The sequence below is a fragment of the Hemiscyllium ocellatum genome, chromosome 17 (genome assembly GCF_020745735.1).
Source record: "Hemiscyllium ocellatum isolate sHemOce1 chromosome 17, sHemOce1.pat.X.cur, whole genome shotgun sequence".
In the NCBI taxonomy this organism is placed as follows: domain Eukaryota; kingdom Metazoa; phylum Chordata; class Chondrichthyes; order Orectolobiformes; family Hemiscylliidae; genus Hemiscyllium; species Hemiscyllium ocellatum.
In genome coordinates, this window is record NC_083417.1 from 65,219,005 (window position 1) to 65,291,093 (window position 72,089).

The 72,089-nt window shown below is 46.2% G+C and overlaps 2 protein-coding genes across 2 annotated transcripts in view; one reads left to right on the top strand and one right to left on the bottom strand.

Annotated features, from left to right (window-relative positions):
- The first annotated feature begins 28,515 nt into the window (after positions 1–28,515).
- On the top strand, positions 28,516–59,858 carry fbxl9 (F-box and leucine rich repeat protein). Its single transcript, XM_060837517.1, has 7 exons — positions 28,516–28,524; positions 38,343–38,444; positions 40,032–41,012; positions 42,253–42,468; positions 49,335–49,475; positions 56,385–56,602; positions 59,687–59,858. The coding sequence occupies exons 1-7, from the start codon at positions 28,516–28,518 to the stop codon at positions 59,856–59,858; spliced, it is 1,839 nt and encodes a 612-aa protein (XP_060693500.1).
- An 11,818-nt stretch (positions 59,859–71,676) lies between these two features.
- Positions 71,677–72,089, bottom strand: part of elmo3 (engulfment and cell motility 3) — a 116,112-nt gene continuing 115,699 nt past the window's right edge. The window contains exon 21 of the mRNA XM_060838261.1: positions 71,677–72,089. This exon is cut by the window's right edge and continues 304 nt beyond it. The gene's annotated coding sequence lies outside the window, so the exon portion shown is untranslated.

Here is a 72,089-nt window from a genome sequence, read left to right on the forward strand (position 1 = left end):
TGGGAGTCCGTGAACCACCGCAATCTGCGGTTGCAGGGGACTGCTGCGTGCAGCACCCTCCACCCCAGATCCCCGAGAGAAAGGGGGAGGGCTCCCGCGTAGAGAGCCCTCCACTGGGGATCCCCACCGCCCGGTGGCAAATGGGCACGCCAGGGCGTGTCCGGACGGTGGATGAGGGAGAAGAGGTGGACGGTGTGCAACAGCAGTCGATACAGGGCACGCCTTTTTACCCCCTGAAAAGAAACAAAATTAAAATTCTGGAGGCGGCTCAGATTGTGGGGCACAGGCTCCCGCGGGAAGTATGGGACCTCGGGGTCAATGTGAAATTCCGTCCGGGCTGGGATCCCACCGCACATCTGAGCGTCCTCCAACTGGTGCACTACGTCGGGTCCGAGCACCGCCGTTTTAAGGCGTCGGATGCCGGTGGCCATGTACCGGACGTCTACCGCTGCCCTGCTCGCTATGTCTTGCGGCAACGTCCAGCCCAGGCCCCCGGCACCCAGCACGTCCCCGACCCTGGTCACCCTTGCCGCCACGGCCCTCCCCTCCGACAGCCACTCGAACCCGCGAGCACGGAGGTGCGGATTCCTGAGCAACGGCTCCCTGACGACAGCCGCTACTCCTGCCGGAGGGTAGGCACGGCGCAATTCAACCATGTTCCAGACAGTGATCAGGTCCTGGTAAAAGACAGGCAGCACCTTGAGGGTGACCTCCAAACCGTCACGGTCGACGAACAGGAGCTGCGTGTCGTAGTTAAGGTTACGCACCTGGCGGAAAAAATATGTCGCCAGGGTGTACCACCTAGGAGGAGGCTCGATGTAAAGGTTTCGCTGCAAGGTCTGAAGGCGGAAGGTCGCGACCTGGGTGCGGACGCACACCAGCGACTGACCGCCCTCCTCAATAGGGAGACTCAGAACCTGCGCAGCGACCCAGTGCATCTTTTTGTCCCAGAAGAAGTTGACCAACGTTCGCTGGATGTCAGCGAAGCCAGGAGGAGGGACCAAAGTGACCAGCCGGTACCACAGCATGGCGGCCACCAGCTGGTTTATGACCAGCGCTCGGCTCCTGTAAGATAGCACTCGGAGCAGTCCTGTCCAGCGGCCTAGGCGAGCCGAGACTTTGGCCTCCAGCTCCTGCCAGTTGGCCGGCCAGGATTCCTCGGCCGGGCTGAGGTAGACCCCCAGGTAGAGGAGATGGGTGGTACTCCAGCTGAACCCCTGAAACTCCTCCGGCAGGGAGTCCACCCGCCACGGACCCACCAGTAGTCCGGAACATTTGGCCCAGTTGATCCTGGCGGAAGACGCTGCCGAGTACACGGCCTGGCACTCGCGCATCCTCCCCAGGTCAGCCGGGTCGGTGAAAGTGAGGAGCACGTCGTCGGCGCACAGACCCAACCCTGACAACCTCCTCCACACAGGACTTTGCCAAGCAACACTGAATTTGCACCTGCTGTCATTTCTTGTCTGTAGCAGTCCTGTTTCCACAGAGTCCATTTTCCATAGACACTCCTGTTCATATCTGTCAGCCAGGGCTCCCTAATTGGACCAGGTTAACAGCCCCAATCAGGAAACTCATATTTTATGAGGTCCAACTGGTTTGATCCCATTACAATCGCTACAAATACCCTGGAAATCAGGGGGTTATTTTCTGAGGCAAGATTGGACAGAGCACGCTTGTTTTCAGTGGAGTTTAGAAAAGTGATTTAATTGACGTGAGTAAAATCCTGAATAGTGGAGATTTCAGTCCCTGTTGTGCAGAATTCACGGTCACCGTTTCAGGGCAGAGACAAGGAGATCTCATCTCTGAGACTGTCCATCTCGGAAACTCCCTGCGTCAGAAGGAGGTGGGGGGGGTCGTTGAATCATTTAAGGCAGCAGAAGGTCGATTCTTGTCAGATAGCGGACTCAAAGATCACTGGGGGACGGTAAGAGTGTGAAATATGCAGCCCAAACACATCAGCCATGATTTTAGTGAGCTGCACAGCATGCTCATGGGGCCAAATGGCCTCTCTGCTTCTGATTCATATGTTCATAAGACACTGAGCCACATAAGGAGATGTCAGTGATGCACAATGAATGATAGCCTAGCCAGGGAACCCCTCGTGCAGTGAGCAAATGCATTTTGTAAAGCTACTCCTTTTGTATAAGACATGCCTTAACCCTCTAACACTGACGTTTTTCACATTATCAGTCTCCCACCAGGACAATAAAGGCAGGAATATATTTTCAAAAGAATCCTAAATGGCGATTAGGTTCAAAGGTCATAATATGGGTTGCAATCACTGCACAGACTTAGAGTCATAGGGTTGCACAGCACGGAAACAGACCTGCCAATCCAACTTGTCCATGCCGACCAGATATCCTAAATTAATGCAGTCCTATTTGCCAGCACTTGGTCCATATCCCTCTAAACCCTTCCTATTCATATACCCATCCTGGTGCCTGTTAAATGTTGCAATTGTACCAGCCTCCACCACTTCCTGTGGCAGCTCATTCCATACACGTACCACCCTCTGTGTGAAAAAGTTACTACTTAGGTCTCTTTTAAACCCTTCCCCTTTCACCCTAAACCCATGCTCTCTTGAGCACATTGTGTGAGCTGACACTCCAGTGAAGTACTGGAGGGGATGCAGCACTGTCAGAGGTGTTGTCCTTCTGATGAGACATGAAGAAACAATGTTTGACCTGATCGATTCTCTGGTAAGCCAGTTATGAGTTGAAAATGTGTTGCTGGTTAAAGCACAGCAGGTTAGGCAGCATCCAAGGAATAGGAAATTCGACGTTTCGGGCATAAGCCCTTCATCAGGAACCAGTTATGAGTTGACTTGGTGTCCTGGTCAACATCTATCCCACAGCCAAGTAAAACAGATAGCTGATGATGGGATCATGTCATGGTGAAGATCTTTGGGGATCTCTTTGGAAAGCGCTAAGACATTTGGGAACTCCTGTCTGGCTGTTGCTGGGATTCAATTGGCTTTGCATGGGGTACTGTGTCTACTAGATTCATAGAGATGTAGAGCACAGAATCAGACCGTCTGGTCCAACCCGTCCATGCCAACCAGATATCCGAACCTAATCTAGTCCCATTTGCCAGCACCTGGCCCAAATCCCTCTAAACCTTTCCTATTCAATACCCATCCAGCTGCCCTTTTAAATGCTGTAATTGTACCAGCCTCCATCACTTCCTCTGGCAGCTCATTCCATACACACACCACCCTGTGCATGAAAACATTGCCCCTTAGGTCCCTTCTAAATCTTTCACCTCTCACCTTTAACCTATGCCCTCTAGTTCTGCCCACCTCCCCCCAAGCCCAGGGAGAAGACTTTGTCTATTTACCCTAACTATGCCCCTCATGATTTTATAAACCTCTATAAGGTCACCCCTTAGCCTCCGATGCTCCAGGGAAAACAGCCTCAGCCTGTTCAGCCTCTCCCTGTAGCTCAAACCCTCCAACCCTGGCAACATCCTTGGACATCTTTTGGGTTCTGGGTTACAATAGTCGCATGAAACGTTTAATCTTTGGGATGGAAGTGTTGATCACAAGACCCACCTTTGTTGCCCCTCCCTAGCTGGCCTTGATAGTGGGTGAGTTGTTAACCCATTTTGGAAGGTCACGCATCGAAGGGCAGGATCTATGGATCACAGAGCTGAAACCCAGTGGTGTGAGAGAAGATTGAGTTGAGCCCTTTGAGAATGAAAAATTGCAAAGAGTCATTGCCTGAACTGGAGTCCAGCTGTTGAGCTTTCGCGAGATAGTCAGCCATGAGCAACTGACAACACGTCTGTCCTCAGCACACGTGAAGGGTTCCGACTAATCCCCACAAGCACATGCTGACTGTCTCCTCTACCCCGTGGCAGCCTGGGGTATCTCTGGCCACTGACTCGCATTTGTTCACCCTGGAAAATAAATCGGGTGCATTTGGTCTGAATGTAGAACAACACAATGGCTCAGTGGTTAGCACCGCTGCCTCATAGCGTCAGGGACCCAGGTTCAATTCCAGCCTCGGGCGACTGTCTGTGTGGAGTTTGCACAGTCTCTGGGTGCTCCGGTTCCCACCCACAGTCCAAAGATGTGCTGGTTAGAGTGGATTGGCCATGATTAATTGTCCCTAGTGCCCCTGCATGTGTAGGCTGGGTGGATTGGCCATGGCTGAAAATGTGTTGCTGGAAAAGCACAGCAAGTCAGGCAGCATCCAAGGAACAGGAGAGTCGACGTTTTGGGCATGAGCCCTTCTTCAGGATTAGCCATGGGAAATGCGGGGTTACAGGGATTGGGTCAGGGTGGGATGCTCTTCAGAGGGTCAGTGTGGACTTGATTTCTGCTTCCACACCGTGGGGATTGAATGTAAAGTATAGATCAGCCACAATCTGATGGAAAGGCTTTGATGGGCTGAATGGCCTATTGCTGTTCCTTGCCATGCTTATATCCTCCTTCCTATGCTGTACACTACAACAGAAGCCTTTAGTCTGGCAATCCTCCGGGGTAAATCAACAACAGCTTCATTTGGATATAACAGATTCTGTTTACACTCAGTGTGTGAGACTCCATAAATGGTCAACTCCGACACAGACCAATCCTGGCATGCTATTCCACTCTGTCTGGGCACGCTCACTGTGTTTAATAAACCATGCTGGATGTTTGAACGTTCAGTCCTAATAGACAGAAGCCGATTTATAAACACACCGCTATTGAGGCTTGGACCTCTTACAATGGAAGATTCATTGTCAAGTGTTTTGAACGTCCCACCCAGAGAGAGGGTGGAATCTATTCAGACTCTCTTCTATTAAGACAAAAAGGAGATTGTGAATGAACTAGCTTGTTCCAGACGAAAAGAAGACATTCTCCAGATCAGAGTGCGGTCAAACAGCAAGAATGGGGCAAAAGCTAACCAATGTTTTCAGGGGAAAAAATAGGCTGGGGCTGTTTTCCCTGGAGCGTCGGAGGCTGAGGGGTGACCTTATCAAATCATGAGGGGCACGGATAGGGAAAACAGACAAGGTATTTTCCCTCGGGTCGGGGGGTCCAGAACTAGAGGGCATAGGTTTAGGGTGAGAGGGGAAAGATAGAAAAGGGACCTAAGGGGTAACTTTTTCACATAGAGGGTGGTACATGTATGGAATGAGCTGCCAGAGGATGTGGTGGAGGCTGGTACAATTACAGCATTTAAAAGGCATCTGGATAGGAAGGGTTCAGGGGGATATGGACTAATTGTTGGCAAATGGGACTAGATTAATTCAGGATATCTGGTCGGCATTGACAAGTTGGACCAAGGGTGAACGTTGATCTTAAAAGTAGTGGCCCTAACACTAATACCCAGAGGAACACCCAACTTCCATCCTTCAATCTGAATGACAACCATTTATCATTAACCGTTTACTCCTTTTAAGTGTTTGAACAATCCCTTTGGCTGTCTCTTCAGAGTCTGCAAATCTTCCAAACTCCACCTGTTCAATTCAATGAGAATCTTCACAAAGAGAAATTCAAAAGGCAGAATAATCAGAGGGAGCAGAATTTCAATGCCTACACACAGGCAAATAAACAGGCACCTTAAGGAGCCATACTTCACAAAGGACCCGAGGCGTCTCTCCCCATTAGAATAGAATAGAATCCCTATAGTGTGGAAAACAGGTCATTTAGCTCAACAAGCCCACACCGACCCTCCGAAGAGTATCCCACCCAAACCCATTCCCCTACCCTATTGCTCGACATTTACCCCTGACTAATGCACCTAACCTACACATCCCTGAACATGATGGGCAATTTAGCGTGGCCAATTTACCATATGTGTACATCTTTGGATTGTGAGAAGAAACTGGGACATGCAGACACGGGGAAGATGCACAAACTCCACACAGACTGTCACCCAAGGCTGGAATCAAACCTGGGTCCCTGGCGCTGTGAGGCAGCAGTACTAACCACTGAGCCACTGTGCCACCCATGCCATTGGTAAGGTTATTTGGCTGGATGACTAGCTGGGTAGTGCAGATTAAAACCAATGGTATGGATTCATCACTGTGCTGGCTGTGAGACTATGTACAGCTTGTGGATAACCACCCCATCAACATGGTGTAAGGTGGGGAAGCAGGGCCACCATTAGTTATCACAGCCAGCACTGTGATGACTCCAAACCATTGGTTTTATTCTGCACTGCCCACCTAGTCATCCAGCCAAATAACCTTACTAATGGCACGGGCGGCACGGTGGCTCAGTGGTTAGCACTGCTGCCTCACAGCGCCAGGGACCCAGGTTTGATTCCAACTTCGGGCGACAGTCTGTGTGGAGTTTGCACATTCTCCCCCTGTCTGCGTGGCTTTGTCCTGGTTTCCTCCCACAGTCACAAAGCTGGGCAGATGAGTTGAATTGGCCGTGCTAAATTGCTCATTGTGTCCAGGGATGTGTAGGTGGTTGGGTTAGTCATGGGAAATACAGGGTCTTCGGAGGGTCAGTGCAGACTCGATAGGCCGAATGTCCTGTGTCTGCACTGTAGGGATTCTATGAACATAGACAAGGGCACTCTCAGTCATACATTCAAACACTCATGTTCAGACACACACTTACACTACATGAACAGCCCCATCCGCTACGATTTTTCATTCTTGCACAGAATTATTACAATGCAGGAGGAGACCATTTGGCCAATCAGGCCTCTATTCGTCAATCTTCGGCCTTTTCCCCATATCCCTGCACACCACTGCTATCCAAATAACCACCCAAAGCCCCTCAAGAATACCTCGATTGGACCTGCCTGGAGAGACTGAGATTGGTCATTTCTTTCAGGGCAGTGGATTCCAGAACCTGACTCTCAAGAGCTTTTTCTCCCATCGACCTGGCTTCAACTTGCATGTCACTTTAAATTGACACCCTCTATTCTTTCTTGTACGTGCAGGAACGGTTTCTCCCTATCCAGTCCCCCATGATTTTGTAAACTTCCTTCAAGCCTCCTCACAACCTCCTTCTCTCCAGAGAGATCGATCATAGAATCCCCACGGTGCAGATCGGGGTCATCTGATCCATCGAGTCAGCACTGGCCCTCCGAAGAGCATCCCACCCAGACTCACCTCACTCCCCTATCCCTGTTACCTCTGCATTTCCCATGGCCAATCCACCCTAACCCGCACATCTTTGGACTGTGGGAGGAAACCCACGCAGACACACGGGGAGAATGTACAAACTCCACACAGACAGTTGCTCGAGGCTGGAATTGAACCCGGGTCCCTAGCGCCGTGAGGCAGCCAGTGCTTCCCCTTAAGTGCCAACTTCTTCAATCTATTCTCAAAAGTGAAGTTGCTCATCATTGAAACCATTGCTTTTGCGCACTCTCTAATGCATTCCTGCAACTTGGAACCCAGAACTGTACACAACTCCAGCTGTGGTCTGACAATTATCTCATACAGGTTCAACATCAACACTTTGCTCATTGTTGACCTCCAGGTTACATTTTCATAGGTGTTCAGATAATCCTTAACCTTAATCCTGTTGATCAAAACCAACACTTCAGAGGGAATTGCAGTAGGAATAATGGGTCTGCATGTCTGGTTTAATTCCTATCAAATACGGGGAAATAGGTAAAACTGGAGGAACTGAGACTGTACATTCCTTTCAATCTTTCGCTTTTTAATGAGCAATTTTGCTCTTGATTCTGTGCTTGCTCACTCAGTTTATTGTGCACGCTGGTCTGTTTTCCTGCGAAATCATTCCCAAAGGGGATGACATAAATGTCTAGATGGTGACTGAATGTAGGCCCAAGCCAGCTCACTTTCCACTCACAGCAGCAGCTTGACGTCAAAGGCAAGGTTTTACAATGTGCAATGCAGTTTGGAATCATATGAAACGAGTTCTACCAGACACAGAGCCATGGGATGTATATCCTCACTGTCTAATACTCCTGATTACGTGCTTGCAGTAGGCCTCTGTGGCCGACTTCAGCCTCCGGGCCTGCAAACAGACCTGTTGCTATGGTTACTGCAGAGGATGTCAAACAGCTGCAGCCATGAGGATCCTGCGATTTGCAGGATCCTCAAAGAAGGTTCCATGTCGACACCCTGACTGTCAATACGTGTCAACTCATTGCGGAAAGGAAAAATGTTAGGCTGTTCCAGGCTCGGGACATCCTGCAGGCCGACCAACCAGAGCTGCCTCTGCATGCCAGCATCCTGAGCCATCTGTTCCAGTTGGAAGGGTTTCACTTGACAGGTGATTCCCACTGAACTGGTAGTGGGGATAGGGGTGGGGTAGTGTCAGTCCACCCCTGCCCAGTATGAAAAGCCAGACCTTGCTTAAATCAGCCAGAGAACCCTGATCTTTAAAGACATCCGACACTACATTATACCCGATACAAAAACACCTTAAACACGGAAAGGAGGATTTGCATTGATCTAGCGCTCCCCTCAGGACTTTTCTCTTTCTTGGGAAGTGGGGCTGACTGGTAAGACCAATGTTTAGAGTCATGGAGCTGTACAGCTTGGAAACAGACCCTTCAGTCCAACCCGTCCATGCTAACCAGATATCCCAACCCAATCTACTCCCACCTGCCAGCACCCAGCCCATATCCCTCCAAACCGTTCCCATTCATATATCCATCCAAATGACTCTTAAATGATGCAATTGTACCAGCCTCCACCAATTCCTCTGGCAGCTCATTCCATACACATACCACCCTCTGTGTGAAAACGTTGCCCCTTAGGTCTCTTTTATATCTTTCCCCTCTCACTCTAAACCTATGCCATCTAGTTCTGGACTCCCCGACCCCAGGGAAAAGACTTTGCCTATTTACCCTATCCATGTCCCTCATAATTTTGTAAACCTCTATAAGGTCACCCCTCAGCCTCCGACGCTCCAGGGAAAACAGTCCCAGTCTGATCAGCCTCTCCCCATAGCTCAAATCCGCCAACCCTGGCAACATCCTAAATTGCCTGTAGTGTTAGGTAAGGGGTAAATGTAGGGGTATGGATGGGTTTCGCTTCGGCGGGTCGGTGTGGACTTGTTGGGCCGAAGGGCCTGTTTTCACACTGTAAGTCTAATCTAATCCTTGTAAATCTTTTCTGAACCCTTTCAAGATTCACAACATCTTTCGGATATGAAGGAGACCAGAATTGCACGCAATATTCCAAAAGTGGCCTAATCAATGTCCTGTACAGCGGCAACATGACCTCCCAACTCCTGTACTCAATACTCTGACCAATAAAACAAAGCATACCAAATGCCTTCTTCACTATCCTATCTATCTGTGACTCCACTTTCAAGGAGCTATGAACCCGCACTCCAAGGTCTCTTTGTTCAGCAACACTCCCTTGGACCTTACCATTAAGTGTATAAGTCCTGCACAGATTTGCTTTCCCAAAGTGCAGCATCTCGCATTTATCTGAATTAAACTCCATCTGCCACTTCTCGGCCCATTGGCCCATCTGGTCAAGATCCTGTTATAATCTGAGGTAATCCTCTTCACTTTCTACTATACCTCCAGTTTTGGTGTCATCTGAAAACTTACTAACTGTACTACTTATGCTCATAACCAATCAGTTATGTAAATGACAAAAAGTAGTGGACCCAGCACCGATCCTTGTGGCACTCCACTGGTCACAGGCCTCCAGTCTGAAACACAACCCTCCACCACCACCCTCTATCTTCTACCTTTGAGCCAGTTCTGTATCCAAATGGCTAGTTCTCCCTGTATTCTGTGAGATTTAACCTTGCTAATCAGTCTCCCATGGGGAACCTTGTCGAAGTCCATATAGATCACATCTACGGCTCTGCCCTCATCAATCTTCTTTGTTACTTCAAAAAACTCAATCAAGTTTGTGAGACATGGTTTCCCATGCACAGAGCCATGTTGACTATCCTGAATCAGTCCTTGCCTTTCCAAATACATGTACATCCTGTCCCTCAGGATTCCCTCCACGGTGGCACAGTGGTTAGCACTGCTGCCTCACAGCGCCAGGGACCTGGGTTCAATTCCCGCCTCAGGCGACTGACTGTGTGGAGTTTGCACGTTCTCCCCGTGTCTGCGTGGGTTTCCTCCGGGTGCTCCGGTTTCCTCCCACAGTCCAAAGATGTGCGGATCAGGTGAATTGGCCATGCTAAATTGCCCGTAGTGTTAGGTAAGGGGTAAATGTAGGGGTATGGGTGGGTTGCGCTTCGGCAGGTCGGTGTGGACTTGTTGGGCCGAAGGGCCTGTTTCCACACTGTAAGTAATCTAATCTTGCCCACTACCGAGGTCAGGCTCACTGGTCTATAGTTCCCTGGCTTGGCCTTACCACCTTTCTTAAACAGTGACACCACGTTAGCCAACCTCCAGTCTTCCGGCACCTCACCTGTGACTATCGATGATACAAATATCTCAGGGGCCCAGCAATCACTTCTCTAACTTCCCACAGAGTTCTCGGGTACACCTGATCAGGTCTTGGGGATTTATCCACCTTTACCCGTTTCAAGACATCCAGCACTTCCTCCTCTGTAATATGGACGTTTTGCAAGGTGTCACCATCTATTTCCCTGATTTCTATATCTTCCATATCCTTTTCCACAGTAAATACTGATGCAAAATATTCATTTATTATCTCCCCCATTTTCTGTGGCTCCACACAAAGGCCGCCTTGCTGATCTTTGAGGGGCCCTATTCTCTCCCTAGTTACTTAGTCCCTTTTGTCCTTAATGTATTTTAAAAAATCCTTTGGATTCTTCTTAATTCTATTTGCCAAAGCTACCTCATGTCCCCTTTTTGCCCTCCTGAATTCCCTCTTAAGTATATTCCTACTGCCTTTATACTCTAAGGATTCACTTGATCTATCCTGTCTATAACCTGACATATGCTTCCTTCTTTTTCTTAACCAAATCCTCAATTTCTTTAGTCATCCAGCATTCCCTATACTTACCAGCCTTCCCTTTCACCCTGACAGGAATATACTTTCTCTGGATTCTTGTTATCTCATTTCTGAAGGCTTCCCATTTTCCAGCCATCCCTTTACCTGTGGACATCTGCCCCCAATCAGCTTTCAAAAATTCTTGCCTAATACTGTCAAAATTGGCCTTTCTCCAATTTAGAAATTCAACTTTTAGATCTGGTCTATCCTTTTCCATCACTATTTTAAAATGAATAGAATTATGGTCGCTGGCCCCAAAGTGCTCCCCCACTGACACCTCAGTCACCTGCCCTGCCTTATTTCCCAAGAGTTGGTCAAGTTTTGTGTCTTCTCTAGTTGGTACATCCACATACTGAATCAGAAAATTGTCTTGTACACACTTAACAAATTCCTCTCCATCTAAACCTTTAACACTATGGCAGTCCCAGTCGATGTTTGGAAAGTTAAAATTCCCTACCATAACCACCCTGTTATTCTTACAAAGAGCTGAGATCTCCTAACAAGTTTGTTTCTCAATTTCCCTCTGACTGTTAGGGGGTCTATAATACAATCCCAATAAGGTGATCATCCCTTTCTTATTTCTCAGTTCCATCCAAATAACTTCCCTGGATGTATCTCCAGAAATATCCTCCCTCAGCACAGCTGTAATGCTATCCTTTATCAAAAATGCCACTCCCCCTCCTCTCTTGCCTCCCTTTCTATCCTTCCAATAGCATTTGTATCCTGGAACATTAAGCTGCCAGTCCTGCCCATCCCTGAGCCATGTTTCTGTAATTGCTATGATATCCCAGTCCCATGTTCCTAACCATGCCCTGAGTTCATCTGCCTTCCCTGAAATAAAATGCAGTTTATTAGTCCTACCTTGTCCCTGCCTGCCCTGACTGTTTGACTCACTTCTGTTCTCAGCTGTACCAGTCTCAGGTCGATCTCTTTCCTCACTATCTCCCTGGGTCCCACCCACCACCTTACTAGTTTAAATCCTCCCGAACAGCTCGAGCAAATTTCCCTGCCAGTATATTAATCCCCTTCCAATTTAGGTGCAATCCGTCCTTCTTGTACAGGTCACTTCTACCCCAAAGGAGATTCCGATGATCCAGAAATGTGAATCCTTCTCCCATACACCAGCTCCTCAGCCATGCATTCATCTGCTCTACCCTCCTATTCCTGCCCTCACTAGCTCGTAGCACCGGGAGTAATCCAGGTATTACTACTCTCGAGGACCTCCTTTTTAAATTCCTGCCTAAATGTCTGTAATCTCCCTTTAGAATCTCATCCTTTTCCCTTCCTATATCATTGGTTCCAATGTGGACAATGACCTCCTACTGGCCCCTCTCCCCCGTGAGAACATTCTGCACCCTCTCTGAGACATCCTTGATCCTGGCATCAGGGAAACAACATACCATTCTGCTTTTTCTCTGCTGGCCACAGAAATGTCTATTTGTACCTTGAACGAGAGAATCCCCTAACACAATCGATCTCTTGGAACCCAACGTACCTCTCATTACATTAGAGCCAGTCTTAATACCAGAGACTTGGCTGTTCGTGCTACGTTTCCCTGAGAATCCATCACCCCTTACATTTTCCAAAACAGCATACCTGTTTGAAATAGGTATATTCACAAAAGATTCCTGCCCTACGTGCCGACCTCTCTCACCCTTCCTGGAGTTAACCCATCTATGTGACTGTAGTTGAGACGCTCCCCCCTTCCTATAACTGCCATCCATCACATACTGTTGCTGTTGCAAATTCCTCGTTGCTTCTATCTGTCTCTCCAACTGATCCATTCGACTGATAAGATTCGTAGCCCACAGCATTTATGGCAGATATAATCCGCAGCAACCCTTAAACTCTCTTTAATCTCCCACCTCTGACAAGAAGTACACATCACTGCAAAGGCCATTTTTGCTCCTTCACAATCTACAGACTCAAAGTAACACCGGCTTATTCCTCTACAAACACTGTCCGAGGTTAAATTAATAGCTATGGCTTATATTTTATGTTTAATCAAGAGACATATCTCTAAAAACATATAATCAGGAAAGAACCCACTCTACTCACTACTGCAGATTCTCTGTAGGCCACACTTAAAACAATGATTAATGTGTTGGATTCTGTGCTGTGAACTTTGCCCAACAGTTTCTCCAAGATCAGTTGTGAATGTCACTGTTTGTTAATTTTCCCAGACGCACTCCGATGTTCAACGATACATGAATTCAAACAGCAAAGGCATTTACTGTGCAGGTTCTCTCTCTCCCCTGCAATGACCTCACCATGTGCTTCCTTTGTCTGTTCTTCTCCCTTTTAAGACTGCTGTTGTTTTGACTTTTTTTTCCCCCCAAAGTTCTAAAACAATGCGACAGCATATAAAACAGGAGCTGTACAGCATGGAAACCGACCCTTCAGTCCAACTCGTCCATGCCAACCAGATATCCTAAACCTGTCTTGTCCCATTGCCAGAATTTGGCCCATTATCCCTCTCAACCCTTCCTATTCATATATGCAAGCAGAGATCCTTTTAGATGTTATAATTGTACCAGCCTCCACCAACACCGCTGGCAGCTCATTCCATTCACGCACCACCCTCTGCATGAAAATTTTTTTTATATCTTTCCCCTCTCACCCTAAACCTATGTCAAAACGTGTGGCGCTGGAAAAGCACAGCAAGTCAGGCAGCATCCGAGCAGCAGGAGAATCGACGTTTCGGGCATAAGCCCTTCATCAGGAATGTTCCACGTTGGAACATTGGAAAATTCCTGATGACGAGCTCATGCCCAAAACGTCGATTCTCCCGCTCCTCGGATGCTGCCCGACCTGCTGTGCTTTTCCAGCGCCACACTTTCTGACTCTGATCTCCAGCACCTGCAGTCCTCACTTTCTCCTCTTCACCCTAGAGCTGTGCCCTCCTTATTGCCCATCCCGAGTTCTGCACAAACGGAGTGGCTTGCTGCAGCCATATCGAAGGGAGGTTTCGGCTGAAGCACATTGCCATGGGTCTGGAGTTACATGTAGGCCAGATTGGAGTAGGGATGGTGGATTTTCCTCTGTAAAGGACAGCTGTGAACCAGATGGGTTTTACAACAACCAATGATAGTTCCACATACTCTCCTATTTGTTGTCTCCTATCTCCCCTTATCCAACCTCACTGATATAAATATACAAAGCTTGCGGCTTTAGCACACTGCCACTTTAGTTAGACCAAGTTTGGAATATTGCATGTAACTCTGTTTGCCACATCACCGGGAGGAAATGGTTGTTTTGGAGAGGGTGCATTGAAGGTTTATCAGGATGTTGCCTGGTCAGGAAGGTTTTAGTTAGGAGAAGAGTTTGAATAAACTCGGATTGTTTTCCCGGAACAGATGGAGGCTGAGGGACCGACCTGATTAGGAGAGGTATTGATAGGGTGGATGGTCAGAGGCTTTTTCCCCAGGGTGGAAAGGTCAACTACAACAAGGCACAGGTTCAAGGTGAGAAGGGGACAATGTTTATGGGAGATGTGTGGGGGAGATGTTTTTACCCAGAGGGTGCTGTGGGGTCTGGAATACACTGCCGGGGGGGTTGGTGGAAGCAGACACGTTAGCAAAGTTTAAGGTATATCTTGATAGAGACACGAATGGGAGGCGAACAAAGGGATAGAAACCACGCGTGGTCAATAAGTAATGGGTCTAAATGAGGAATAGGGATTGGCACAGGCTAGATGGGCCGAAGGGCCTGTTCCTGTGCTGTATTGTATTGTGTACTGCTGTCAAACAGCTGGGGGCTAGCGCATCACTCTGGGTGTGTGAGCATAGGGGGTGCAATGGCCAACGAACAAGAGCAGGATTCTCACTTCCCTAATGGGTAGCACAGTGGCTCAGTGGTCAGCACTGCTGCCTCATAACGCCTAGGACCCAGGTTCAATTCCAGCCTCGGGTGACTGACTGTGTGGAATTTGCACATTCTCCCCGTGTCTGCGTGGGTTTCCTCCGGGTGCTCCGGTTTCCTCCCACAGTCCAAAGATGTGCAGGTTAGGGTGGATTGGCCATGCTCAATTACCCATTGTGTTCAGGGGGGTGCGGGATAGATGCAATAGTCAGGGGGAAATGTAAGGGAATGGGTCTGGGTGGGATACACTTCGGTGGATCAGTGTGGACTTGTTAGGCTGAATGGCTAGTTCCCATACCGTTTGGATTCTCTGATTCTAACCGCCAGGGCTGGGGCTAAGGGCTGCAGTGTGACCAATCCCTTCAGTACTGACCCAGCCAATTACACTGCTATTTGAATGACTACACATCCTGGAACATTGCTCGCAGTTTCAGAATCCGGGTGAACCCCAACCTGAGATGGATAGGTTCCTTTCCACTTTATCACACGGGCATCCCAGCCTTGAACAGCCTCACCCAGTCAAATAGCCACTTTCCCATCTCCAATAACCAACAGATGTGATCGATAGAAGAATTGATTAAAAAAAACACAACATATTTGAATGACCCCTTTCCAGCCAGCTGGAAATTAACTTTTAATTCTTTTGAAGACATTTTGCGAGGAATGTTGACAGGTACCTTGTAGCTTGCGAATCTAGGTAGCAACCTGACCCGTCCCTCAGACTGCTTCCCCAAAAGTGACAAACCCAGACGACTGGGCACATTTCAAACTGCTGAGGTGTAACTTGCCCGTGAGATCCAAACAGTAACTCACTCACTGTCGCTCCACGGTGTTTGGAAAAGAACAGTTGATCGACTGTGGGGTGCCTCACAGATAGCCAATATGAGGTTTAAGTCTTGCAGTAATCCAGCATACTTACTGTCCTTGGTTGCTCAGTCATTAACTCTCCCCCTACTAGTTTGTACTGTGCCTGTCAGTCGCTTCTACAGGGGTGATTGGGTGTTGAGTCATACCTCTGACTCAAACTCTAGGCTGACACTCCTGTACCATCCTGAGAGAGTGCAGCTCCATCAGTGGCGCAGTCTCTGAGATAAAATGTCAAACCCATTTCCCCCCCCCGCCCCCATCTGTCTGCCTGACAGGCACAAATGATCTCTCAGCACTATTTCATCATCATCATGGAATCCTCACAATGTTTAAACAGGCCATTCGGCCCAGCTAGTTCACACCGACCCTCCAAAGAGTATCCCATCCAGATCCATTCCCATACTCATTACTCTACCTTTACCCCTGACTAATGCACCTAACTTATATATCACTGCACACTACGGGCAATTTAACATGGCCAAACCAACTGATCTGCACATCTTTGGACTGTGGGAGGAAACCGGAGCACCCGGAGGAAACCCACGCAGACATGGGGGGGGAATGTACAAACTCCACACAGACAGTCGCCTGAGGCTGGAATCGAACCCGGGTCTCTGGCGCTGTGAGGCGGCAGTGCTAACTATTGAGCCACCATGCCACCCATTTCGAACGAGATCAGAAGAGTTCTGCCCAGTTTCTTTGGTTATTACTTAGCCCTCAATGCCTTCGCTAGAATATGCACAGGCATGTCAAAGAGGTGAAAACCTGCATTGCTGTAGCACCTTCACGACCTCGGGATGCTCTAAAATGCTTTGCAGCTAATGAGGGACTTCCGAAGCGGAGCTGATATTCCAATGCAGGAAATTTAGCATTCCCCATGGGCACAGCAAGCTCCCACAGACAGCAATCAAATAAAAACTGGACTGTTTGAGAGGCTTGTTTGAGGTATGTTTCCTGATCTGAACGTAAGGGACAACCTGCTCTGTAAAGCACAGAGGCCACGCTATCCTTTCCACCCTCAGAGAACTGAAGTATCATTGAAAAGGTTACGAAATAGAAGGAGGCCACTCATCCCATCGCATCTGTGCCGGCTCTCGGCAAGAGCAATGCACCCAGCCAGTTCTGCGCTTCCCACCTCCCCCAAATCTTTTCTTGCTCTTTAGAGAAAGTTCCATTTGAGAGCCACATTTGAAACTGTAAGTCCTGCCACTTGCAGAGTGGCCAGCCACCCTGGGCTCTCCTGAATTCGAGTTCGATCCCAGCCTCGGGCGCCTGTCTGTGTGGAGTTTGCACGTTCTCCCCGTGTCTGCGTGGGTTTCCTCTGGGTGCTCCGATTTCCTCCCACAATCCAAAGACATGTAGATTAGGTGAATTGGGCAAAAGTGAGGACCACAGATGCTGGAAACCAGAATTTAGATCAGAGTGGTGCTGGAAAAGCACAGCAGATCAGGCAGTATCCGAGGAGCAGGAACATCGACGTTTGGATGCTGCCTGACCTGCTGTGCTTTTCCAGCACCACTCTGATCTAAACAAAGGTTAGGTGAATTGTCCATGCTGAATTGCCCCATAGTGTCTAGGGTTAGATGCATTAATCAGGGGTAAATGTAGATTAATAGGGTAGGGGACTGGATCTGGGTGGGATACTCTTTGGTTGTCCCCCCTGTCCAGTTTGATTGCGAGGTCTCTTGTCCCACAATTCAAGCCCTTTCAAAACATGTGCATATCAGCCAACCACCCATGTGGTCCTCTTTCTAGTACCTTCTTGATGTTGGTAAGGACCCTCATAGTCGTCCGGCTGAGGGCCAGAGTGGAAGGGAGATGGCTGTTAGTCTGGGGACAGGTACAGGCGGTCAGAGGCTTGCCAACCCAGTCAGACCACAGGTGGAGACCTCTTGCTCTGATGTAGTGCAGTCCAATTTTTGTCTGTAATCTGTTTATCTGACTGTAACGTTTCTCCTTTTAACTTAATTTCTTATTGTGCAACTTATACTATGAATTCCTGTAAGGCAATGTAGCTTTTTTTTTCTTTATTCTGCATCTACAATTTGCATCGATGTTGGCCACACTGCACCAGACTCCTGTACTTGGGTACATGTGTCAATAAACTGAAGTCTAAATTCTACACACACCCCTCCCTCCACCACTACTGTGCAGGTCTTATAGTTGTGCTTTAACAAAGTCTTTTTAAAGTGTCAGATATTAATCAGTCATCGCACAAAAAAGTTTTTCCTTTTGCCATCCTGGTAATTAGACATTTTATCACATCATTCAGTGGACATTAAGATAATATTGATGGTTGCTGCTACCTGGTAATATGCTTGGTCTCAGGGTTTTGTGGATGACTATCTGTTCTGAGGAAGGGTCACTGGACCCAAAACGCTAACTCTGATTTCTCTCCATGGATGCTGCCAGACCTGCTGAGCTTTTCCAGCAATTTCTGGTTTTGCTTTTGATTTCCAGCATCCGCAGTTCTTTCAGATTTTATTGACTATCTGTGGAGTCTGTTGAAGTAGGGTTCATAAACATTACCTTGACGTGAACAACATATCAATGTGAAACTGCCCTAGGACATCTCTGAGGAGTCCCTCAGGATAGTGTCCCAGGCCCAACCATCTTCAGCTGCTTCCTCAATGACCTTCCCTACAGCATAAGGTCAGAAGAGGGGATGTATGCTGATGATTGCACAATGTTCAACACCATTCACAACTCCTCAGATACTGAAGCAGGCCATGTTCAAATGCAATAAGATCTGGACAATATCCAGGCTTGGATTGACAAGTGGAAAGTAACATTTGCTCCACACAAATGCCAGACACTGACCACCACCAATTACAGACAGTCTAACAACAACAGTCGACATTCAATGGTGTTACCATCACGGAATCCCCTACTATCAACATCGTAGGGGTTACCATTGGCCAGGAGGTCAACTGTTCTCACCACATAAACACAGTGGCTCCAACAGCAGATTGGATGCTAGGAATACAGAAGTGAGAAATCACCTCCTGGCTCCCCAGCACCTCCCAAGTCTCCCCCAAGTCCATTATCTACAAGGCACAAGTCAGGAGTGTGATAGGATACTCCCCACTTGCCTGGATGGGGGCAGCTCCAACAACACTCAAGAAGCTGGGCACCATCCATGACAAAGCAGCCCGCTTGATTGACACCACATCCACAGGGATCCACTCCCTCCACCACCGACGCTCAGTAGCAGCAGTGTGTACCATACACAAGATGTACTGCAGAAATTTACCAAAGATCAACACAGAACATAGAACAGTGCAGCACAGCCCTTGATGTTATGCCGACCTTTTACCCTACTCTAAGATCAAACTAACCTACAGACCCTACATTTTACTCCTATCCAAGAGTTGCTGAAATGTTCCTAATGTATCTGACTTTACTCCCACTGCTGGCAGTGCATCCCACACACCCTCCACTCTCTGTGTGAAGAACCTACCTCTGACACCTCCCCTAAACCTTCCTCCAACCACCTTAAACTTATGTCCCCCTCATGATAGACATTTCCACCCTAGGAAAAGGTCTCTAGCTATCCAATGCATCTATGCCTCTCATCATTTTGTACCCCTCTATCAAGTCACCTCTCATCCTTCTTCGCTCCGATGAGAAAAGCCCTAGCTCCCTCAACCTTTCTTCATTAGACCTGCCCTCCGGTCCAGGCAGCCTCCTGGTAAATCCCCTCTGCATCCTCTCGAACGCGTCCACATCTTTCCCATAATGAGGTGACCAGAACTGAACACAATATTCCAAGTGTGGTCTAACCAGGGTTTTATAGAGCTGAAGCATAACCTCACGGCTCTTAAACTCAATCAACCTCTAAGGAAAGCCAACACACCATACACCTTCTTAACAAGCCTATCAACTTGGATGTGGATCCCAAGATCGTTCTGTTTCTCCACACTGCCAAGAATCCTGCCTTTAACCCTGTAATGTGCATTCAACTTCGACCTTCCAAAGTGAATCACTTCACCCTTTTCCAGGTTGAACTCCATCTGCCATTTCTCAGCCCAGCTCTGTATCCTGGCAATGTCCCATTGCAGCCTACAACAGCCCTCCACACCATCCACAATTCCACCAACATCTGTGTCATCGACAAACTTACGAACCCACCCTTCCAACCTCATCTAAGTCATTTACCAAAATCACAAAGAGTAGAGGTCCCAAATAGGTCTCTGTGGAACACCACTGGTCACCAAGTTCCAGGCTGAGTACTTTCCACCTACCACCACCTTCTGTGGGCCAGCCAATTCTGTATCCAGAGAGTCAAATTTCCCTCTATCCCATGCCTCCTTACTTTCTGAATGAGTCTACCAATGGAAACCTTATCAAACACCTTGCTAAAATCCATGTACATCACATCCACTGCTTTACCTTCATGAACGTGTTTTGTCACATCCTCAAAGAATTCAGTAAGGCTTGTGAGGGATGACCTGCCCCTCACAAAGCCATGCTGACTATCGCTAATCAAAATATGATTTTCCAAATAATCATAAAACCTGTCTCTCAGAACCCTCTCCAATGATTTGTCCACCATCGAGACTGGTCTGTAATTCCCAGGGTTAGCTCTATTCCCTTTTGTGAACAAGAGGATAACATTTGCCACTCTCCAATCATCTGCTAATACTCCAGTGGACAGTGAGGACAGAAAGATCATTGTCAAAGGCACAGCAATCTCTCCCCTCACTTCACGTACTAACCTTGGGGATATCCTGTCTAGCCCAGGGGACTTACCTATCCTCATGTTTTTCAAACTTTCCAGCACATCTTCCTTCTGTTCAAGCATATCAGCTGTCCTCACAAGTGACAAGGTCCCTCTCACTAGTGAATACTGAAGTAAAGTATTCACTAAGGATCTCCCACCCCTCCTGTGACTCCAGGCACAAGTTCCCTCCACTATCCCTGATCGGTCCCACCCTCACTCTGGCCATCATCTTGTTCCTCACATAAGTGCAGGACACCTTGGGGCTTTCCCTCATCCTACCCAACAAGGCTTTTTCATGTTCCCTTCTAGCTCTCCTAAGTCCATTCTTCAGTTCCTTCCTGGTTACCTTGTAACCCTCTATATCCCTGTCTGATCCTTGCTTCGTCAACCTTAAGCAAGTTTATTTCTTCCTCTTGTCTAGCTGTTCCACATTCCTTGTCATCCAACCTACCATCCCTTTATTGCCTCAGTGGGACAAACGTATTCAGTATTCACAGCAAGTGCTCATTAAACAACCTCCACATTTCTGTGGTACACTTCCCTGAGAATATCTGTTCCCAATTTATGCAGCACAGTTCCTGTCTAATAGCATTGCAACTCCCCTTCCCCCAGTTAAATATTTTCCCAAACCATCTGCTCCTATCCTTCTCTATGACTACAGTAAAGGTCAGGGAGTTGTGATCACTATCAATGAAATTCTCTCCCACTGAGAGATCTGACACCTGAGTTGGTTTGTTGTCAAGCACTAAATCCAATATGGCTTCCCCTCTAGTAGGCGTATCGGTGTATTCAGTCAAGAATGTTTCCTGGACACACCTGACAAAGTCTGCTCCACCCAAACTCCTTACACTAAGGAGGTTTCAATCATTATGAGGGATGTTGAAGTCGCCTATGACAACAACCCTGTTCGTTCTGCACCTTTCCAAAATCCACCTTCCAATCTGCTCCTCTGTTGCTATGGGTGGGGGCCTGTAGAAAACTCCCAATAAGTGACTGCTCCTTTCCTGTTTCTGACTTCCACCCATACTGACTCTGTAGACAAACTCTCCTCGAGGGTTTCTGCAGCTGTGATACTATCCCTGATGAGCAATGCCACTCCCCTGCCTCTTTTACATCCCTCCCTATTACTTTTGAAACATCTAAATGCCGGAACATCCAATAATCATTCCTGGTCTTTTGATATCCAAGTCTCCATAATGGCCATAACATCGTAGCTCCAAGTACTGATCCATGCTCTACGTTCAACCCATCACACTGACCGCAACCTTGCCCTATCAACTGTCTATCCTTCCTCACAGATCCTTAGATAGCACCTTCCAAACACATGACCACTTCCAACCCGAAGGACAAAGGCAGCAGGGACACCCTCTGCAAACCACTCACCAACCTGAACTTGGAAACATATCACTGTTCCTTCACTATCACGCTCAAATGGCATTGCAGATCAACTCACAGCTGGTGGGCTGCAGCAGTTGAAGAAGGCAGCTCATCGCCACCTTCCTAAGGGCAACTAGAGACAGGCAACAAATGCTGGCCCAGCCAGCATTGCCCATCTTTCACCAATGAATAAATAAAAAACTGAGACTACACCTTGCTATTACGCTGCACTACAGCAAGATCATACTATCATAGAGGAGATGGTGACGTAGTGGCATTATCACTAGACCAGGAATCCAGAGAACTAGGTTAATACTCTGGGGATAAGTGTGTGAATCCCACCATGGTGACATTTGAATCCAATAAAATTCTGGCATTGAGAACAAACCTAACCTAACAAAATAACCACTGTTGGCAGCCTATGGGGAGGAAGTGGCCTAATGTCCTGTCGCTGTGATCCAGATGTTCAGGCATATGGGTGCAAAATGCACCACAGCAATGGGGGGAGGGATTCAATTAACATTACTGAGATATAAAGCTAGAGTGAGTAATGGTGACTGTAACAATCGCATTCTTTAGGGAATGGGAGCTGCCATCCTTACTTCATCATGACAATACGTGACTCCAGCCCATCAGCAAGGCGTCTGAGTTTTAGTGCACTTGTATCCCTGCCTCTTGGCTTAGCTTCAAGTCCTACCTTGTTCCAGAGATGGACGGTGTTGTAACATCCATAAACAGTCAAAGAGAATACGTCTGATGGTGACCAGGTAGTCATTATCAACTGTTGCTTTATAAAAAAAGCCCTATTGGCTCCCTCTGATGAAGGAAGTCTGCTGTCCTTACCTGGCCTGACCTACCCACGACCCCAAGCTCATAACAGTTTGGCTAAGTGTCAACTACCTTCTGGAACGAACACCATTAATTAAGGGTGGGCGGCAATGAGGGGCATGGATAGGGTGAATAACTAAGGTCTTTTCCCCAGGGGTAGGGGAGTCCAAAACCAGAGGGCACGGGGCATTGGACGAATAAAGAATGATCATGTCGTGGGTCATCACCCCACTTCCTGCAATGAGGTGTACTGTTTCCTGTCACAAAGCAACCCAGTTGACTACAGTGAGGAAGGGGATGGAGGGGCACTAGATTTGTGTGTATAATAAGCCTAAGATTGCTAATTTTCCCAAGACCTGAACCATCTCCAATGCATTTCACTGCCTTAAATGGAACTGAGAGGTGTGGGGCAGTCTTAAAAAAAATTACATTTTATATAACATTTATCAGGGTGTAACATCCTGAGGTGTGTCACCAGACAGATTTGACTCTGGGTCAATGCACAAAAGATGTCAGGGCAGGTGACCGAACCTTTAGTCAAAGAGTCAAGTGTGAGGCATGTGTTAAAGGAAGAAATCGGGGCAGTGGGGTATAGGGATGGATTTCCAGAGGTGATGCTAGCTCACCATCACCTATGGTGGAGCAAGAGGTTACACTTAAAGGAGTGCAGGAGATTGTGAGATTGGAGGAGATTACGGAGATAGAGAGGGGCTGAGCTATGGGAAAGAATTGGAAATTCTGGATTTAATATTGAGTTGTTGCTGGGCTGTGAGTCATTGCGCATGGGGGTGGGTGTGTGTGTGCTTAGTGAATGGAATTTAGTGCAAGTGAGGACACGGCTTACAGAGTTGATGTCACCTCAGGTTATGTCAAGGTCTGAACAGCCTTTGCAAGCAACACCGCCATCTCTTGGTCAGGCATAGAGGGTACAGACCAACATGGCAAGGACAGTCTGTTTGTTCACCCAGTCACTGATTCAATTGCACTGAAAGAGGTTCAGTGTGTTGGTACCTGCGCTCTGGTGTGTTAGCTGCTTTGGCCCTCGATGGGTTCCAGAGGGAGGTGACCAGAAGCCTCAGAGCCTTGGAGTACAGGACGGGACAATTGACAAGGACCTCCTGTACTCCCTGAGGCACTCTGCAGCCGCGTGAGGAGTGAGTGCTTCCAGAAGTGGGGGTGGGGTGGGGGGTGGAAGGAAATCCGATCACATCAGGGTAAGACAGAGTGATTGTTTCCTGTTGTGAGCGAACCTGTGAGGGGAGGTGTGAGTGAATAAGATTGAGAGTGACTGTGTAAATGGGTTTGAATGATTGAATGTTTAACAAATGAATGTGTGAGTGAATAAGAGTGTCAGAGAATGAGTGTGTGAACGAGACTGTGAGTGTGTGAGTGAAGGAGTGTGAGTAATGAGTGAGCAATCAAATGATTCAAGTGAATGAATGCATGAGTGAGTGAAAATGTGTGTGTGAGTGAAAATGTGTGTGTGAGAGTGAATGAATCAGTGAGTGAGTGAATGAGAATGTGAATAAGTGTGTGTGAGTGGGAAAGTGCAAATGAATGAGTATTTGATGAGTGAGAGTGTGAATGAATGGGTGAGTGAATGACTTTCTGAGTAAGTGTGAATGAATGAGTTGTGTGAGTGAGTGAATGTACAAGTGAGCGAGTGTGTGAGTGAATGAGTGCATAATTAAGATTACGAGTATGTGTGAGTGAGATTGTGAATGAATGACTGACTGTATGAGTGAATGCGTGTGTATGCGTGTGTATGAGTGCAAGAGGATGAGTGTGAGTGAGTGCACGTGAGTGACAGTGTGAATGAGTTTGTGACTGTGAGCGAGTGTGTGTGAGTGAATGAATGAGCCGATGAAAGGGTGAGAGTGTGGAAGACAGTGTGTGGATTAATGAGTGTGAGTGAGTGTGTGAGCGTGAATGAATAAGTGATTAAGTGAGATTGTGAGAACGTGACAGTATGAGTGAGTGAGTGTGTGAGAGTGTGAATGAATGAGTGCATGAGTGAGTGTAAGTGAGTATGAGAGTCGGAGTGAGGAGTGTGAGCGAGTGATAGTGTGAGGGTGAGAGCATGAGTGAAAGTCCCCCACGTCTATCTTGCTTGTCCTTCGGTTTTTCATTATAATAACGGAGAAGGTAGTGGTCCCACAGAGCAGGGCAGCCGGAGGTGTATCTGCCACACCATGGACAGCTCGGCTGTATGGAAGTGGGGATGGAGAATGGAAGAGCAATGGTGATGGGATGTTCTATAGTTAGGCAATTCTGCAGATGTAAAGGTGACTCCACGATAGTGAACTCACTGCTGCCAGGGTCAAGGGTCCTGAGTGGTTGCAGGAGGGTGTTCCTGCTGGAAGAGGGTAAACAGCCAGAGGGCCGCATTGCTACCAATGACATGGGCAGGAAGAAGGATGGCATGCTGAAAGCAGAATTTAGGGACTTAGTCACCTCATTACTATTCATAACAAATAAGTAGATTCTAACTACAGATAAACAATGACAAACTGCCGACATGAAACTCCTAGTTAAAATGCTAACTCACTTATTAACCCTGTACACACATACAGACAAAAATAAATGGGTGTTAAGGGCACGGGGAAGGCAGCTCAGTGAAACCTCTCTGCAGAGTTGACTGAGATGATTTTTCTGCGGATTGGAACACTCATTCTCAAACTTCCTTCTGCAGATACTTTCACACATTTGCAGAAGGCACAGGGTGACAGGTTCATATCTATAAAGGTCTCTGCCTCACTAATTAAAAAAGTTCTAACTTGCAGCGAAGTTGAGGGGAGATGAACTGGCTATCTTCAGACTTGCGAGGATTTATTCCACAAAGTGAAAACAGCTTCTTCTGTTTCAGATGTCCAATGGCTTCTACCACCACGGTCACACACCAAATTCTTCAGACACAGTGGGAGCCAAACATATAGTTATTGGCAGGCAGGAAGCCAATATCATCAAAAACTGGTTTCGTAGACCATTCAGCTATTTGTTGCTGGCCAAATCTCCATTTGCTCACAACCCTCTGGCTCCAGCTCATCTGTGACTAGGTTTTACACGCTGCTTGAAGTAACAGCACTGACAATGAGTGTCCAGTAACTTGTCTCCACAATTCCTTCTATAATCCACAGCCTTTGGGTGGCACAACGGCTCAGTGGTTAGCATTACTCCTCACATTGTCAGGGACCTGCGTTCGATTCCCACCTCAGGTGGGAATCTGTGAAGAGTTTGCACATTCACCCTGTATCTGTGTGGGTTTCCTCTGGGTACTCTGATTTCTTCCCATAATCTAAAGACATGCAGGGTAGGTGAACCGGCCATGCTAAATTTCCTGTTAGTGTTCTGTGATGTGTAGGTTAGGTGCTTTGGTCAGGGGTAAATGTTGGGTGAGGGAATGAGTCTGGTTGGTTTCAGAGGGTCGGTGTGGACTTGTTGGGCCTGTTTCCACACTGTACGAAATCTATAATTCTTTAAAACAGTCCTTTACCTATATCAGATCACAACCAAAAATACAGGAAAACACACCTTTTACACTGTGCAGGAGAAGACCCCTGGTTGCTGAATGTAAGCTTGAAGAACAAATCAGGAACCACCTGATGAAGGAACAGCACCCCGAAAGCTAGTGCTTCCAAATAAATCTGTTGGACTATAACCTAGTGTTGTGTGATTTTTAAGATCATAAATACAGTTGCAATTATTTTCCTCAAGATAGAAGTTGCTAGTTACACCTCATCTACATGCATTTCTTTTTTATTTGTGCTATTCAATGGAATTCAATGTAGCTAAGTGCGAAGTCGTTCACTTTGGTAGGAATAACAAGATGATGGATTACTGGGCTAATGGTAGGCTACTTGGTAGTGTGGATGAGCAGAGGGATCTTGGTGTCCATGTACACAGATCTCTGAAAGTTGCCACCCAGGTAAATAGTGCTGTGAGGAAGGCATATGGTGTACTGGGCTTTATTGGCAGAGGAATTGAGTTCCGGAGTCCTGAGGTCATGTTGCAGTTGTATAAGACTCTGGTGCGGCCTCATCTGGAGTATTGTGTGCAGTTTTGGTCGCCATACTATAGGAAGGATGTGGAAGCTTTAGAACGAGTGCAGAGGAGGTTTACCAGGATGTTGCCTGGAATGGTAGGAAAATCTTATGAGGAAAGGCTGAGGCACTTGGGGCTGTTCTCATTGGAGAAGAGAAGGTTTAGGGGAGATCTGATAGAAGTGTATAAGATGATTAGGGGTTTAGATAGGGTAGATACTAAGAACCTTTTACCGCTAATGGAGTCAGGTGTTACTAGGGGACATAGCTTTAAATTAAGGGGTGGTAGGTATAGGACAGATGTTAGGGGTAGATTCTTCACACAGCGGGTTGTGAGTTCATGGAATGCCCTGCCCGTATCAGTGGTGAACTCTCCTTCTTTATGGTCATTTAAGCGGGCATTGGATAGGCATTTGGAAGTTATTGGGCTAGTATAGGTTAGGTAGGATTCGGTCGGCGCAACATCGAGGGCCGAAGGGCCTGTACTGCGCTGTATCCTTCTATGTTCTATGTTCTATTACTACCTCTTTTACTTCTCTGTTATCCTTTTTGCCACTGAATCCCTCCTTTCCTCAACGTGATAGTGTATCTTCTCTTTCATTGTTTCTCTCTCCCTCCCTTTTCATTAACTGTCTACCTTCTTCAAACCTGTTAAACGTTTATCCAAATCTGATAAAGATGCATCAACTTGAAATGATACAATTTTTGGGCTCCACAGATGCTGCTTGGTATTTCCAGTATTTTCTGTTTTTTTTCTTGTTCCTTGTCAGCCTCAGAGCTTTATGGTGGCTCAGTGGTTAGCACTGCTACCTCACAGCACTAGGGACCCGGGTTCGATTCTAGCCTCGGGCGACTGTCTGTGCAGAGTTTGCACATTCTCCCCGTGTCTGCATGGGTTTCCTCCCGCAGTCCGAAGACACGCAGGTTAGGTGAACTGGCTATGCTAAATTGTCCACAGTGTTCAGGAATGTGGAGACAAGGTGCAGTAGTTAGGGGAATGGGTCTGGGTGGGATACTCTTCGGAGGGTCGGTGTGGATTGTTGGGCCAAAGGGCCTGTTTCCACACTGTAGGGTTACTATGAATAATTGGAACAGGAGTCATCATTCCACTCCCTCCACTTCAATCTGGCCCTTGCAACCTTCTCTGCCTTTCAATAAGATTTTTTTCTCACTGAGTTTTATATTCCGATACCAACATCGTAATCCTTCATTCATTTCTAACCTCGAACAAGACTAACTCTGCATTTGAATATACTCAGATAGATTGTTCTCTTTCCATTGGATAGCCATTTGGGGAAGACCTTTTTCCTGATTTCAGTCTGCCACCCCTCTTGATGTCAGGGCTGGAACATTGTAAGATTTTAATTGATAATCTGAGAGCCAGGAACCATTCATTATTAAAGACAGGGAGGAGTTAGGGATGCTTTCTCTCCCACAAAACAAGTGCTGGAGAAACCTACCCCTGGCCTGAGGAGACAGAAATGCTGCCAGACTTACTGAGTTTCCGCTTTTGTTTCAGGTCTACAGCATCCTTCGCAGTATTTTATCTTTGTTTTAGTGCTTCTCTCCCAGCCTTGACAATGTCAACACTTTACCAACATGGCCACCCACCGTGCCTCTACCTGTATTACAGCAGACATGGTTCTCCATTACCAACATGGCCACCGGACTTTACCAGTATTACGGCAGACATTGTCCTCCATTACCAACATGGCCACCACGCCTTTACCTGTAGTAGAGTCGACATAGTTCTCTATTACCAATATCGCCACCATGTTTAACCTGTATTGCAGTAGCCATAGTCCTCCATTACCAACATGGCCACTGTGCTTTAACCTGGATGACATTCCCAACATGGCCAACCACTGCCCTCGTTCCCCGATGTGCGCAGGCGCGGTAGGACGGACGTTCCCGGCGTGCAGAGCGGCAGGATCGCCTTCCCACGTGAGTGCAATCGCCATGGTTACAGTGGGTAGCTGGGGGGGAGGAGAGAGCAAAGTAGTAGGGTAGTTAGTGATGGTCAGGAGGAATGGGGAACTAGGCAAGAGTGAAATAGAAATAGATAGGGAGTGAGTGAGGGCCAGGGTAATATTCAAACAGAGTGAGAGGGAGGGTCAAGGATGCTGTGACTGTCAAGGGTCAGGGCACAGAAAGGTCAATGTCTGTCTTCCACATGTCAGAAAGTCAAGATGCTCATTGAGAGGGGAAAACATTCACTTTAAAGCTACAGCATTGAGGCTGAGAATAATAAAACAATCAGGAAGAGGGGAACAGGTTGACGAGAAGGGATAATATTGAAGTGAATGAGGCAATAAAGATAATTACCCGTCGAAAAACAAGTTTCTGCCATCACACCATATAGTGACTAGGTGTTGGGGTGTGCTGTGAATATAGGGGTGCAAATTACACAAGGAGTACAAAGTGATTGTAATCCAAGAGCTGTTTGTTCACTATTAAATGCACGGTTGGAAATTGGAGAGGGTTAAACCTCACCCAGATTACAGAGAAGAGTATGTGACTGACTGAAATCTATGCAGATTGTGAGGAAGTAAGGATAATAGAGGAGGAGGTACCCATTGTTGCTGTCTGTAGAAAGAGAAGTGTATCCTGGAGTTTACTTTCTAGCAAGTACCATTGATCCTAGAAATTCAGCACTGAATGTGTGAAATTTCCTAATTATACTCATCAGAACAGTGAAGAACTGTGCAAGTAGATAATGTTCAAAGCTTGCATCGTCTTGTCGAGCTGTTTTAACACATAGGTGAAGTTTAGCTCAATGATATCATGACTGCCATTGGAACAACATGATACAATTAAATTGTAAAAATAGCATGCTATGCTGCTTAAACACATTTTTAAGAAAAAAAATCTCTTTCTCTGGTATACCAGGACCAATACAAATCTGGAGAAAATACTTGCAAATCTGGAAGAGTGGTTTCAGAAGCTGCCATTGGACTGTTCAACTGGAAACTGGCTGCACATAGGAAAGTCTGTCCTGAACCTAGAACCAAATGCTGGTGAAATTATTATCAAATGGAAAAAGAAGCACCGAATTTGCCTGTGGAGGTACAGCAATTTAATTCTGCTTTTGGTTTGACTAGTCTTTCAACGTTTATGTCATTAATTCTAGGCTTGGTTATTCTAATGCTTCTCTGACTAGCCTCCCATATTGAGCTTCTCCAATGTTCTGTGATCTGTATATTACCTTCCAACAAGTTGTGTTCATGCATCACCCTTTCCCTTGTTGATTGATTGGTCCCTGAGCCAGGCAACACTTAAATTTGAAAACAAGAATGAGAGTTTTAAATCGATCAATAATCCATGAAAGGTCATTGGTTACTTTTGCTCTGGGAAAAGATTTTGAATAAGTGTAAGTTTCTGAGATTTTTAAAATAGATCAGTTTCTTTATTGGAATCTGTACTTCTGATGGTTTATCGTAGGATTATTAAGCAGCTCTTTCCACGGGTTGGTAACCAAAACATTGCTCTGGGCACAACTAAAACCCTTATTTTCACATTCAATTTTCTGTTGTTCATGGCACAAACCAAACAAGCCCTTGTCCTCTACAGTTCATCATCCCTTTTGTGCTGTTCATTGAGTTCTCACTTTGCTGCTGACCATGTCATTGTGCAGAAGGGAACACATTCATCTCCAAATATAACTGTAATCAGAAGATAAGAAACCCTAGATTTTCCATTTGGACAAAATGCTGGATTTAGGAATAGTGACATCTAATTGCACATTGTCTACCTCCACTGGAGTTTTCGTGGAATTACTCCCCTCGTGTTGCGGTGTCAATGTGTGCAGTCTTTTAACCAAGGTATTGAGGTGAAAGAACCAAGGCGGAATGCCGCCAGTGTTGGCAATGTGTTATTTGGCAAATTTAAATCCCCAGACCTAAGCAGCAGCCATCTCACGTTTTTGAGTTTTAGTCTGTCGAGGGACACTCCTCAGTAATGTGTGTTATCGGTTGGGTCTCTCCACAAGTGCGGAAGGGGCTTGTACTGAGGTGGAGAATGGCTGTGCCTGGGCCCTGGCTAGTCCTGAACATGTTTGTCAAGACATTCAGTCCCACTGCGGTCGTCCAAAGCCTGCCATTTGACAGATGGGGTTTGTCACAAGGAATTTGTTACTGATTTCCTATGTTTCCCATTCCTTGATGTGAAGGATGTTGAATGACACAATGAGATAGATCACCATCTTCTGTAGTAATAGGGGACTCAACCTCAAGCTTCATTTTCTGTTTATGATATTCTTGCTCCTGTACACTCCTCAGGGATAGAGTTGGTACAGAATCTTTTGAGTTTAAAGTTGCAGTCTCAAACTTTGGTTTGGGCCATAACTTACCTTTACAGGATAGAAGCAGGCCTTTTTACTTTTAAGGCTGGGGCCTTCCCTGCTCCTGCAGAGGTTACAAATTGAACTGTTCAGTTTGCATCATCTTCAGTAGATTGAGAGATGTACAAAATGGGAGAAGTGTTTTAAATGATTCAAGAGATTAAGGGCAACTCTTGTGTTTGTTAGAGATGGAAAGGCTTCTTGTTGCAACTGGACTTGCTGGATGCAGGTACAGTTACAATGTTTAAAAGACATTTGGATAAGTACGTGAATAGGAAAGGTTTGGAGGGATATGGGCCAAATGCAGACAAGTGGGACGTTTATTTTGGGCTTACGTTCAGCATGGATGAGTTGGACCGAAGGGTCTATTTCCATGCTGTCTGACTCTCTACGCTAAAATGGTGGGGTTGTGATCTCTTATCTCTGCAGTTTCTTGTTATTTTGAAGGGAACCATCTTTGAAGAGCTTGATACCCATGGCACAGGCATCTATATGAGTCAAGTGACCCATGTCTGTAAAGAAAAGGAAAACAGCTTTCCCAGTCCCCACTTCCCCATTCATTCTTTTAATAAGGTGTTTCTGGCAAACGTTCCCTTGTTCCAAGCATCATTGTTCATGCATGAGTGTCAGTGGGTAGGCAAAGTGAGCTTGAATGTCCGTAGCACCTTCCACATCCTCAGAACGTCCCCATGTACCTCTTGAAGTGTATCTGCTCTTGCATTGTAGCAAATGATGCAGCCAATTGTGACGTAAACCTGTAAGATTTAGTGAAACAAAATCAGAAAATGCTGAAAATACTCAACACCTCTTTCAGCATCAATGAGAAGAGAGGACCTTTCTTCCAAACCGAAGGAAGGTCGAAATGTTTTGACCAAGAGAATGGTGAGGGAAACAGCAAAAGGTTTAGATCTGGATAGGATATAGGGCAGGACAGTTAAAATGACAAAAGTTTTCAAGGTTGTCCTAAGATTTGTCTGGAGTGACTGTGAAGGGCAGAATAGTTTTTCGAGAACTTTTCAGCTCTTCCTATTAGGGCAGTGCATCTTGAGAGGGCAGATGTTTAATGTGTCATTCGAAAAGTGGCACCTCTGACAGACCCTCAGTACCGTACTAAAACAACAGCTGGATTTTGTGCCAAAGTCACTCGTGTGAGATTTGAACCTATATCATTCTGAAAGGTGGGAATGCTATCAACTGAGCCATGTCTGGCATCCACCGTGTATTTGGTTGCAAGAGAATCGGCTACCAATCAGGTGCTTTTTCATCGTCGGTGCGTGCAGTCCCTTTGGATAATGAGAACACAGCAGGATCCCTGGTTCTTCAGAACTCTGAACTCGGATGAGCCTAAGGTCTGATGGTGCAGGAAGCAAGGATTTAAATTCTTGGATCACTGGGGTATATTTTGTGGTAAGCATAAATTCTACAAAAGAGAAGGTTTGCACCTTAATAGGTTAGGGACCAACATTCTGGCAGGCAAGTTTGCTACTGCAACACAGCTATGTTTAAACTAAGTAGCGGGGGGGAGGAGGGGTGGGGGGAGAGGGTGGGGGGGGGACAAACTGGATGTTTAAGAAGGAAATTGCAGGGAAAGTTAGAACAAGGGAAGTCAAGAAAGACAACGGTATCAATGAGGCAGAAAACTCAGAAAGGGATTTTGCTGTAAAGTTGAGTGGAATAGGGGTTGATGGAAAGGATGAAGGCAGTAACAAATTAAAAATACTATATATGAATGCAGGAAGCATTAGAAATAAGATGGATGAGCTTGAGGCTCTTTTGGAAATTGGCAGATACGATATTGTGGGGATAACTGAGACATGGCTTCAAGTGGACAGGGCCTGGGAAATGAATATTCAAGGCTACATGTGCTATCGTAAGGACAGACTGATGGGCAGAGGGGGTGGGTGGCCATGTTGGTAAGGGATGGTGGGGTGGGGTGGCCATGTTGGTAAGGGATGATATTCAGTCCCTTGCAGGGGGGGACCAAGCCAGTGTGGATAGAGCTGAGAAATTCTAAGGGTAAAAAGACCCTCTTGGGAGTTATCTACAGGCCCCCAAACAGTAGTCTCGATATTGGATGTAAGTTGAATCAGGAGCTGAAATTGGCCTGTCGCAAAGATGTTACTACAGTTGTTATGGAGGATTTCAACATGCAGGTAGACTGTGAGAATCAGGATGGTATTGGACCTCAAGAAAGAGACTTTGTGGAGTGCCTCCGAGATGGATTCTTAGAACAGCTGGTGCAGGAGCCGACCAGGGAGAAGGCAATTCTGGATCTGGTATTATGCAACGAACCAGAATTGGTCAGGGACCTCGAAGTGAAGGAGCCATTGGGAAGTAGTGACCATAATACAATAAGCTTCAATCTGCAATTTGAGAGGGAGAGGATACAATCGGAAGTGACAATATTTCTGTTGAATAAAGGGAACTATGGAGCTATGAGGGAGGAGCTGGCCAAAGTTCAATGGTGCAATACCTTAGCAGGGATGACAGTGGAGGAACAATAGCGGATATTTCTGTGTATAATTCAGAAGATGCAGGATCAGTTCAGTCCAAAAAGGAAGAAAGATCCCAGGAGGAGGCATGGGCGGCTGTGGCTGATGTGGGAAGTTAAGAAACATATAAAGTTAAAAGAGAGAAAGTATAACATAGCAAAGATAAGTGGGAAAAGAGAGGACTGGGAAGCTTTGAAAGAACAACAGAGGATTACTAAGAAGGAAATACACAGAGAAAAATGAGGTACCAAGGTAAACTGGCCGAAAATATAAAGGAGGATAGTAAAAGCTTTTTTAGGTATGTGAAAGGCAAAAAAAAATGGTTAAGACTAAAATTGGGCTCTTGAAGACAGAAACAGGGGAATATATTACGGGGAACAAAGAAATGGCAGAAGAACTGAATTGGTACTTCAGATCTGTGTTCACTGGAGAAGACACAAGCAATCTCCCTGAGGTAACAGTGGCTGAAGGACCTGAACTTAAGGGAATTTATATTTGCCAGGAATTGGTGTTGGAGAGACTGTTAGGTCTGAAGGTTGATAAGTCCCCAGGACCTGATGGTCTACATCCCAGGGTACTGAAGGAGGTGGCTCGAGAATCATGGATGCGTTGGTGATTATTTTCCAGAGTTCGATAGATTTGGGATCAGTTCCTGCAGATTGGAGGGTGGCTAATGTTGTACCACTTTTTAAGAAAGGTGGGAGAGAGAAAGCAGGAAATTATAGACCAGTTAGTCTGACCTCAGTGGTGGGAAAGATGCTGGAGTCTATTATAAAGGATGAAATTATGACACATCTGGATAGTAGTAACAGGATAGGTCAGAGTCAGCATGGATTTATGAAGGGGAAATCATGCTTGACTAATCTTCTGGAATTTTTTGAGGATGTAACTCTGAAGATGGACGAGGGAGATCCAGTAGATGTAGTATACCTGGACTTTCAGAAAGCTTTCGATAAAGTCCCACATAGGAGGTTAGTGAGCAAAATTAGGGCGCATGGTATTGAGGGCAAAGTACTAACTTGGATTGAAAGTTGGTTGGCTGATAGGAAACAAAGAGTAGTGATAAACGGCTCCATTTCGGAATGGCAGGCAGTGACCAGTGGGGTACCGCAGGGATCAGTGCTGGGACCGCAGCTTTTTATAATATATGTTAATGATATAGAAGATGGTATTAGCAATAACATTAGCAAATTTGCTGATGATACTAAGCTGGGTGGCAGGGTGAAATGTGATGAAGATGTTAGGAGATTACAGGGTGTCCTGGACAGGTTAGGTGAGTGGACAGATGCATGGCAGATGCAGTTTAATGTGGATAAATGTATGGTTATCCACTTTGGTAGCAAGAACAGGAAGGCAGATTACTACCTAAATGGAATCAATTTAGGTAAAGGGGCAGTGCAAAGAGATCTGGGTGTTCTTGTACACCAGTCAATGAAGGTAAGCATGCAGGTACAGCAGGTAGTGAAGAAAGCTAATAGCTTGCTGGCCTTCATAACAAGAGGGATTGAGTATAGAAGCACAGAGGTTCTTCTGCAGCTGTACAGGGCCCTGGTGAGACCACACCTGGAGTATTGTGTGCAATTCTGGTCTCCAAATTTGAGGAAAGACATACTGGCTATTGAGGGAGTGCAGCGTAGGTTCACGAGGTCAATTCCTGGAATGGTGGGACTACCTTACGCTGAAAGCCTGGAGCGACTGGGCTTGTATACCCTTGAGTTTAGAAGACTGAGAGGGGATCTGATTGAGAGATATAAGATTATTAAAGGATTGGACACTCTGGAGGCAGGAAACATGTTTCTGCTGATGGGTGAGTGCCGAACCAGAGGACACAGCTTAAAAATACGGGGTAGACCATTTAGGACAGAGATGAGGAGAAACTTCTTCACCCAGAGAGTGGTGGCTGTGTGGAATGCTCTGCCCCAGAGGGCAGTGGAGGCCCAGTCTCTGGATTCATTTAAGAAAGAGTTGGATAGAGCTCTCAAGGATAGTGGAATCAAGGGTTATGGAGATAAGGCAGGAACAGGATACTGATTAAGGATGATCAGCCGTGATCACATTGAATGGCGGTGCAGGCTCGAAGGGCTGAATGGCCTACTCCTGCACCTATTGCCTATTATCTATTGTCTATTATCTATTATTAATGACACTAACCTCATCACAATCATTCAAGAAATTGAACCCAAGACTGCCCTGGTCTGTGCAGCGTACTAGATAAATTCCATGAACTGATCGGGTTTAACAATGCTTGTTTATTCTGAAAAGCCATTTTCGCAAAAGCATTTAGAACTTGTAGTGAATGGGACTTCTATCCCCAATGGCCAGGTAACTGCTGAGTGACTGTGACCAGAAGAATGGGCTTCTGTGGATGTTCTGCATATCACTGCAAGGGTATATGGAGTTAGAACGAGTCACCGGCAATTGATATCTGTTACAGCTGGCTGATTTCATCACAATAAGGACAACTTGAAAATCTTTACTTCAGAATAGGGTGGAAAAGTGGCCTATTATTGATGTGCAGAGACTGACCTTCCAGGACAATGAGATACAAAGTGATCTGGATGTCCAGGGACACAAATCACAAAAAAATTGGGAAGCAGGTACAACCAATGCTGGAAAAGGCAAATGGAAAATTGTTTATTGCAGGAAGAATGGAATATGAAAGTCTTGGTGTTTTGTCACAGTTGTACAGGCCTTTGGTGAGACCACATCTAAAATCCTGTGCCTAGTTTGGTCTGCTTATTTAGGTCAGGATATATTGCATTAGAAGCAGCACAGAGAGCATTCACTCGACTGATTCCTGGAATGAGAATGTTTTTCCTCTGAGGGAAGGTCAGATAGACCAGACCTGTGTCTATTGGAGTGTCAGAGAATGAGAGCCAATCTCAACATAATGTGTCAGCAGACTTGGGTGCTGATTCTAGAGACTAGAACTAGCGAGCACAGTTTGAAGATAAAGGGCTTTCTATTTAAGGGGCAGAGATGTGGAGAATTTTTCTTCTCTCGGAGAGTCGTGAGTCTGTGGAACTCTCTGTCCCAGAGTGTGGTGGTGACAGGATCATCAGATGCTTTAAAGGCAAAGCTAAGGAGAATTGTGATTCACGAGGGTGTCAAAAGTTATCAGGAGGTAGGCAGGAAATCAGAGTTGAGGGCCCAACAGGCTTGTGGGGGTGAATGGCCTCCTTGTGCTCCTTACTTGTACGTTCAGTCTAGTATCCAAAAATGGTCAAAATAGCTGCGTTGCTTCTTTATAACTATTTCATTCAGATTTCTTTGAATTTGCTTATCTATAGCTCACCGTGGCCTTTGGTTTCAGTATTTCCTCAGAGGATGTTGAATATGGATCTGGGATGAGTTCTATGTAAAACAGAAGTCCCCTTTCAGCCAGATTTCCAGTAGGGCAGCACGGTGGCTCAGTGGTTAACACTGCTGCCACACAGCTCCAGGGACCTGGGTTTGATTCCACCCTTGGGCGACTGTCTGTGTGGAATTTGCACAGTCTCCCACGTGCACATGGGTTTCCTCCGGGTGCTCTGGTTTCCTCCCACTGTCCAAAGATGTGCTGGTCAGGTGGGTTAGCCATGGGAAATGCTGGAATAACCTATGGCGGATGAGTTTTGGGTGGGATGCTCTTTGGAGGGTTGGTGTGGACTTGACGGGCAGAATGGCTAGCTTCCACACTGCAGGGATTTTTCGATTCCATCATTCATTATCAGCATTTGGACAGATCTGGGTGCAGACCAATTGGGTGTGGGCCTAGCATTGGGATATTTAGTAACCTGGGGTGCCATAACTCCAGATTGGAAGGAAGTCATCCTCAGAGTCCAAAGAGCTGCCTAAAAATGAGAAGATGACTACTGGTGGGCAAGGGAATGCTCCAGATGTTTTATTTTCAGTTTGATCTGGGCATCACTGGCAAACAACATTCCCTCGATGCTGTGTGTAGCCGCTCCAGTGGTATGTGCCCGGTGTTTGATGTGCCAACACCGATCGCAGCATTGACCCCTGCTTCTGGAAGTCGTTACTGCGCATTGACCTCTGAGGTCCACGCAAAAAAAAAATTGACAGGCAAAGCTGCTGTCTCGCCAGCATTTATTGACTGTCTCAAATTGGCCAGTTGCCGTGGTGAAATTTGAACCCATACTGCCCAGAGCATAATCCTGGCTCACTGGATTCTTCATCCAGTGATATTATCACCATCGTCCCTTTATGCAGAGGCATGAGGTTTACTTGTGTTGTATTGGTGGTGCAGAACCCCATCTCTCTGATGTACTTGTAGATCTCCGACCCTCCACCACCCTTTACCTCGGGACATCATGTTGAGGTTGTACAGGACATTGGCAAAGCCTCTTGCAGAGTACTGTGTCCAGTTCTGGTCACCTAGTTTTAGGAAGGATATTATTCAGCTGGAGAGGGTTCCGAAAAGGTTCACCAGGATGTTGCTGGGAATGGAGGGTTTGAGTTATTAGGAGAGGCTGGTAGGGTTGGGACTTCTTTCACTGGACCATGAGAGGTTGAAGGGTGACCTTTATAAAATCATGAGGGGGTCTAGGTAAGGTGAATGGCAGGTGTCTTTTCCCTAGAGTGGGGGATTTCAAGGTTAAGGGGCATATTTTTGAGAGAGATTTAAAAAAGACATGAGGGACATTTCTTTTACACAGAGAGTGGTTGGTGTCTGGAATGAACTTCCAAAGGGAGTGGTGGATGTGGGTCCTGTTACAATGTTTAAAAGACATTTGGGTAAGTACATGAATAAAGTGTTTAGAGGGATGTGGACGAAGTGCAGTCAGGAGTGGGACTAGTTTTGTTTAAGATTGAGGTCAGTGTGGACAAGTTGGGCCGAAAGGTCACTTTCCGTGCTGTCTGACTCACTGACTGAAACCTCGTTTCTCAAGGAGCTTTTAACTCAGTCTAAGTTTCTACAACAGCATTCGTTTCTATTGTTCTTTTGTTAAAAGGTGATCTCCTACATTCTGCATTTCCTGTCTATGTCTGACAGGAAGGAAGCATCTTTGGTGAGCAAAGCTTGGTACACCGCTTCTCTGGATCAAAGTCTCCAGGTAATTCTCTTTTCTTAAAAAAAACAACTTGGTATGCTTTACATTTTGAACCCTCCACCTGAAGGCACTGACTCTTTCTGGATCCTAGATACGGGGATGCAGGATTCAAAAGATGGGATTCCTCCGTGCGCCTGATCTCATTTTGGTCTGTTGTCCCCACATGCCTGCAGTTTCCAGGAAGTGTTTATTAACTAGCAAGCAGGAACAGGGATGCTGTCTGATACATCATTGATTTTTTCCCTTCCTTCTATTTCCCATCCCAGGTACAATGTAATGGACAATTGAACCACTGCTGCCTCACCCAGTGGATCAGGTTAATCAACATTAACAGCCACTCCAGAAGCACTCCTCTCCTCCCTTTATGGGAAGAAGTCCCTGTAATGTTGAGGAGGACCCTCCGGGAATGTCAAACTGGGAGCACGAACTGAGGACTGAACCAGACTGGGGAATTGTGGTCAAAGTGAAGGGAATTCTGATGGGCAGTTCTTGAGAGTGTTAAAAATCTTAAAATGATCACAATTAGGGCGGGAATGTAGGTGTATGGGACAACATTGAGAGAGAGTGGGAAAAGTGAGGGTCTGGGTCCGAACCATGTGAGTGGCTATTGTCAGCAGGAGTCCACCTTATGGACAATGGAAGGTCAACCAGGGTAGGGGGTCTTCCCTCTTTATAGATACCGAAGCAGTCTATTTCCACATGCAGCATGACCTGGACAATATCCATGTTTGGGCTGACAAATGGCAAGTCACGTTCTCTTTCCACAAGGGCCAGGCAGTGATCAGCTCCAACAAGACAGAATCATATCATTAAATGGTACTACCATCACTAACTTCCCCCATTAGCAACATCCTGGGGGTTACCATTGGTCAGAAGCTAAATTGGGCCAACCATTATAAACACACTCACTGCAAGAGCAGACCAGGGCCTAGAAATCGTGCAGGTGAGTAATTCACTGCTTGACTCCCCAAAGCATACCCACCATCTGCAAGTCAGGAGTGGGATGGAATACTTCCCACTTGCCTGGATGGGGGTAGCTGCAGCAACACTCGAGAAGGTGGACACCATCTAGGTCAAAGCAAGCCCGCTCACTTGGGCACCACATCCACTCCCTCCACCACCAATGCTGAACAGCAGCTGTGTGTACTATCTAGAAGGTGCACTGCAGAAATTGATGGAGGGTCCTTAGCCAGCACCTTCCAAACTCACAACCCCTTCCAGCTAGAAGAACCAGACAAAATATATGGGAACACCATCCCTTCTCATGCACTGACAGTCCTGATTTGGAAATACATTGCCATTCCTGCGCTGTTGTTGCTATAGCAACCTCTCTCCCTTATGGCATTACGGAAGTGGGGCATGAGTGCATTTCTTTAACACATTCTGAAGGCTGATAGGTCATTGGGACTGCAGTAGATCAAGAAAGTAGCTCAACTAGGCATGGAGAATAAGAGGAGGTTTGTCTTCCTTCATTGAAACTAAGGCACCTGATGTTACTCGGTTTGGAATGCTACCTGTATTAGAAGAGATAGAACTCAGCAAAGATCTTCTGAATGTCATTATCTAACTACTGTTGGCTTTCTTGTACAGAGAAATGTTTTCTATCATCTCCAAGGGACATCTGAATCTCTGGAGTTGATCAGATGTTTGCGGCGGAGACAGAGTCTCTGTGTGGCGCTGAGCAACTTCGATGGCTCACCTACCTCGACAATGGTTATTCAGAACATAGCTCTGCACCTGGCCCCCTGTCTGAAGAGCCTCTTGTTGCGAGACAGCAACATCACTGAGAGCTCCTTCGTGGATCTCGTCCCCTTATGCCGCAGCCTGTGGGGGCTGGATCTCAGCTGCTGCAACGGCCTTTTCAAGCCTGGCACCTTGATGGCGAACGCAGAGATCAAAGCCAGAACGACGGAAGCCCTGATGGATCTCCAGGAGCTGAATCTCTCCAACCTGCGGTATCTCTCCGACCTGACCTTCAATCGGCTTACTGACTGCAAGCCCAAGCTCAGAAAGCTGGCCCTTGCTGGCTGCCCCATCGTCTTCGAGTTAGATCCTTACCGAGGAGTGAAAGCATGCAATTCCACCTGCACACTGTCGCTGAGCAACATCCTCTGCTTTATAGACAGGCAGGCGGCCACGCTGAAGTGGCTAGATTTCAGCCACACCAGTATCACGAGCGAAGCTGTACAGTTGGTGGTGCAGGTGCCCAGGCTTCAGCTGGAGGGATTGGCACTTCGACACTGCAAGGATTTGACAGATGGTGCAGTCTGTGCCATCTGCTCTTACCAGCCCCGGCTCACCAGTCTGGACCTCACCGGTTGCGGTGAGCTGACTGACAAGTCTGTTTTGGCCGTGGCCAACCTACAGTTCCTGGAGCGCCTCTGCCTGGGCAAGGTCCGCCTCGTGACTGACCGCGGGCTGAAGAACCTGTCTGCCATCCCCACCCTGCAAGCCCTTGACCTGTCTGAGTGTTACCAGGTCAGTGGTCTTGAACTGGTCAACGGACTTGCCTTGCCGTACACCACACCGACTTTACTCAGTCTCAACTTCAGCTGCTGCACCATGGTGAAAGTAAGTCACGCTTGCCGCGCTGCACTGAACACATAACATCGTCCCTGAATTTTCAACCCAGTCGGAGGTGAGGGAGGCCTGGAAATCTGGGACAGGAGCTCAATTTTTGCCTTGAAGTTTTGGCCTTTTTTAAAAAATCTGAGATGTCCAATTCCACCAGAATATACGGAATGCTCTGCCCCAGAAAGCCCAGTCTCTGGATACTTTCAAGAGAGAGATGGATAGAGCTCTTAAGGATAGTGGAATCAAGGGTTATGGGGATAAGGCAGGAACAGGATACTGATCGTGGGTGGTCAAGCATGATCATAATGAGTGATGGTGCTGGCTCGAAGGGCTGAATGGCCTACTCCTGCCCCTATTGTCTATAAGTTGAGGAGTGAGTGCATCTCCTTGATACCTCACTTCCTTCTGGAGGCTTGCTAGCAATCATGGCCACGTGGCTGTGTCTCCTCTGCAATGACTCTGCAGAGGATTGAATACAGGATTTTCATCCTGTATTGATGAGTAAAGGAGGGTGTTTGCCCAAGTTTGGGCTCCGCCTCTCTTCTCAGCCCCTCCCAGCCCGGCGGCATTGAAATAATAAATAAGGTGGCTTGGTGGTTAGCACTGCTGCCTCACGGCGCCAGGGACCCGGGTTCGATTCCAGCCTTGGGTGACTGTGTGGAGTTTGCACATTCTCCCTGTTGAGAGTGTGTTGCTGGAAAAGCACAGCAGGTCGGGCGGCGTCCGAGGAGCAGGAGAGCCGACATTTCGGGCATAAGCTCTTCATTGGGAATCATTCTCCGTGTGCCTGTGCCTGTGTGCGTTCCTCTGTGTGCTCCAGTTTCCTCCCACAGTCTAAAGATGTGCAGGTTTGGTGGATTAGCCATGCTAAATTGCCCATAGTGTCCAGGGATGTGCAGGCTGGGTGGGTTAGCCATGGGCAATGCAGGTACAGGGATGGGTCTGGGTGGGATGCTCTTTTTAGGGATGGTGTGGACTTAATGGGCTGAATGGCCTGCTTCCACACTGTAGAGATTCTATGATTTAAAAAAAAATTGGCTTTGGTCAGCGAGTTAACCTCTGAATATCTCCAGTTTTTAACTTTAAACAACTTGCTTCTTCCGAAAAAAATGCAACTGCGTTCCAGTAATTCATTGGAATGGTCGAGTTTGCAGCAGTGATTGTGAATCTCATTGTCCTCTCACTTGAGAGTGGTTTTACAATGGTGCTCACTCAAGTGTTTGGTTAAATCTTGCAGGACAGCTGCGTTTTCTCAATAGGGGTGATCCTACGGGACAGCCTGCGGGAATTGGACCTCACCTCCTGTGTGTACATCACCGATTTCAGCATCTCCGTTATCGTCAACTACCTGACCGGCCTGACAGTGCTACGGCTCAGCTGGTGTAAGGAGATCACAGACCGGGGGCTTCTAGGAATGAGCGTGGCCAATGACAACTGTCAACTCGATGAGAAGGTCTGCCTTTCATTCACCTGCCATGACCCCTTGATGTGAAAGCCAGTAATCACACACAGCTTTGATAGAGCTGGGTCCATTACTTTTAATCATTTATATAAATAATTTGGATATGCACGCAGGAGGTATAGTTGATAAGTTTGCGGATGACACCAAAATTGGAGGTGTAGTGGACAGCGAAGAAGGTTACCTCAGATTACAACAGGATCTTGACCAGATGGGCCAATGGGCTGAGAAGTGGCAGATGGAGTTTAATTTAGATAATTGCGAGGCACTGCATTTTGGGAAAGCAAATCTTAGCAGGACTTATACACTTAATGGTAAGGTCTTGGGGAGTGTTGCTGAACAAAGAGACCTTGGAGTGCAGGTTCATAGCTCCTTGAAAGTGAAGTCACAGGTAGATAGGATATTGAAGAAGGCATTTGGTATGCTTTCCTTTATTGGTCAGATCAGTGAGTATAGGAGTTGGGAGGTCGTGTTGCGGCTGTACAGGACATTGGTTAGGCCACTGTTGGAATATTGTGTGCAGTTCTGGTCTCCTTCCTATCGGAAAGATGTTGTGAATCTTGAAAGGGTTCAGAAAAGATTTACAAGGATGTTGCCAGGGTTGGAGGGTTTGAGCTATAGGGAGAGGCTGAACAGGCTGGGGCAGTTTTCCATGGAGCGTCGGAGGCTGAGGGGTGACCTTATAGAGGTTTATAAAATGATGAGGGGCATGGATAGGGTAAATAGACAAGGTTTTTTCCCTGGGGTAGGGGTAGTCCAGAACTAGAGGGCATAGGTTTAGGGTGAGAGGGGATAGATTTAAAAAGGGACCTAATGGGCAACGTTTTCACACAGAGGGTGGTATGTGTATGGAATGAGCTGCCAGAGGAAGTGGTGGAGGTTGGTACAATTGCAACATTTAAGAGGCATTTGGATGGGTATATGAATAGGAAGGGTTTGGAGGGATATGGGTCAAGTATTGGCAGGTGGGACTAGATTGGGTTGGGATATCTTGTCGGCATGGACGGGTTGGACTGAAGGGTCTGTTTCTGTGCTGTACATCTCTGACTCTATATTGTGTTCATGCCAGCATTCCTGGAGGCTAGCAGTTGTTCCTCACACATTATTCAAAAACACACTTACCTTGTCCCTTCGCTTCTGACTCTGCAAGTGCCCTCAGGTATAGCTCTTGGTGTCTGGATGTTCTGATTTCTATCCTGGTCCACTTAATACTCGCCCTGCTGATCCCTTTCTTACGGCGAATGTGCAAGGGGGATCTTATTAAAGCAAATAACATCCTGAGGGGACTGGACAGGGTGGATGCTGAAAGGATGTTTTCTCTTGGGGGAGCACAGGACCGAGGAGAGACAGTTTTAAAAATAAGGGGCTTTCCATTTAAGACTCAAACAGTCACGAAGGTTTGGAACTCTCTCCTCCAGAATTGGCCAAGGCGGGGACATCAATACTTGGGTGGCTGAGGTAGATAGATTGGGAGGGAGTCAAAGGTTAGGAATGTAGGAGCAGGAGTACCCCTCGAGTCTGTTTCACTATTCAATATGATCGTTGCTCAAAATCGTAAACCCAATCCCCCCCACCTCCCCCATATAACGTGATCCCTATAGCCACAAAAGCTAAACCTATGTCCTTCTTGAAATCACAATGTTTCTGTCGCTCCAGTGGCTGAACACTCTATGGTAAAGAAATTTCTCCTCATCTCAGTCCTAAAAAGTTTGCCCCAATCCTCAAAATATGATCCCTAGATCTGAACTCCCCCACCATGGGAACATCCTTCTAATGTCTAATCTGTCTAATCCTGTTAGAATTTTATAGGTGTCTACAAGATTTGCCCCCTCATTCAGCAAGTAGCATCCTAACCAGTTCAATCTCTCTTCCTATGTCAGTGCTGCCATCCCAGGAATCAGTCTGGTAAACCTTCGCCGCACTCCCTCGAGAGCAGGGACATCCTTCCTCAGATAAGGAGGCCAAAACTACACACAGTATACCAGGTGTGGCCTCGCCAATGCACTGTATAACAACAGCAAGTCCATCTTTGTTCCTGTACTCGAATCCTCTCACTAACTAGGCCAGTTGGCCTCCTTTACTGCCTGCTGCAGCTGCACAGTTACTTTCAGTGAATGGTGCACCAGGGTACCCAGATCTCATTGAACATTCCTCTCTCTCAATTTACAGCCATTCAAATAATAATCTGCCTTCCTGTTTTTGCTACAAAAGTGGGTAACCTCACCTTTATCCACATTGTACTGCATCTGCCCACTCACTCAGCCTGTTCAACTGACAATGCAACATCTCTGCATCCTCCTCCCAGTTCACCCTCCCCTCTGGCTTTGTGTCCTCTCTACATTTTGAGATGTTGCCTTTAGTTCCCTCATCTAAATCCTAAGTGTGTGTGTGTTATGAACAGCTGGGTCCTAGTATCAGTCCCTGTGACATCCCACTAGTCACTCTGAAAAAGCTGCCATTCTGAAAAAGATCCATTTATTCCTACTGTTTGTTTCCTGTCTGCCAACTAATATTCTATCCACCTGAATGCGCTACCCCAATCCCACGTGCTTTCGTTTTGCACACTGTAGAAACACAGAAACAGAAAGTTATTGGGGGTTCGGTTGGAATGAGCATTTCAGGGCACAGTCAGGTCAGCCATAACCGTGTTGCCTGCTCGGCTGTTCCCGAATGGCCTACTCTTCCTAATTTTTAAGTTCATAAAACTAGAATGAACCAGCAACAATTGTAATTCAAAGATCACACATTTAATTATTGATCGATATTTTAAAGGTCCACCAGGAAATCTTAATAATTCACTTAGAAAATCGTAGTATGATCAAAGTCAGTCTGTGTTTGACAATGTTGTTTGGAATTTGTTTGAGGATGTAACTAGGACAGCTGGTAAAGGGGAATTGGTGGCTGAAGGTGAATTGGGATTTGTGAAAGGGGGTTGATAAGGTACCACAGAAATGGTTAACATGCAAGAGGAGGGCTCATGGAGTTGAGGGTATACATTAGTATAGACAAGTTAACACACAGAAGAGTGAGGAGAATTAGGGGATTTTGAAGTTGTCAGGCTGTGACTAGTCATGTGTTGCAAAGATCAGTGCTGCGCTGTGGCTAATTGCTACCTGTGTGATGGCCTAGCTGAAAAGATTGACTAAGACAAATCTAATTTTGTTGATGATACAAAGTGGGAGTGTAAGTTGTGAAGAGGATTTAGGGGCTGCAGAGATATAGATAGGTTAAGTGAGTGGGCAACAAGATAACACTAATGGAGTATAATGTGAGGAAATGGGACATTCTGTTTAGCTGTAAGAATAAGAAAGTAGAGTATTTTTTTAAAGGCATGAACATGCGAAATATTAAACTTCAGAAATACTTGGGTGTAATTGAACATTGGCCTTTTTGTTGCCAGAGAATTGAAATATAAGAATAGAGAACTTCTGCTACAGTTTTAAGGAGAGCCTTAGTGATCTCCTGGCTCCAGTTTTGGTGTCCATATTGAAAGAAAGATGTACTCACTTTGGACATTGTACAATGGAGGTTTGTTAGCTTGGTGTCTTCAATGTGAGGACTGCCCTATGGTGTACAACTGAGTAAACTGGGTCTGTATGCTGTTGTGTTTAGAACGAGAGCTAATTTTATTGACAACTTTAAAATTCTGAATTTTATTGAAAACTTTAAAATTCTTGCCAGTGTTTTGTTGAGGTTGGTAGTGCTCGGTGGGAATTACAGAAAGTCAGAACACGCCAATCATTTAGAACTAAGATGAAAAATTTCTCTGCTCATAAGGTTACAAACCTCTGGAGTTGTCTACCCAGAGCAGCTGCACCATTGCTGAGTATACTCAAGATTGAGGTTGAGGATTTTTTAATCTCTCAGAGCATCAAAGGTTATGGGAGTGTCAGGAATGTGGCGTTGAAGTAGAGGAACATAATGATCCTATTGAATGGCAAGGCAGGCTCAAGAAGCTAATTGCTCTACTCTTGCCTTTTCTTCTGTTCTTAAAGAGTGAAATGTTGAAGCCATAAGTGGGTGGCATGGTGGCTCAATGGTTAGCACCGCTCCCTCACAGCACCAGGAACCTGGGTTTGATTCCAGCCTTGGGTAACTGTGTGTGCGGAGTTTGTGCATTCTCCCCAGTGTCTGCGGGGATTTCCACTGGGTACTCCGGTTTCCTCCCACAGTCAAAGATGTTTAGGTTCGGTGGGTTGGCCATGCTAAATTGCCTGCAGTGTTCAGGAATGCCTAGGTCAGGTGCATTAGTCAGGGGGAAATATAGGGTAGAGGAATGGGTCTGGAAAGGTTAATGTGGATTTGTTGGGCTGAAGGGCCTGTTTCCATACTGTGGGTATTCTATAACCACATCTTACACACAGTGAGGGGAAAGTAAATATCAATTGCAATTTTTATAAAGTCTTTCTTTTGTATGAGTTGTTTGTAAACCCAAAGCAATTATGTTCTTTTTACTTTATTTAACAGATTTCCCAATGTATATTTTGATGTTTTATCGTGTGTATATATGAAATAAGGGCTTTAAACTTCAGTTTTGATATTCTTCGAATGGGGTGAAAACCTGTATGCTTTAGAAAGCAAGCATTTTATTTTCGTGATGTCCCTTTAAGAACAGCTGTGGAGTATTCTAAAACAAGGTTGATTGGTTTCCTGCTTATGATATCATGAGGTTCCAAGAGATGTCCATGTGACCTGGCATTGCCATTGGCATCAACAGCTTTGAAGCAAAGAATAAATTGAAATGGCATTAGAGTTGAGTCAGCCCATGTTTCCTGTTTGGTGAAAGTGAGGACTGTAGATGCTGGAGATTAGAGTGGTGCTGGAAAAGCACAGCAGGTCAGGCAGCATCCAAGGAGCAGGACGCTGGGCGGTGGAGAGATAAATGGGAGGGGGTGGGGCTGGGGAGAAGGTAGCTGGGAGTGCAATAGGTGGATGGAGGTAGGGATAAGTGTGATAGGCCGGAGAGGAGGGTGGAGTGGATAGGTGGGAAGGGAGATTGGCAGGTAGGACAGGTCATGGGGACAGTGCTGAGCTGGAAGGTTGGAACTGGGGTAAGGTGGGGGGGGGGGGGGGAAATGAGGAAACTGGTGAAATCCACATTGATGCCCTGGGGTTAAAGTGTTCCGAGGTGGAAGATGAGGTGTTCTTTCTCCAGGTGTCAGGTGGTGAGGGAGTGGCGTGGAGGAGGCCCAGGACCTACATGTCCTCAGCAGAGTGGGAGGGGGAGTTGAAGTTTGGACCACAGTGCGGTGGGGTTGATTGGTGCAGGTGTCCCGGAGATGTTCCTTAAAGTGTTCTGCGAGGAAGCATCCAGTCTGCCCAATGTAGAGGAGACCACATTGGGAGCAACGGATACAATAAATGACATTGGTGGATGTGCAGGTGAAACTTTGATGGATGTGGAAGGCTCCTTTAGGGCCTTGGGTGGAGGTGAGGGAGGAGGTGTGGGCGCAGGTTTGCAATTCTGCGGTGGCAGGGGAAGGTGCCAGGACAGGAGAGTGGGTTGTGGGGGGGGGCATGGACTTGACCAGGTAGTCACGGAGGGAACGGTCTTTGTGGAAGGTGGTATAGGGTGGGGAGGGAAATATATCCCTGGTGGTGGGGTGTGTTTGGAGGTGGCAGAAATGTCGTCGGATAATGTGGTTTATGCGAAGGTTGGTAGGGTGGAAGGTGAGGACCAGGGGTGTTCTGTCCTTGTTACGTTGGAGGGGTGGGGTCTGAGGGCGGAGATGCGGGACGTGGATGAGATGCGTTGGAGGGCATCTTCAACCACATGGAAAGGGAAATTGCGATCTTGAAAGAAGGAGGCCATCTGGTGTGTTCTGTGGTGGAACTGGTCCTCCTGGGAGCAGATATGGTGGAGGGATTGGGAATATGGGATGGCATTTTTGCAGGAGATAGGGTGGGAAGAGGTGTAATCCAGGTAGCTGTGGGAGTTGGTGGGTTTGTAGAAAATGTCAGTGTTGAGTCAGTCTCCATTGGTGGAGATGGAGAGGTTCAGGAAGGGGAGGGAGGTAGTCAGAGATGGTCCAGGTGAATTTAAGGGTGGGGTGGAATGTGTTGGTGAAGTTGATGAATTGATGAACCTCCTCGCGGGAGCACGAGTGACACTGATGCAGTCATCATGCTGGTGTAGCTACGGAAGATGGACTGTTCTACGTAGCCGACAAAGAGACCGGCATAGCTGGGGCCCATACGGGTGCCCATTCCTACTCCTTGCGTCGAGAGGAAGTGGGAGGATTCGAAAGAGAAATTGTTGAGGGTGAGGACCAGTTCAGCCAAATGACTGAGAGTGTCAGTGGAAGGCTACTGGTGGGGACGTCAGGAGAGGAAGAAACAGAGGGCTTGGATGTCTGGGTCATGGCGGATGGAAGCGGAGAGGGATTTGGATGTCCATGGTGAAGATGAGGCATTGGGGGCCGGGAAAACAGAAGTCTTGGAGGAGATGGAGGGCGTGGGTGGTGTCTCGAACATATGTGGGGAGTGCCTGGACTGGGGGGGGGGTGGATTGGAAATAAGTTTTTAGAATGTGGATCTTGCTGTCACAAGGAGTCTTTAAAGAGAGTAGCATTAATAAGGTGAAACTAGATAAGTACTTGAGGAAGAAACAAGAGGTTATGTTGACAGGGTCTACTGACAAGGCTCACGTTGAGAATGGACACTGGCACAAACCTGATGGACTGAGTGGCCTGTTTCCCTGTCACGCACATTATGTAATATCCACATTTTCAAATGTAATGGTTGGATGCCACTTACTCATCAACAAACGCTGTATATTTCCCTTTCCAGGGTGATAATGAGCCAGTGTTTGGCGGGACCTAATGCTAACTGGAATTTTTGGTGTTTCTCCCAAACATCAGGATGAGAAGGCCGAGATCATAACTGAGTCTGACCTGAAGCCTTCCAAAGAGAGAGACGGAGCTTCACTGAGAGCACTGATATATCTTAAGGAGCTCTGTTTGACTGCGTGTATGAAACTAACAGACAGCAGCATAACCAAGGTACCCCATGCTGAGGCAGGTTTTTCATATCCGCGTAGGTCATGTTCCAGTAAAATGGAATAGAGTGAGTAAAATAATTACACACAAATGTAGCGTTGGAATGTGGCAATGTAGAAGGCTATTCAGCCCATCATACTTGTACTGGCTCTTTGAAAAAACTGCCTAATTAGAGCTGCTCCCTTGATCCATTTCCTCGCCCCCACAGATACTTCCTTTTCAAGTGCCTCTATGTTTCCAGTGTGGGGATCAGTTAGGTCAATTGGCTGGATGGCTGGTTTACGAGACAGAGATTGAGGTTAATGATAGACTGTCCTTCTCGTTACTTCTCATTAAATTTCTAATTCCAATCAAGTACCTTTAAAAGGGAGAAGGGCAGCCAAAGACAGCACATGGTCAGTGAAGGAGAGAGACAGAAAAACCCACACTGCTCCCTGACACAGTAGAGAACCTGCACAGTTCCTGCCTTTGCTGTTGAATTTATGTATCGTTGGACATCGGAATGCGTCTGGGAAAATGAACAAACAGTGACATTCCGAACTGATCTTTGCAGGAACCAGTTTGGGAGAGGTCACAATACAGAAACCGATAAGTAGATAGTTTTAAGTATAGCCTTGCTGTCAATCTACAATAGTGAGTTGAGTGGGCTCTTTCTTGATTATATGTTTTATTTGAGATATGTCTCTTGATTAAATTTAAAAATCTAAGCCATAAGTATTAATTTAACCTGGAGCAGTGTTTTGTAGAGGAATAAGACAATGCTATTTTCTGGGTCTGTAGATTGAAAGAAACAAAAATGGCCCTTAGTTGAATGATATGCTCTACTTGTCAGATGTGGGAGTTTAGGGAGAGTTTACGGGTTACTGAGGATTATATCTGCAATAAATGCCATTGGTTGTGAATCCTATCAGATTGAATGGATCGTTTGCTGTGACAGTTAGAGACAATGAGGAATTTACAAGAGCAAGGGGATGTGACGAATGGTAGTTATAGGAAGGAGGGAAAGTGTCAGATACAGTCACATAGATGGGCTAACTCCAGGTAAGGTAAGAGAGGTAGGCAGGTAGTGCAAGGGTCTTCTGTGGCTATCTCCATTTCAAACAAGCATGCTGTTTTGGAAATTGTAGAGGGCGATGGATTCTCAGGGGAAGGTAGTGCGAACAGCCACATTTCTGGTATCCAGACTGGCTCTAATGCAACGAAGGGTACGTTGGGTTCCAAGAGATCGATTGTATTAGGGGACTGTCTAATCCGAGGTACAGACAGATGTTTCTGTGGCCAGCAGCGAAAAATCAGAATGGTGTGTTGCCTCCCTGGTGCCAGGATCAAGGATGTCTCAGAGAGGGTGCAGAATGTTCTCACAGGGGAGAGGAACCAGCAAGAGGTCATTGTCCACATTGGAACCAATGATATAGGAAGGGAAAAGGATGAGATTCTGAAAGGAGAATATAGAGAGTTAGGCAGGAATTTAAAAAGGAGGTCCTCGAGAGTAGTAATATCTGGATTACTCCCAGTGCTACGAGCTAGTGAGGGCAGGAATAGGAGGATAGAGCAGATGAATGCATGGCTGAGGAGCTGGTGTATGGGAGAAGGATTCACATTTTTGGATCATTGGAAGCTGTTTTGAGGTAGAAATGACCTGTACAAGAAGGACAGATTGCACCTAAATTGGAAGGGGACTAATATACTGGCAGGGAAATTTGCTAGAGCTGCTCGGGAGGATTTAAACTAGTAAGGTTGGAGGGAGGGGACCCAGGGAGATAGTGAGGAAAGAGATCAATCTGAGACTGATACACTTGAGAAAAGAAGCGACTCCAACAGCCCGGGCAGGCAGCGACAAAGCAGAGAACAAGGTCGGACTGATAAATTAAACTGCATTTATTTCAATGCAAGAGGCGTAACAGGGAAAGAAGATGAACTCAGGGCATGGTTAGGAATATGGGACTGGGATATCATAGCAATTACAGAAACGTGACTCAGGGATGGAAAGGACTGACAGCTTAATGTTCCAGGATACAAATGCTACAGGAAGGATAGAAAGGGACGTAAGAGAGGAGGGGCGGGTGGCGTTTTTGATAAGGGATAGCATTACAGCTGTGCTGAGGGAGTATATTCCCAGAAATACATCCAGGGAAGTTATTTGGGTGGAACTGAGAAATAAGAAAGGGATGATAACCTTATTGGGATTGTATTATAGACCCCCCCCAATAGTCAGAGGGAAATTGAGAAACAAACTTGTAAGGAGATCTCAGCTATCTGTAAGAATAATAGGGTAGTTATGGTAGGGGATTTTAACTTTCCAAACATAGACTGGGACTGCCATAGTGTTAAAGGTTTAGAAGGAGAGGAATTTGTTAAGTGTGTACAAGAAAATTTTCTGATTCATTATGTGGATGTACCTACCAGAGAAGGTGCAAAACTTGACCTACTCTTGGGAAATAAGGCAGGGCAGGTGACTGAGGTGTCAGTGGGGGAGCACTTTGGGGCCAGCGACCATAATTCTATTAGTTTTAAAATAGTGATGGAAAAGGGTAGACCAGATCTAAAAGTTGAAGTTCTACAGTGGAGGAAGGCTAATTTTGAAGGAATTAGGCAAGAACTTTCAAAAGCTGATTGAGGGCAGATGTTCGCAGGTAAAGGGACGGCTGGAAAATGAGAAGCCTTCAGAAATGAAATAACGAGAGTCCAGAGAAAATATATTCCTGTCAGGGTGAAAGGGAAGGCTGGATGACTAAAGAAATTGAGGGATTGGTTAAGAAAAAGAAGGAAGCACATGTAAGGTATAGACAGGATAGATCGAGTGAATCCGTAGAAGAGTATAAAGGCAGTAGGAATGTACTTAAGAGGGAAATCAGGAGGGCAAAACGGGGACATGAGATAGCTTGGCAAATAGAATTAAGGAGAATCCAAAGGCTTTTTACAAAAACATTAAGGATAAAAGGGTAACTAGGGAAAGAACAGGGCCCCTCAAAGATCAGCAAGGTGGCCTTCGTGTGGAGCCACAGGAGATGGGGGAGATACTCAGTGTTTACTGTGGAGAAGGACTTGGAAGATATAGAATGTAGGGAAATAGATGGTGGCATCTTGAAAACTGTCCATATTACAGAGGAGGAAGTGCTAGATGTCTTGAAACACATAAAAGCGGATAAATCCCTAGGACTTGATCAGGTGTACCCGAGAACTCTGGAGAAAGTTAGGGAAGTGATTGCGGGGCCCCTTGCTGAGATATCTGTATCATCGATAGTCACAGGTGGGGTGCCGGAAGACTGGAGGTTGGCTAACGTGGTGCCACTATTTACGAAGGGTGATAAGGACAAGCCAGAGAACTATAGACCAGTGAGCCTGACCTTGGTGGTGAGGAAGTTGTTGGAGGGAATCCTGAGGGACAGGATGTACACATATTTGTAAAGTCAACATGGCTTTGTGCATGGGAAATCATGTCTCACAAACTTGATTGAGTTTTTTGAAGAAGTGACAAAGAGGTTTGATAAGGGCAGAGCAGTAGATGTGATCTATATGGACTTCAGTAAGGCATTTGACAAGCTTCCCCATGGGAGACTGATTAGCAAGGTTAGATCTCACAGAATACAGGGAGAACTAGCCATTTGGATACAGAACTGGCTCAAAGGTAGAGGACAGAGAGTGGTGGTGGAAGGTTGTTTCTCAGACTGGAGGCCTGTGACCAGTGGAGTGCCACAAGGATTGGTGCTGGGCCCTCTACTTTTTGTCATTTACATAAATGATTTGGATGCGAGCATAAGAGGTACAGTTGGTAAGTTTGCAGATGACACCAAAATTAGAGGTGTAGTGGACAGCGAAGAGGGTTACCTCAGATTACAACAGGATCTGGACCAGATGGGCCAATGGGCTGAGAAGTGGCAGATGGAGTTTGATTTAGATAAATGAGATGCTGCATTTTGGGAAAGCAAATCTTAGCAGGACTTATACACTTAATGGTAAGGTACGAGGGAGTGTTACTGAACAAAGAGATCTTGGAGTGCAGGTTCATAGCTCCTTGAAAATGAAATCGCAGGTAGATAGGATAGTGAAGAAGGCGTTTGGTATGCTTTCCTTTATTGGTCAGAGTATTGAGTACAGGAGTTAGGAGGTCACGTTGCAGATGTACAGGATATTGGTTATGTCACTTTTGGAATATTGCATGCATTTCTGGTCTCCTTCCTATCGGAAGGATGTTGTGAAACTTGAAAGGGTTCAGAAAAGATTTACAAGGATGTTGCCTTGGTTAGAGGATATGAGCTATAGGGAGAAGTTGAACAGGCTGGGACTGTTTTGCCTGAAGTGTCAGAGGTTGAGGGATGACCTTATAGAGGTTTATAAAATTATGAAGGGCATGGATAGGGTAAATAGGCAAAGTCTTTTTCTTGGTGTTGGGGAGTCCAGAACTAGAGGGCATAGGTTTAGGGTGAGAGGGGAAAGATATAAAAGAGATCTAAAGGGCAACTTTTTCACACAGAGGCTGGTGCGTGTATGGAATGAGCTGCCAGAGAAAGTGGTGAAGGCTGGTACAATTACAACATTTAAAAGGGCGCCTGGATGGGTATGTGAATAGGAAGGGTTTGGAGGGATATGGGCTGGGTGCTGGTAGGTGGGACTAGGTTGGGGTTGGGATATCTGGTTGGCATGGACGGGTTGGACCGAAGGGTCTGTTTCCATGCTGTACATCTCTATGGCTCTAAGTACTGAGCCAGCTCATTCTTGATGGATTCACTTGATAGAGCAGTCACTGGTTTTGTTAATGGGTCTGTTGCTTTACCCCGTTATACTATGGGGCTAAATTATATGGTTTTAGGTTTAATATTGTACAGAGTTTGGTTTATGTCCTTGAAACCATAGGATTGAAGTACAGATAAACAAATTCAAACACTGGTATAATTTATTCTCGAGTTATAGTCCAGTTAGTTTCCTCCAGGTGCTCCGGTTTCCTCCCACAATCCAAAAGATGTGCGGGTCAGGTGAATTGGCCATGCTAAATTGCCCGTAGTGTTAGGTAAGGGGTAAATGTAGGGGTATGGGTGGGTTGTGCTTCGGCGGGTCGGTGTGGACTTGTTGGGCCGAAGGGCCTGTTTCCACACTGTAAGTAATCTAATCTAATCTTAGCACTGCTACCTCACAACACCATGTACCCGGGTACTATTCCAGCCTCGGGAAACTATCTGGGTGGAGTTTGTACATTCTCCCCGTGTTTGTGTGGGTTTCCTTCCGGTGCTCTGAGTTCATCCTGCAATCCAAAGATATGCAGGTTCGGTGAACTGACCATGCTAAGTCGCCCCATAGTGTCCAGGGATGTGTAGGCTAGGTGCATTAGCCATGGGAAATATGGGGTTACAGGAATGGGGTGGAGGGGTAGGTCTGGGTGGAGCGGTCTTCAGAGAGTTGGTGTAGGCTCAATGGGCAGAATGGCCTCTTTCTGCGATTCTCTGATATCCATACCATGAGGGATTATAGAGTGATCATAGTTCAACATGGCTTGGAAAGGGTGGTTGCTAAGAAATTGTTTCCGTTAGGCGAGGAGACTAGGACCCAGCCTTAGAATTAGAGGGGTAAATTCAGAACAGAAATGCGGAGACATTTCTTCAGCCAGAGAGTGGTGGGCCTGTGGAATTCATTGCTGCAGAGTGCAATGGAGGCCGGGACGCTAAATGTCTTCAAGGCAGAGATTGATAAATTGTTGATGTCACAAGGAATTAAGAGCTACGGGGAGAATGCGGGTAAGTGGAGTTGAAATGCCCATCAGCCATCAGCCTTACTTCCACTCCTATGTCTTATGGTCTTAACATTTCCCCAGCCCTATAAACCGGTGCTGGGTCGGAGCTTGGTAGTTGAGAGCGAAATGCCCGATTCACCCTTTTCATCTTTTATCCTTGTCCACTGTAACATAGTACATAGGACATGACAGTGCAAGACAGGCCCTTCAGCCCTCAATGTTGTGCCGACCTGTGAAACCAATCTGAAGCCCATCTAACCGACACTATTTCATTTTCATCCATATGTTTATCCAATAACCATTTAATATCGGTTCTGCTTTTCTTGCTAGAATGCACTGTAGTCCACATGTAGTTTTGTTGACGTTAAGGTAATGCATTGATTTCTAACCTGAGTTGTTTAAATTTGTGTTACCATTAACCTAAAACTCTCACCTCATGATCTATGCTTATCCTTTGTCTTCTCTTTCAATATATGTGCTACCTGGTATGTACCTACATCCATAACCAACTGGCATCCTTTGGTTAATTTACTAAATTAGTGCAGATCCTTACGTTTCTTGGTAGTGGAATGAAGAGAGTTACTGCATTACCATGCATACCATAACCCACACACAAACTGCGGCCCGGTGGCTCAGTGGTTAGCACTACTGCCTCACAGCCCCTAGGAAGCACATTCGAATCCAGCCTCTGGCCACTGTTTGTGTGGAGCTTGCTCCTTCTCTGCGTGGGTCTCCTCCAGGTGCTCTGGTTTCCTCCCACAGTCCAAATATGTGCAGGTCAGGTGAATTAGCCATGGTTAATTGCCCATAGCTTTCAGGGATGTGTAGGTTAGGTGCATTAGTCAGGGGGGAATGCCAAATATTGGGTAGGGGAATGGGATACTCTTTGGAGGGTCGGTGTGGATTTATTGGGCCAAAGGGCCTGTTTCCACACTGTAGGGAATCTATGATTCAGAAGGGTTTTAAGGGAATTTGACAATGGTTACAAACAGGGCAAGCTGTTTATTGTAGATTTTATTGAATTCAGATTTCACCATCTGCTATGATGAGATTCCGCAGAACATTGCCCAGGCCTGCTGGACCACCACCATTACCACTGCACCCTCACTGCCCTGATGTAGAACGCTAACCAACAAGAGAAACTGAAGCTGAGCTGGCACGCTAATCCTTTTGAATTGCATCCCCAGGAAATCCGCTTTCAGGAGTTAAAGACCTTGTCACTGAACATGGTCCGCGAGATAACGGACGAGAGCGTGGTCTCCATTGCAGAGCATTGCCGGAGCCTGGAAGGGCTGTCCCTCAGCCACTGTGGCCAACTGACTGACCACGGGCTGATTACTGCTGCAACCCACATGAAGAGGCTGACTAACCTTGAAATCTCCTGCTGCGATAAGATCACCAGCCAGTAAGTCACAAACTGTTTGAAAGGAATATGCAGTGTTTGGGGTATTTTGCTGTGTGCGAAGTGAGGTTTGACTCTGGTTATATTATCCTGGATGATTTAGTGTTCAAAGGCCAGGTGTTGTACAGGACGGGAGGGGTCAGCTTTTGACCTGGTGCTTGGATTTGGGTTAGAACGTTGACCAAATGCTTGAGCAGATGCTGGCAGTACACTATTGCGCATTGTCAGAGGGGTGCTGCTCTTCTGTAGCAATGTTAATCTTCTCTGGTGGATGTAAGCAAAGGAGACAACAACTCCCGGGAGTTCTGATCAATATTTATTCTTTAACCTTCGGCATCAAGGTTCTGATCAGTATTTTGTCATTTGCCATGCACAGTTTTTGCTGTTACATTTCCAACAATGCCTCTGTGATGACACACCAAAAAGGATTGGTTGTAAAAATACTTTGGAATGCCCCGTCACTGAGAAAGGCACTACATAAATGCAAATATCTCATTCTTGCATTTAACCAGAGTGCGTGGGGTGTCACGTTTCAAAGCAGGATTCCTTCTGCTGCCTTGGGTAAGTGGTTCAGCCAGGTCACCGATTCAGTCCCAGTCTGCACCGAGTCAGCCAGTGGTGGCCTGGATTGCAATCTCGAGTGTTAGAGTTAGCCTCAGCCAAGTCAAGCAGGCGAACATTACTCAGGGTAGCTGCTGCTGGTTCTGAGCCAGTCACCCTGTCTCGTATCAGGGCAAAATGGTGTCTCCTTATCCCCTCTCGCACAGAGTGGGCCAAATTCTCTGCAAGGTGGACACAGCACCTGCACCCACCTCCAGGCTACGGGGCTTGTAAGTGTAAGAAAGAGCAGGAATAAATCCAGGAAGGAATTTGGGAGAACTTCCTTTACCTGGAGAATGTTACTGTGTGGAATAACTGAAGCCGATGGCATACGGGGGACGAAAACAGAAATTGCTGGAAAAGCTCAGCCGATCTGGTGGCATCTATGGTGAGAAGTCAGAGTACCCAGTTCAGTTCTGAGGAAGGGTCACCCGATCCGAAGCGTGAACCGTGATTTCTCGCCACAGACCCTGCCAGACCTGCTGAGCTTCTCTTGCAATTTCTGGTATTCTTTCTGATTGACAGTGGTTTTTATTTAGCGTGCAGCGAAACATGCAGCATACGAGGTTAAGGAAAAGATGTTTTTGAAAATTGGATAAAGTGCTTCTTGGGGGACATGATTTGGAGATGTCAGTGTTGGATTGGGGTGTACAAAGTTAAAAATCACACAACACCAGACAGAGAGAGAGAGAGAGAGAGAGAGAGAGAGACACACACACACACACACACACACACACTCCTGCAGACCCTCACTCATACGCTCACAAAGACACTCACCCTCTCACAGACTTTTACCTCTTTACGCTCACACTCACACACATACACACACACTCTCTCACAGACACTCATAATGCTTCCCCCTCTTCCTCTCTCCCCCCCCCCCCCCCCCACCCCCCACCCCACCCCACACACACAGGTGAATTTGTACTTGCAGAATTGCATTTTAATTTGCTCAAAAACTGCATGAATCCATTTAAGATTCTGTAAATCTCTTTCTTAGGAATAGAATCAGTCTGAACCTCGCACAGGGCACCTCACACCTTCAGTGCATTATCTGGGCCGACATGACACCAATTACAGAGCCATAGAGATGTACAGCATGGAAACAGACCCATCGGTCCAACCCGTCCAGATATCCCAACCCAATCTAATCCCACCTGCCAGCACCCGGCCCATATCCCTCCAAACCCTTCCTATTCATATACCCATCCAAATGCCTCTTAAATGTTGCAATTGTATCAGCCTCCACCACTTCCTCTTGCAGCTCATTCCATACACATACCATCCTCTGCATGAAAAAGTGGCCCCTTAGGTCTCTTTATATCTTACCCCTCTCACCCTAAACCTATGCTCTCTAGTTCTGGACTCCCCCACCCCAGTGAAATGATTTTGTCTATTTATCCTATCCATGCCCTCATAATTTTGTAAACCTCTATAAGGTCTCTCCTCAGCCCCTGACGCTCCAGGGAAAACAGCCCCAGCCTGTTCAGCCTCTCCCTGTAGCTCAAATCCTCCAAACCCTGGCAACATCCTTGTAAATCTTTTCTGAATCCTTTCAAGTTTCACAACATCTTTCTGATAGGAAGGAGACCAGAATTGCATGCAATATTCCAACAGTGGCCTAACTAATGTCCTGTACAGCCGCAACGTGACCTTCCAACTCCTGTACTCAATACTCTGACCAATAAAGGAAAGCATACCAAATGCCGCCTTCACTATCCTGTCTACCTGCGACTCTATTTTTAAGGATCTATGAACCTGTACTCCAAGGTCGCTTTGTTTAGCAACACTCCTTAGGACCTTACCATTAAGTGTATAAGTCCTGCTAAGATTTGCTTTCCCAAATTGCAACACCTTGCACTTATCTGAATTAAACTCCATCTGCCACTTCTCAGCCCATTGGCCCATCTGATCAAGATCCTGTTGTAATCTGAGGTAACCCTCTTCGCTGTCCACTACACCTCCAATTTTGGTGTCATCTGCAAACTTACTAACTGTACCTCTTATGCTCACATCCAAATCATTTATGTAAATGATGAAAATCAGTGGACCCAGCACCGATCCTTGTGGCACTCCACTGGTCACAATTGTTAAAGTTCACTTGAGACTGTAACTTTAAAAAAACTCTGGGATTTACATATGAAAGAACTGAAACCACCATGGTCATTCTAAAAGATGAGAGACTTAATAAACAATCCAGGTCTTTTTCAATATATAATTTCCGTGACATCACACTGGAAATGTTTGCTATAAATTCTGTGTCTTATACTCCACAACCACCTGATAAAGGAGCAGCGCTCTGAAAGCTAGTGCTTCCAAATAAACCTGTTGGACTATAACCTGGTGTGGTGTGATTTTTAACTTCTTGGGAGAGGTCTTCTGGGATGTAGCAACACCAGCTTGGACCTGCCTTCTGCTGCTGCAAAATTCAATGTAATTTTATTCTTGTGTTTGTCATCTCTCCATCACACTGTTTCACCTTCCCAGGGCACTAGAGGTCCTCATGCAGGAATGTCAGTGGCTGAGGAGTCTGGATGTTTCCATGTGTAGTGGGCTGACGATCAGAGACATCGAGCGGCTTCAGCTAGCTCACCCCAGACTCACCTGCGTCAAGGCCAAATACCTGGAGGAGCAGACCAGTTCGTCCCTCTTGGAATGAGGCTGGATGGATGAGGCAGAGAACACAGCTCTTTGTGCCTGTACAGACGAAAGCAGGCTTCGAAATAAAGACAAGAGAGCTGTGGTTCCCGAGGTTCAATTTAATAATGCCAACATCTCGGGTGTCGCTGCAGGTTTTTTCTTTGAATGAACGTTGTTTGGGTTTGATGAGGTTGAGATGCAGAAAGGTGAGTGTGGAGCATGCTGTGTGAACCTCAGAAATGTTTTTCAGTCCTCAAATTATATCCTGCAGTCAGGGACTGGACATGCATCATTTTGTTTTCTTCCCCAGCTGGGGCAGTGCCACCTTCTGATTGGAGGAATGGTGAGTTGACTGGCTGGACTTTAAAGCTGGCACCCATCGCTGTTTCCAGCAAAGGTAGCTGCTGTACCCTGCCACCCATCCTCGTGCCTAGCACAGCAGGGAAAGTACAAAGGGAACACTCAGGGCAGGTGTTTCTTTGAGCAAGTTCAGAAATGTTTCTCTTTGGAAAACAGTCCCCGTGCTGTGTTAAACATCACTAAGGAGGAACTGATCAAATCTTGAACTGAACTTTTCGCCGCACCTCCCTCCGTCTTGATTTTTGTACCTGGATTGCGATGTGCATATCCACCCAGTCCTCCATGCCGACTCACGTCAGACTGAACTGCAGAGATACTCTGTGCTGTAACACGCAGCTCCTTTGACTAAAAGCTGCCAAGATTAAAGCACATTTCACAGCCTCACTCCCAGCCAGGGCTCAACTGCTAAAGAAAATGGTGCGTAAGATTAAATTTGTATCCTCCGAGCTGTTTGATCTTTGCTGGCTTTGGATGGTATCTCTGTTTAAAACTCTCATCCTACTGAGTTGTTAGGGTGCAAGTTTCTCCAACTGCTTGGTCTTTCCCTCAGTAGGGTGTATGTTTGCTCTACAGACCTGCCAGTGGCTATGCTGACAGGACACAGTACTAAAGTTTTACTCTTACCTGTTACTTCAAGTTGAAATTTTTTTTAAAAAAGTTCAAATCCAACTAAAGGTTTGCTTCTGTTGTGTTCTTGATGGGAAACTGAATTTAAGTTTTAAGCTGCTTGACTGTGCCTGGGGCTGCTCTTGCTCATGTGCTGTTTAAAATAAAGCTTATTTTCTGCAGTGTTTCATTGTACCATTTTGGCTCGGCTGAAGAAGAATGCTGTGCGACTGTGAAGCACCATATCCCATCTCACCCATTGCTCCTGTTCTGTTAATGTGTATGTATAACAAAACCAAAAGCATGTAAGATACTTTTCACAGCATCAACCAAACCTCAGGGATAAAGGGTATACCATTGCAAGTTGCCTCCGAGGCTCTCACCACCCTGACGTGGAACGATGTCACAGTTCTCTGAAAAGTCCTGGATTTCTCGGTCAAAATCCTGGAAATCCCTCCTTTAGGTGAGCACTTTGGGGACAGTGACCACAATTCGGTGACTTTTACTCTAGTGATGGAGAGGGATAAGTGTGCACTGCGGGGCAAGAGTTATAGCCGGGGGCAGGGAAATTATGATGTGGTGAGGCATGACTTAGGATGCGTGGCTTGGAAAAGTAGGCTTCAAGGGAAGGGCGCAATCGATATGTGGAGCTTGTTCAAGGAGCAACTATTGAGTGTCCTTGATAAGTATGTACCTGTCAGGCAGGGAGGAAAGGGTCGTGCGAGGGAGCCGTGGTTTAATAAGGAATTGGAATCCCTTGTTAAAGGGAAGAGGGCAGCCTATGTTAAGATGAGGCGTGAAGGTTCAATTGGGGCGATTGAGAGTTATAAGGTAGCCAGGAAGGATCTAAAGAGAGAGCTAAGAGCAGCAAGGAGGGGACATGAAAAGTCCTTGGTTGGTAGGATTAGGGAAAACCCAAAGGCTTTCTATAGGTATGTCAGGAATAAAAGAATGACTAGGGGGGTAGGAATAGGTCCAGTCAAGGATTGTAGTGGGAAGTTGCGTGTGGAGGCTGAAGAGATTGGGGAGATACTGAATGAATACTTTTCGTCAGTATTCACTCAGGAACAGGACATTGTTGCCGATGTGAATATTGAGTCACAATTAATTAGAATGGATGGCTTTGAGGTATGTAGGGAAGAGGTGTTGGAAATTCTGGAAAGGGTGAAAATAGATAAGTCTCCTGGGCCTGATGGCATTTATCCTAGGATTCTCTGGGAAGCAAGGCAGGAGATTGCAGAGCCAGTGGCCTTGATTTTTATGTCCTCGTTGTCTACAGGAATAGTGCCAGAAGACTGAGGATGGCAAATGTGGTTCCCTTGTTCAAGAAGGGGAGTAGGGATAACCCTAGTAACTGTAGGCCGGTGAGTCTCACTTCTGTTGTGGGCAAAGTCTTAGAAAGAATTGTAAGGGATAGGATTTATGAACATCTGGATAGGAATAATGTGATCAAGGATAGTAGGATAGTCAGCATGGTTTTGTGAAGGGCAGGTCGTGCCTCACAAACTTTATTGAATTCTTTGAGAAGGTGACTCAGGAGGTGGACGAGGGTAAAGCGGTGGATGTGGTGTATATGGATTTTAGTAAGGCCTTTGATAAGGTTCCCCATGGTAGGCTACTGCAAAAAATACGGAGATATGGCATTGAGGGTGCGTTGGAGGTTTGGATTAGGAATTGGCTGGCTGGAAGAAGACAGAGGGTAGTAGTTGATGATAAAGGTTCATCTTGGAGTGCAGTTACTAGCGGTGTTCCGCAAGGATCTGTTTTGGGACCATTGCTGTTTGTCATTTTTATAAATGACCTGGAGGAGGGGCGAGAAGGTTGGGTGAGCAAGTTTGCGGATGATACGAAAGTCGGTGGAGTTGTTGACAGTGAGGAAGGATGTGGCAGGTTACAGTGGGATATAGATAAGCTGCAGAGCTGGGCAGAAAGGTGGCAAATGGAGTTCAATGTAGGTAAATGTGAAGTGATTCACTTTGGGAAGAGTAACAAGAAGATGGGTTACTGGGCTAATGGTCGGATACTTGGTAGTGTGGATGAGCAGAGGGATCTTGGTGTCCATGTACACAGATCTCTGGAAGTTGCCACCCAGGTAAATAGTGCTGTGAAGAAGGCATATGGCGTACTGGCTTTTATTGGTAGAGGAATTGAGTTCTGGAGTCCTGAGGTCATGTTGCAGTTGTATAAGACTCTGGTGCGGCTGCATCTGGAGTATTGTGTGCAGTTTTGGTCGCCATACTATAGGAAGGATGTGGAGGCACTGGAACGGGTGCAGAGGAGGTTTACCAGGATGTTACCTGGCATGGTAGGAAGATCGTATGAGGAAAGGCTGAGGCACTTGGGGCTGTTTTCATTGGAGAAAAGAAGGTTTAGGGGTGACTTGATAGAGGTGTACAAGATGATTACGGGTTTAGATAGGGTTGGCCATGAGAACCTTTTTCCACGTATGGAGTCAGCTATTACGAGGAGGCATAGCTTTAAATTAAGGGGAGGTAGGTATAGGACAGGTGTTAGGGTAGATTCTTTACTCAGCGAGTTGAGAGTTCATGGAATGCCCTGCCAGTAACAGTGGTGGACTCTCCCTCTTTATGGGCATTTAAACGGGCATTGGATAGGCATATGGAGGAAAGTGGGCTAGTGTAGGTTAGGTGGGCTTGGATCGACGCAACATCGAGGGCCGAAGGGCCTGTACTGCACTGTATTTTTCTATGTTCTATGTTCTAACAGCACTGAATGTACCTAGTATGTAGACTACAGTTGTTCAAGACAGGGGCTTCCCACTATTTTCTCAATAGTGAACAATAAGGTATGGAAAGTTCTGGCCATTGCCAGTAAATCAATGTTTAAATTACAAACAAACTGTAGAAAGAAGGCAGATTCCCTTAGTGGCTCAGTTAGAGGAATCCTGTAATTAAACAACTGACAGACAGATTTCACTTCAGACTGCTGATCTACACTCCCTAACCTGATCACTCGACACTCAGCCTTTGGGTAAAAGCTGATCCCTGTTCATTGCCAGGAGATAGCCATGTACGAATATCTGTTGATGCTGTCCGTTGTTCAAGGGTGACATCTTATGTCACTATTAACATAATCAAACACTCTCAGGGGATGTTAAGGAACAAACTTTAACATTGAACTACAAAAGGTGATTAAGGGGACAGGTAGCTAACAGCTTTGTCAAGGCCACAAGTTCAGGCAACAACTTTCAGGAGGAGGCAAGTTAAGTTGAAGATATGGCTGAGAAATTATAGTTGGGGATGCACTAGAGGCCAGAACTGGAGGAGTAGCTGCCTTGGTGGTGGGACTGTAGAGATAGGGACAAGGCCACAAAGAGATTTCAAAACAATGATGATAATTTTATGGCAGGAGTTAGCCAGTTCAGGTCAGTTAACAGATGCTACTGGGTGAATACTGGGCACAAATGTGTGTTAGGATGTAGGCCAGAGAGTTTCAGATGAGCTTGTTAATGGAGCACAAAAGATGGGAGGGCTTTGGGAGTCGAGTCTAGAGGTAAAAAAGGTATGGCTTCCGCAGCAACTGAGCTGAGACAGAGGGAGGTAATTAAGGTCACGTTAACGAAGGTACAGATGTAATGACCAGCCTGTCAGCCTGGAGTCAGACATAACACCAAAGATGTGAACAGATTGCTTTAGCCTCAGATGGTCACTAGGGAGAGGGATAAAATTGGTATCCACCTTTATTTAAACTCTCAACACTTCTTTAGATGGGGTAGTAGTAGAAGGCATTTGGTACACATGCCTTTAGAAGTCAGTGTATTGAGTATAGGAGTTGGGGTGTCATGTTGCGGCTGTACAGGACATTGGTGAGGCCACTTTTGGAATACTGCATTTAATCTGGTCTTCCTGCTTATAGGAAAGATGTTTTTAAACTTGAAGGATGTAGAAAAGATATATAAGAATGTTGCTGGGTTTGAGCTTTCGGGAGAGGCTAAATAGGCTGGGGATATTTTCCCTGGAGCGTTGGAGGCTAAGGGGTGACCTTATTGAGATTATAAAACCATGAGGGGCATAGATAGGATAAACAGACAAGGTCCTTTTTCCAAAAATAGAGGGCATAGGTTTAAGATGAGAGGGGATAGATATAAGAGAGACCTAAGGGGCAACTTTTTCAGACAGAGGGTGGTACGTGTATGGAATGAGCTGCCAGAGGAAGTGGTGGAGGCTGGTACAGTTACACCATTTAAAAGGCATCTGAATGGGTACATGAGTAGGAAGGCTTTAGGGGGAATGCTGGCAAATGGACTAGATTCATTTAGGATATTTACTTGGCATGGACAAGTTGGAGCAAAGGGTCTGGTTCTGTGACTCTAGGCCTTGAGGGAAGAGTTCTCATACCCCAGTCAATGCCTTTGGGACACAGACTGCCCTGAGTAGCTGGTGTTGTATCTTTAATGGGTACAAAAATGGGTACATTCAAAACTGTGTTTCAGAGTTATTCATTGTGCACACACACTCCTTCTTTTGAGTATTTTGGTCTGTGCGGAGGTTGATTAATCCCTCCTGGCTGGTCAGAAACAGAGCCATGTTACACTTGGACTGGGGGGAATAAAAAAAAAGTCTGTCTTGCAGCCTCAGAAGCCAGCAATGCCATTTCCCTAGAATAAAATCAGCGATTAACACGAGGATACACTTTCTCCTGGGAGGGAGAGTGAATCGCTGCTGGCTGGCTGTAGTGGATGAACCAGTGAATGTACCAAAATGCCAGCTGATAGGACGACATAATTCAAACACTTTCCACACATGGAGCAAGTGATGGGCTTTCACTTGGGAGCTTCCTGCAGCTTGGGTGATGGGATAAATCTCATTCCATCCCTTCAGCACTCAGTAGGGGAATGAATGGTCACTTCTCCCATTGTGGCTGCAGTTTGTGTAGTCCTTTTAGTCCCTTCTAGAGGGAAATGATTAGTCAGAGTTAAAGAATGCAGAGATCTGAAGGTTGGAGGGGGATTGGGATGAGGCTGAGATGAGATTTGAACACATTAACTGTTAAATGTAGCACAAAAAACATCAGGTTGGAGGGATTCTCACTCCTGTTCGTGGAGTTACACAGTCATACACCATGGAAACAGACCCTTTGGTCCAACCAGTCCATGCCAAATCTAATCCCAAACTAAATTAGTCCCACCTGCCTACTCCTGGCCAATATCTCTCCAAACCTTTCCATGTATCCATCAAAATGTCTTTTAAACATTATAATTATATTCACATCCACCACTTTCTCAGGAATTTCATTCCATCTTTAAACCACCCTCTGCGTAAAAAATTTGCCCCTCAAGACTTTTTTTTAAAAAATCTCTCTCCTCTCACCTTGTCTGCAGGTATAACAGGTAACTAGGAAGGCGAATGGAATGTTGTCCTTCATCGCTAAAGAGGTTGAGTTTAAAAGCAGGGAGGTTATGTTACAGATGTACAGGGAGCTGGTGAGGCCACACCTGGAGTACTGTGTGCAGATTTGGTCTCCTTACTTGGGAAAGGATGTACTGGCACTGGAGGGGGTGCAGAGGAGGTTCACTAGGTTGGTTCCAGAGTTGAGGGGGTTGGCTTATGAGGAGAGACTGAGTAGACTGGGATTATATTCATTGGAATTCAGAAGATTGAGGGGGATCGATAAGATAGAAGTAGAGAGGATGTTTCCACTGGCAGGTGAAACTAGGACAAGAGGGCATCGCCTCAAGATTAGGGGGAGCAGATTTAGGACTGAATTGAGAAGGAATTTGTTCACCAGAGGGTTGTGAATCTATGGAATTCCTTGCCCAGGGAAGTGGTTGACACCACTTCAGTAATCGCTTTTAAAGCTATTTTTGAAAAATAAAAGAATTAAGGGCTATGGTGAAAACATGAGTAAATAGAGCTGAGTCCACGAGAACATTGACCATGATCTTATTGAGTGATAGAGCAGGCTTGAAGGGGGCCAGACGGCCTACTTCTGCTCCTCGTTCTTATGTTCTAAATATGTGCCCCCTAGACTTGAAATCCCCCATCCTAGGGAAAAGACAACTACCATTAACCCTATCTGTATCTCTCATTATCTTATCAACTTCTATCAGGAGGCCTCTCAACCTGATATGCTCCAGTGCAAAACGGCCCAGCCTATCCTGCTTTTCTTTATAACTCAAACCTTTCACACCTGGCAACATGCTGGTTAGTCTGTTCTGAACCCTCTCCAGCTTTAATAATATCCTAACTATAATTGGCCCAACCAGAATAGGACACGTTACTCCAGAAGAGGCCTCACCAATGTCCTGTACAACTTCAACGTGACATCCCAACTCCTATGTTTAAAAGGACTGAGCAGTGAAGGCAAGCGTGCTAAACGCCTTCTTAACCACCCCGTCTATATGTGATGCAAACTTCAAAGAATTATGTACCTGCATCCCTTGGCATGTTCTCTCTGAACAATCGGTGGTTGTGCCCGTAAATATCATGCAATTGGCATTATTGTACCACCCCAAAATGTGCTTGGGGATGGGAATCTACTTTCTTTACCTGGTCTGGTCTACATGAGCAATACAATGTAGTTGATCTGTAGTTGCCCTCCGAAATAGTTTCAGTTTACTCAGTTCAAAAGGGGCAACCTTCACACTTGATGAATCTTTTCCCTCAATATGTGCATATCTTTCCTTCTGTTAAAAATAATCTGCAGTTGGACGTCTCCCCTTTAGTTTTCCTTACTGAGACACTTAGGGATTTGCCCAGGATCAGTGAGTGGGTGCAGCCATTGGTAATTGTTCTAATTTACACAGCATTCATCACACTGACAGCCAAATGTGACCAACCAGCATTGGAATCACAGAGTCCCAAGCAGGCCATTTGGCCCATCAAGTCCTCTGAAGAGCATCCCACACCATCCCTGTAACCCTGCATTTCCAACGGCTAATCCACCAAACCTGCACATCCATGGACACAATGGGCCATTTAACATGGCCGATCCACCTAATTGATGCATCTTTGGACAGTGGGAGGAAACTGGAGCACCTGGAGGAAACCCATGCGGAAAACATGCAAACTTTACACAGACAGTTACCCAAGGCTGGAATTAAACCCGGATCCCTGGTGCTGAGAGGCAGCAGTGCTAACCATCGTTCCGCCCCAATGGAGAATGATCAGCAGGCCAGGATCCTGAGCAAAATTCATACAAGGGCAGCGCAGTAGCTCAATGACACTTTATTGTGAATCACAAGTAAAGCTGGAGAGTTATGATCTATCAATGGCTGCTCATTTCACAACAGGAAAACCAGATCGTTTTCTTACAAAACATGTTAAGACTTTCCTTTATATATATATATATATTTGTACAAAACAAAGAAGCGCTACAAAACCAAACCCCAAAGCAGTAGTGTCATTGTCAATAAATTAACCAATACCTGCTCCAGTTTGATCCAGTGTAAATCTGTGGCCGTGCACAGTGTATCAGAACAGCCCTGTTACTGGGACCGGTTACAGTTGGCAGATTGTGAGAATCAGCGACAGGAACAGCCTCTCGTCACTTTGAGAGTACATCTCTGTTGGCATGCTCCCTTTTTTTTAAGCTCCCTTTTAATTACTGTCTGACAGCTCTCTCGTAGTAGCCCCTAACTGTTGCTGTGATACCATTCCTAGGCTGACAATGGTCCTCTGCACGACTGACCTTTCTCCCTGCTTCGGTACAGCTTTAGTAGGCTATTTAACTGCAGATGGCTGCACATTCCCTGCTCTTTCTTAAATATGTGTTCAACTGTCACCTAAGGGGCTTGAGTGGTTAGTTGAGACTGACTCTCCAGTGCAATACTGAGGGACTACTGTCGGTGCTGTCTGTTCAGTACACAGTCAGATGGACCAGCCCGATGAAAACATGGGAGCTTCTTGTGCGATAATTAGAGGCTGGATTTCTTGCAGTACCATAGTGACGACTTCAAGAGTGTTCCGCTGTTTGTAAACACTCTTAAGGCCTTTGTGAGTCACAAAAAGTGCTAAATCAATGCAAGTCTTTCGAATATCACCTTGCGATCCAAGTACCCTGCCTCCCAACTCAGCACACAGCATATTCTAAACTCTTTCACACTCACTGCTTCCAATAATGTTTGAAGAAATCAGATCTTGTTCCTTTCCGTACTTCCCTGTTGGCTTACCAAAGACAAACCTGAGCACAGACAGGTCAAATGAGGAGGTCATTTGGCCCTTTCAACCTGCCTCACCATTCAATATAATCACGGCTGCTCATACAACTCAATAGCTGAGCGATTTTTGAGAAGATTTGTAGCTCAGGTTGATGATAAGTATGCAAGCTAGCTGGCTGAGTTGGAAAGTTTGTTTTCAGACGTTTTGTCACCATGACTAGGTAACATCATCAGTGAGAGTCTGGTGAAGCACTGGTGGGATGTCCCACCTCTCTATTTATAGGTCTTGGTTTCTTAAGGCGGGTGATGTCATTTCTGTTTTTTTTTTGTCCCCATACATACAGACAAAGACAGACATCACTTTGACTGGGGCAACACACACACATCCTAGGACGGGCAAAACAAAGCCACACACGAGAATCCTTAAAGGCATGGCATTCTAACCAGAACTCCGTCAGTAAACATATCGATACGAACCCTTGAAAAAAAGAAGTGACATCACCCACCTTAAGAAGCCAAGACTCTATAAATAGAGAGGTGAAACATCCCACCAATGCTTCACCAGAGATTCTTACTGATGACGTTATCTAGTCATGGTGACGAAGCATCTGAAAACAAACCTTCCAGCTTAGTGAGCTAACTTAACTACTTAACTTAATAGCTTGTTCCCATTTCCCCCGTCCCCAAAGGCTTTCAGCTGTTTAGCCCGAAGTGCTATGTCCAACCCCTTCTTGAAATCGTACAGTGTTTTGGCTTCGACTACATTCTGTGGTAGAAAATTTCATTGGCTCACTACTCTGTGGTGAAGAAATTTCAGTTCTAAATGGTTTCGCCCGAATCCTTAGATTGTGACCCCTGGTTCTGGAAAGTCAACTGTGAAGGACATCCAAGATGAACACATTCTTGTTCCCACCTTTTCTGCAGGCACCCACAGACACATACACACAGATAGAGACACGCGCGCACGCACGCAAATCCATTTCTCGACAAGAGATCACTAAATAATTCAGGAGCTTAAACTCTATCTCAGCTCCCCTCCATAGCTTAGTGGACAATTAAACATTTAGGCCTGTAACATGTTGGGTCCGAACAATATCAGCACAAGATTAGGGTTACAGCCTCCCTACTCTGCCCAAGTGAATAAGCTTGGCCTATTTACAAATAGAAATCTTTTGAAACAGTGACTGCAGATTTCCAATTTTAGTGTAGCAGAGCCCGTGATGAGTGGCTTCCCCTGGCTCCCTGGCACCATTACAATTGCCTGAGTATTGATACGGGACTAGTTAACACCTGAGGAGGGACAGCCCTTTGATAGACCATTGTATGGTACTTAGTAAAAAGCAAATTCTGTACAAACGTTAGAGAGTTGGCAATATCTTAACTATGCAACACTGTGCCTTTTAACAAATATCTGAAGCAGATTAAAACTAATCAAACAGGGAATTATTTCTTACGCTCTCTCTCCCCAGTACATTTTTAAAGAATCCTTACCCCTTCTCTCACCAACGTATACACTGATTATGAACTGGGTAGCTAGCCAATTGCTCATAGGGGACTCCTCAAAATAAAGGCAAAATACTGCAGATGCTGCAAATCTGAAACAAAGACAGAGCAAGCTGGAGTCACTCAGCAGGTCTGGTAGCGTCTGTGGAGAGAGAAACAAAGTTAACGTTTTGAGTCCAGTATGATGATTCTTCAGAACATGACAATTTTTTTTCCATATTTGTTCTTGGGAAGTGGGATTCACCATCAATTTAATTTGCCTGAACTTAATTTAAAGCGCAACCCACCCATACCCCTACATATACCCCTTACCTAACACTACGGGCAATTTAGCATGGCCAATTCACCTGACCCACACATCTTTGGACTGTGGGAGGAAACCGGAGCACCCGGAGGAAACCCACGCAGACACGGGGAGAACGTGCAAACTCCACACAGTCAGTCGCCTGAGGTGGGAATTGAACCCAGGTCCCTGGCGCTGTGAGGCAGCAGTGCTAACCACTGTGCCACTCAGGGTCACCCAAATGCATTCCCCAGTCGAGATCAACTAACACTCGACATGCTGCAGTTGCCCCAGACTGTACCATTACCCAAAGCAGGGGCAAGGAAGCTGGACATCCTGTCACTGAACCAACTGTCCAAAGTCAACTTTTTGTTTGAGATCAGGATCAATTTCCATATTAACAGACAGTGAGAACAGTGCACACCACCCTCCACCCACCAACCCCTTCAGTCTCACTGTTCAGGTGAACAATTTACCCAATGGGGAAGCAAGCCTCCACATCTAGCTCACTCACTGGCCTTCATTTCCACCACCGCCTCTCAATGGAGACCAATGGGACATTTGGTCACAATCTAATACCTGTACGAGAGCCTCCTGCCCCCTTACAATAATCGGTGGATGGACAATCTGAGAGGGGGCACCAACTCTGTCAGTGAAGCACCTGAACCTAGGTGAAGCTCTGGGAGAGTCAGAGTTGCTGGCGATTTGGCTGAATTGGCACGACGTGTAAAGTTCAGGGGGGTCTCTATAAACAGTCAAAGATCACCGCGTTAATGCAACCTGCCAACACACAGTCTCACCCTGGCCCAGAATTAAAGGCTGGCTGCCAACAAAAACTAACAGAACAAATGTTGGAGCAAATTACTGCAGATGCTGGAATCTGTACAGAAACCCAAAAAAAAGTGCTGAAAATAACAGCGGGTTCAAGGAGAGAGAGAGACAGCAAGCTAACGTTTCGATTCTAGATTACTCTTCATCATGATCGGCTTCACAACCTCCCACCCTCTTCTTGGGACGTCTATGGAGAGAGAAATGTGGGATTAACGTCGGACCATTGGCTGTCTGCTCACTGGCCCCGCAGGAGTTCCCTGCTCCAACATGTTAACCCTAACTTTCTCTCTTCACAGATGCCGTCTGCTAAACGCTGCCACCATTTTCTCATCCATCAGATTCCTAGTATTCCTGCTTCCCCTTCTTTCGGGGATGGACCACTTCTTGTGAGCTAATCGCCTCTGCCCTGAAGTTGGCCAGCGTGTCAGGGCAGCCATTTTTGTTACCAGCTGAAATGTGCACCACACCATCCTCTCTCATAAGTACCTTTCATCTCTTCTAGAATATTGCACATGAAAATACTCGAGTCACTGCCTGTGTACAAAAAC

What these genes read in the sequence shown, in the direction of transcription:
- fbxl9 (XM_060837517.1), top strand. An exon ending in CTCTGGATCAAAGTCTCCAG is followed by an intron (nt 38,445 to 40,031) that starts GTAATTCTCTTT and finishes TTTCTTGTACAG; the next exon opens with AGAAATGTTTTCTATCATCT. An exon ending in ACTGTCAACTCGATGAGAAG is followed by an intron (nt 42,469 to 49,334) that starts GTCTGCCTTTCA and finishes CCCAAACATCAG; the next exon opens with GATGAGAAGGCCGAGATCAT.